General features: G+C 32.1%; 5 protein-coding genes across 10 annotated transcripts in view; 3 read left to right on the top strand and 2 right to left on the bottom strand.

Annotated features, from left to right (window-relative positions):
• The first annotated feature begins 4834 nt into the window (after positions 1-4834).
• On the top strand, positions 4835-7425 carry LOC133303987 (DNA-directed RNA polymerases II, IV and V subunit 6A-like). The gene is made up of 6 exons (XM_061503961.1): positions 4835-4946; positions 5279-5312; positions 5421-5599; positions 5684-5735; positions 6834-6901; positions 7018-7425. The coding sequence occupies exons 1-6, from the start codon at positions 4912-4914 to the stop codon at positions 7085-7087; spliced, it is 438 nt and encodes a 145-aa protein (XP_061359945.1). The 5' UTR covers positions 4835-4911; the 3' UTR covers positions 7088-7425.
• Positions 7426-23270: 15845 nt separating this feature from the next.
• Positions 23271-27084, top strand: LOC133303978 (F-box protein PP2-A13-like). The gene is made up of 3 exons (XM_061503953.1): positions 23271-23748; positions 23872-23990; positions 26471-27084. The coding sequence occupies exons 1-3, from the start codon at positions 23425-23427 to the stop codon at positions 26892-26894; spliced, it is 867 nt and encodes a 288-aa protein (XP_061359937.1). The 5' UTR covers positions 23271-23424; the 3' UTR covers positions 26895-27084.
• Positions 27085-28983: 1899 nt separating this feature from the next.
• On the bottom strand, positions 28984-38876 carry LOC133303875 (probable transcriptional regulator SLK2). 3 transcript variants are annotated; one of them, XM_061503856.1, is made up of 11 exons: positions 38775-38876; positions 37566-38128; positions 36916-37466; positions 36543-36674; positions 35875-35923; positions 33908-34122; positions 33760-33828; positions 33302-33402; positions 31340-31433; positions 31139-31208; positions 28984-30197 (listed from the first exon to the last, which is right to left on the bottom strand). In XM_061503856.1, exons 2-11 carry the CDS (start codon positions 37837-37839, stop codon positions 29239-29241), a joined length of 2514 nt encoding a protein of 837 aa, XP_061359840.1. In that variant the 5' UTR covers positions 37840-38128; positions 38775-38876; the 3' UTR covers positions 28984-29238. The 3 variants fall into 3 exon arrangements, with proteins under 3 accessions (XP_061359840.1, XP_061359830.1, XP_061359836.1); XM_061503846.1 differs by having other exon boundaries at positions 36916-38128; XM_061503852.1 differs by having other exon boundaries at positions 36916-38122; positions 38775-38869.
• A 7703-nt stretch (positions 38877-46579) lies between these two features.
• LOC133303942 (dihydrodipicolinate reductase-like protein CRR1, chloroplastic) lies at positions 46580-50385 on the bottom strand. Of its 3 annotated transcripts, none has more exons than XR_009750536.1 (10): positions 50181-50385; positions 49963-50085; positions 49796-49870; positions 49654-49719; positions 49350-49445; positions 49055-49171; positions 48599-48691; positions 48383-48476; positions 48211-48297; positions 46580-48113 (listed from the first exon to the last, which is right to left on the bottom strand). XR_009750536.1 is itself a non-coding variant. In XM_061503918.1 (10 exons), the coding sequence occupies exons 1-10, from the start codon at positions 50295-50297 to the stop codon at positions 48081-48083; spliced, it is 906 nt and encodes a 301-aa protein (XP_061359902.1). In that variant the 5' UTR covers positions 50298-50379; the 3' UTR covers positions 46580-48080. The 3 variants fall into 3 exon arrangements, 2 of the variants coding, with proteins under 2 accessions (XP_061359902.1, XP_061359909.1); XM_061503918.1 differs by having other exon boundaries at positions 48383-48481; positions 50181-50379; XM_061503925.1 differs by lacking the exon at positions 49350-49445 and having other exon boundaries at positions 48383-48481; positions 50181-50379.
• A 19341-nt stretch (positions 50386-69726) lies between these two features.
• LOC133303892 (BAG family molecular chaperone regulator 1-like) overlaps positions 69727-72089 on the top strand; it is a 2415-nt gene continuing 52 nt past the window's right edge. Inside the window, exons 1-5 of one of the 2 annotated variants that reach the window (XM_061503871.1) lie at positions 69727-70729; positions 70855-71111; positions 71207-71353; positions 71474-71537; positions 71670-72089. The exon at positions 71670-72089 is cut by the window's right edge and continues 52 nt beyond it. In XM_061503871.1, coding sequence (XP_061359855.1) covers positions 70498-70729; positions 70855-71111; positions 71207-71353; positions 71474-71537; positions 71670-71902 — 933 coding nt within the window. In that variant the 5' untranslated portion in view covers positions 69727-70497 and the 3' untranslated portion in view covers positions 71903-72089. Of the gene's footprint in view, positions 70730-70854; positions 71112-71206; positions 71354-71473 lie in introns of both variants that reach the window. The other variant, XM_061503864.1, reaches the window with a different exon arrangement.

The raw sequence follows: 72089 nt of genomic DNA, 5'->3' as shown, positions 1-72089 counted from the left end.
AAAAAAATCAAAATTGAAAAACCAAAAGAGAGTAACCCATATCTTCTTCTTCCGTCTAATATACTCACAAACCGTTCTTCTTCTTCTTAACCTTGATTTCATTGATAATGTTGGTTTTGTGGTAGATTGTTTGCTTTCACTATTATAAAGCCTTGATCTTTTAATTTTCCACCATTATGCATTTTTTTGCATTTTCCGCATTGATAACCCTGAAACATAAGCATAAAATGAGAAAAAATTATAAAAAAATATCCCTGAAATCTTTTTTCAACATTTTGAGGAGATTGATTATTTGACAAGAAAGTCTGTACTTGATCTACATATCGCTCCCACAAAGTACACTCAAGCTTGTGATATTCCAAATCCTTTCGTCGACTTTGCTTTACAATAGAGCTGCAAAAAAAAATAAAAAATTACATGTTCATCTAATAGAAGAAAAACTTGACAATAGCATGGATTCTTCCACCCTACAAAACGCATACATACAATAGTTAAAAAAAAGCATATCACAATATTGTGTTATGGAAAAAAATACTTGTAGAAGAAAAAAAGATAGAGAAGAATGTCATACCTTCCTCTGAGGAAGTAAAGAAATACATATTCTAGTGATTCTAAATCATCCCGTTAGCTTTACTCTACAACAGTGCTACAAAAAAATAAAAAATATTACATGTTCATCTAATAAAAGAACAACTTGATAAGATGAAGAAGATAAATAGACAAAGAAGAGAAAAAATATATGCACAAAAGCTAGTTACCAAATGAAAAGACGCAGTAACACATATCCTATTTATACACAAAATAATTTTGTTTTTTAATAATTAAGCCCAATAGTGGGATATTAATGGGGTTAACAATTAACTATGCATAAAGGAGTGTGATATTAATGATGACCTTTTTTCCCACCTTTAAGTTTAAATTTTGAATTTGAATACTTTTCCACCTACCAATACAAAAAGTAATGAGATAATAATACTTTTCCACCTACCCATGCAGAAAGTAGTGGATCATTAATACACGTGTCTTCCACTATATATTTTGAATTATTTTTCCCACCCATTTCAAATTTAAATTTTGAATTTTGAAGGTCATTAATATAGTTGTCTGCCACCAAGTATTTTATAATTTTAGAGACTCTCCCTCCTTTTTAGAATTTTTTATTTACGAAATAAATTTTTTTTCCAAAAGAAGTAACTTTTCAAACTATCCTCCAGTGTGAACATAAAGCTGAGAATGAAGGAGAAAGCGACACGTCAGCAAAATTTCCAAAGTTTGGTTCTCCTTTCTATATAGTAAGATTTTAAGACATGTGTTAGTAGGGGTGTTCATCAACCGATTCAAACCGCGAAAATCGAATCGAAAAACCGATAACCGAATAAACCGAAAACCGAAAAATCGGAAACCGAAAGAAAACCGCAAATTTTAATTGGATTGGATCGGTTTTCGGATGGGTTGATGAAAACCGATCCAATCCAAACCGATCCAATCTATTAATTATTCTCTACCTACTTGTCTTTTCTCCAATCATAGCCCACAAATTTCTAAACTCAAGACTCATTAACTCATCAACTAAACCCAAAAAAAAACTTAGTCACGCCTCATCAACTATAGTATTGTTTACTGATATTTTTGTATTTCAATTTTTTTTTTGAGTAAACACATTTTTTAGTCCCTGACAATATCTACGAAGTCCTTTTCAGTCCCTAGCAATAAAAAAGGACCAAATTGGTCCCTGAAAGTACAAGAAAAGGGCCACTCTACATATTTGGGAGTTGACATAAGGACTAACATGGCCCTTTTTTTGTAATTTCAGGGACCAATTTGATCCTTTTTTATTGTCAGGGACTAAAAAGGACTTCGTAGATATTGACAAGGACTAAAAAGGGTGTTTACTCTTTTTTTTTTACATAGCCAATATATACAAAAGATGTTATTTGCACAATAATCTTGAAACTAATTTTAGGATATTCAAAAAACCGAAAACCGATCCAATCCAAACCGAAAAAAATTGGATTGGATCGGATCGGATTTGAAAAAAAATCTAAACCGAATGGATGATTACATGATCAAACCGAAGGAATTGGATCGGATGAGTTTTACTTTCAAAACCGATCCAATCCAGACCGCGAACACCCCTATGTGTTAGTGTATTTATTTTCATTTTTTACTCTTTCTGTGCTGTGGACTCACTCACTTCTTAGCACCATTGTGATCTTAAAATTCGTTTGCTCAACAACCAAAGAAACATTAAATTTCTTATTCTTATCAAGACATTTGATGGCAATTTGAATATGAGTAGTTAATGCTATTCTTCATTAATAAAGGACACGGTTCCTATGCGTAACTGTAGATATTGCAAATAAGGTAGCAAATCATGAGAATTTTAAATAATGGATATATGAATCATAAAATACAAAAATAGTTATTGCTATGAAAATAGTTAATTATTATTGAATTGATTAGTTGGTGCCATCTAGCATTACCAGGAAGGGTTGAGATCGAGAAGTTAACTCCCATTAAATTTCAGATTTTCAACACCAAAATTGTGGGCCCATTATAATTATATATTGGTGTTACCAAATATTTTCTGTTTACTGTTTTTGCCGAAGAGGAGATGAGAATCTTATTAATTACTAATTAAAACAAGATAATAGTTATCATTATCATATAATACATCATACATGTTATGATCTGTAAAATACGATATGATTCATAAATATATCAAAAGGGCTTTTATATCGAACTGTACAATATTATATGTATAATACGATACATATTCTATGATACATAAATTAAAAAATAAAGATTTAAATTAAATTAAAATTTATAATATGATACCTGTTATATATCGTGCGATAGGAAAATTAAATTAAAATTTATAATTTTAATATAAAAAAATAAAAATTTATGATTTAAATTAAAAATATAAAAAATTATTATTAATAAGAAAAAATAAAGATTTGATTTGTCATTTAAACTCAAAAATAAAAATAAAAAATCTGTATTAAAAAAGAAAATAATCAATTAAATATTTTAATATATATTTTTAAATTATTTATTATTGTATTTTTATATTTTACAATCTGATACAATTCATGATACATAATACAAAAACTGACCAAACAATACACAATATTTACTGCGATTCAACAACCAGATTATTAAATTTAATTTGTGGACACCTGGTAGTGTGTTGTGTTGTCACGAGTAAATCCAGTCGCCTAGCTAGGTTTGATTTTAAAAATTTATATAATAAGCAGCAACATGAAACTCTATTTCTCATAAAAAAAATATTGTATTTTTAATAAGGAAAATAGAATTATTTTACATTTTAACATATTACAAAGTTCCACAGTGGAGGTTACCTTTTGCAATTCAAAACCAAGAAAAATTATTAAACTATAGCATATTATGTAAAGAATATAGAATATGATTAAAAAAAAAAAAACCTTTGTCCATAGGTACATAACTGATAAAATATTCTAATTATTCATAATGGATAGCTCGAGCTACAAGCATGTTTGGAAGATGTCAGTTAGCTCAACCAGTAAATTTTTTTGGAGTAGCTTGGCATGATTTTGGATTAAATTCTGAATTCATCTACTTCCCTTCATGATGTATTCGAGTAGAAAAAATATTTAATGCTTGAAAACTAAAAGGATTTCGTAGATCAAACTATTTAAAACAAAAATAAAATTTGTAAGCATGTAAGATATTTTTTAAATTCTTTTGTTTGTCAAAATTAGTTGAACTTGATGTTTCCTGTAATTCATATCATTGTATTATGATTAAATTAGTTGAAATTCACTTTTATTTAGTTTAGGGCTCTAGGCCCAAAATTTTAGTGTACTGGGTGAAGTGCCGAACCCATTGTCTTTGAAGCAGGAGTTGATTCTCTTATGTTCAAAAAAGATATAATATGATTATGGGTTATACGACTAATTATAATTATATAAAGATGGATTAATAGTGATAAAAAATGAGAGATAAAAAATATTAAAATAGATAATTATTAAATTATAATCGTTGTAAGGTTATGATGGTCCTACATCACCATGTCATATTTTTTTTTAAACATGAGAGCAATGTTATTAGAACCGGACCGGTCATTGACCCTGCCGAGGTACCGGGTCACTGGTTGAACCGCATGAACCAGATATATATATATAAATTTATATTTCATACTTAATTATATAATAAATATTTTGAATGGTGTCATCTAAACAATAACCTGTAGTTTAGTGGTATTTGCTATGTTGTATATCCTCAATGGAAGGAGTTCCAATCCCATTGGAGGCAATTTTGAATTAATTCTCTTAACTTACTAGTTATATAATAAATATATTAAATAGTGTATTTTATTCAACGCTTTTGCTCACGTGGTTTAAAGGGAAATGCATTCACCGGGATTTGTCACTGGGTCAAACCCGGGTCACATACTTAAGCGATCCAATGTCAGAACCGGACCGGTTGATGGGTCGGTTACCGGACCAACCGGTCCGATTTTAATACCGGTTCATCGGGATTTATCACCGGGTCAAACCCGGGTCACATACTTAAGCGATCCAATGTCAGAACCGGATCGGTTGATGGGTGGGTTACCGTGCCAACCAGTCCGATTTTAATAACACTGCATGAGAGAATGCATTTCCCTTTGAACCACCTGAGCAAAAGCAAAACACTTTGTGCTTATTTGGATCCTTTTAGTTTTAACTTCCTTTTAGTAACAAAAGGAGGTAGTAACTATAACTTCTCCTTATATATTATCTAAAATAACAAAATAATTCCTTTTTTATATTTATACAGTACGTATATTATCAACATTTCTGATACGTCAATATCTCTCGGGTCTGAGGGTAAGGGTTTAGGGTGCACAAGGCAGGTTTAAGCTTCCCCTCTCTGCGATTCACGATGGCCGACGACGACTATGATGACGTGGACATGGGGTTCTCTCTCTTTCTCTATCTCTTACACACAGAAAAATTAGGTTTTCCCCAAATACAATTTGCATATTTGAAACCCTCACTGGAAATTCAGACGAGAGTCATATAAGTTTTTTTTTTCCTGAAAATTTAAGCAAAATTAAAACTTTTCAAATGTTCCTCTGCTGGGTTTGATTACGTTTACTTTTTTGTCTTTTGGTTCTCGGTTGGCCACGTTCATGTACATTAACAAATATGCTTCATGCTTCTTCAATTGCATGTGTTAGAGCTTTGTGTCTTTTAGTCTGGATGTTAGCATTGAAAGATTTCTCATGGAAAAAAGGATGGTAATGCAGGTATGAAGAGGAGCCACCAGAGCCTGAGATTGAGGTAAAGACTTCTTTCTCTTATGTCCTTGTTTTTATGGTACAAATATATGTCATGGAACTTAGCATTGAATGAATAAATGGAATTATTGGTTGATTGATTGATGGGCAGGAAGGTGCAGAGGAGGACGTGGATAACAACAAAAATGAAGACAAAGACATAACTGGAGAACCTCTCGACACTGAGGAAAAGGAAGAGGGACAATCAGTAGAACGACCTCGAAAGACATCGAAATATATGACTAAGTATGAGCGTGCCAGGATTTTGGGTACCCGTGCTCTTCAAATCAGGTTTTCTTCTGAACTTTCTGAGCCTAAGCTTCTGCTTATTGATTATTTGTTATGCTATAAAATGTTGCCTTTCTGGCTGAGCAGTATGAATGCACCTGTGATGGTTGAGTTGGAGGGGGAAACTGACCCACTTGAGGTAATATAACCTTTTTTCTGTTTACAATTTGATACTTTCTTTCTTGTATTGTTACTGAATTTGAGCACATTGTGAATATTTCATTGCCAAACTTAGTATGCTAGTGTCAAATTTCCAAATATATATCAGTATGGTTATATGCCCTTCATATGAAATGCAGAAAATATTTCATTAAGAAGCTTCCTAACTTTTAGCACTTTGCTGATCTCCTTTGAATGGTGTATTTGGTCTATAATTGATTGGTACAATTTCATGAATATACAGCTAAATGCATGGGTAATAGGTGGAGTTCTGTTATCTTTAATTTGTATGTTAAGCTTGTAGATAAGTTTCCCCACGATAGCTTGTCTTCCCCTGGCTTGATCTGGACCCGTAAAGAAATGGTTGTGGGCTTTGGACATTAAAACCTAAACTGGTTTGTAATTCAGTTTGACAATGGCATGCTCTTTTTGCCATTCCAAAGATGTCTCATGAAACTTTTTTTGCCGTGGTTTTTTTTTTTTTTCCTGTGTAAGATAAGATTGTCATCATTATGGAGCTCAAGTGCTCAACTGATAAGTTCTATGAAGTACATCTGTTTTCCGATGTTGAATCTGATCAAATGTTTATTTAGGATTTAAATAAACTTCCTTAGATGAGTAGTGTACCTTACATTATTTACCGAGTTATTTGATATTGTTTTATGGTATTTGGTTTCAAGTTCTTTGGTTTCATAAAGAATACACTGTGCACTCTATACTAGGAATTAACAGCTGATTATGTTGTCACTGATTTTCTTAAGTTGATAAGAACCTTGCCCAATTCTCATGAGCATGTTCAGTTGCCTTCAGTTTGTCATGTTGATTTTTTTTGTTTTTCAAATGCAAATGATCCTTAAGTGTTTCATTTCCTTCCTGTTCTGTAGCTTTGAATTTCTCTTGTAGTTTTGACATTATTTTTTTGTATTAGCCATTCAGGATACATGTTTTGTTTGTTAGCTCTGCTATGATTCCTTCATTTTTAATTTGTATCAGTTGTGTGATAGCAATACCTTCCCATTTTATTTTAAATTACACCTAGATAAAATAATAGCAATATCTTGTTCTCACAACTGATCAGATTGCAATGAAGGAACTTCGAGAGCGGAAGATACCCTTTACCATCCGTCGGTCCTTGCCTGATGGAAGGTAAATATTGCCCATTATATAAGTTGGGCTTTCCTTTTTCTTGGTTGAGGGATGTCAAGGCTGAAACCATTCTTTGTGTCATACTTATTGTAATGATTTTTGGCAAAATTGTCCAGCTATGAAGATTGGGGAGTTGATGAACTGATTGTGGAAGACTCCTGGAAGAGGCAAGTGGGTGGTGATTAACGCTTTGAACTGACTTGAGTTGTGGGGAGGAGGAAAGGACACAAGACTTCTCATAACATTTATCTTTGATTTGTCTGACGTTGATACTGATCTATTGTCTAACCATAAATTAGGATTATTATAGCGTTGTATTAATTCTTGGGTCTGTGTATCTGTGTTGCTTGTGCTTTAGCCTTTAGCTTAGTATAAATTCTGTTTCTGTTTGTCTATATATCTGTAGGCTTTCGTTAGTAAGTGCGGCTGTTTGTCAAATCAGCTACAGGACACAGCTCTATGAACATTGGAGTGATACTACTTAATACTGGTTTTCTTATCAGCCTATTTTTGTGTTGTACTATTTTCTTGTCTCTCATGGAATCATTATATCTGTAATCCCATTCCTAAAAGAATGATGGCATAGCAAAGATCGAAATTAACTTGATAGGGTCTATTTGCCACTACCAGCTCATGCGCAAGGGCGTGTTGATAGCAATAAGCACTTGAATGTGTAATTTTCTGGTTCAACGAATGTGTAATTTTGTGATTGATATAACTGCCTTATGGGAAGAATAAAGATGTCAGCATATTCGGCTTAAAAAGTCGATTCCGATCTCTCTTTTAGCGGAATGAGAAGGGGTTTAGTAAAGAAAAAGAAAAGAATTAACTTATTTAACAAAACCAGTGAATGATTACAAGTTCACGCGCTAAGTTGTGGAGATACATTAACTAAAAGTTCTGGAGGAGTGGAGGTACATTTAATGTGCTATTTTAGTCAATATCCCTAGAGAGTGTTTTAAGTTGCTTAAAGTAGTATATCAAAAGACATCAAATTTAGTGTATTAAGTTGCTTAAAGTATTATATCAAAAGACATCAAATTTAGTGTTTTAAGTTGCTTAAAGTATTATATGAAAAGACATCAAATTTGTTATATCCGGGTTAGAAAAAACCTAGAGTTATGTAATATGGAGAGGACTGAGGAGGATAGCTGGATAAGACTCTTGCACGAGAAGTGTGTACCCTCGTCCACAAGAATAGTATAAACTATCATTACATTCGTGCGAATACAGACAAGCACGTGACAAATATCTCTTTTTCATATTTATATTCAAATAGAACGTTTTGTATAATTGTAACTGCAACAATTATGAAAACAAGAAAAACACATGGCAGTTAGCGTTTGATCCATTATTTAATTTCCGTTGCAGCTCATCACGAATGACAGATCATTCAGCGTCTATGACAGATTTTTAGCAAAGCATGTAGGCCCCAGAATTTCGGTATCATGCTTGTTTGGAAAGCAAGATCGCATACCGAATGTAGGTATTTCACTTGTACGCAGAATAAAATGCATGCATCATGCGTCTGAGAGACATGAACATGTCATAGACACTATTATTTTTAAGGTTAGAGCAATGCTATAGGTTTTTGAGTGTAATATTGCTGCTTCCCTGCCTTTTTTTCTTTCACATTAGTCAAGAATAAAATAGTTTATCATCTAAAATGAGGGGCATGTTAGTTTATAACTTTTTTGTTTAAAAATTCTTATAACTTCAATTATATATTTTGGAAAGTACACTCTTGAGTTTGTAAAAAGAAAACAAAAGTTGTGAATATAACAAGGTAATTGTGTTTATCCTTTTAAATGATACAATTTATATCATTTACTCTCACAAAGAGTGAGACCCACACCTTTATTTTTTTTATCAACTTTCTCTCCTCCTTTATTTATCTCTTCCTCTTTCTTAAGATGACACAATTTTATCTCCTTTAAAATAACACACATTTTTTCCATATAACAATACCCCTAAAATTATAATAATAAGAACAACATAATATTTCCAAATTACTTGAAAAGATGTCTTTAACCTTATAAAAGAACATTTCTTTCCTCGCATGAATTTGACACAAATATACATTTAATTCCGGAAAACAAGAGCCGTGCTTCTTGCTTCTGTCTTATTTTATCACTTTTATGCCCTATATGCATGAAAAAGAGTATTATTACCTTGCTAACAATTATGCAAGTATGCGCTCAAGTATACGCGACAACAAGTAATATAGGACTTTTGTAAGTTCCAGTTATCGTTCCCACAAGGATCTTTGGCGTTTTTGCCTTGACTAAAATTGTAATTACTAATCAGAACCAAAAATAAAATAAAATCAAATTAAGTGAATTGCTATTCTAAACCCAGTGCAAGGAAAATATTTTTGAAAAGATTTTCTTTTTCAAATAGAGATTCAGTTGATACAAGAAGTTAAACTACTGACTGGAAATTAATTAAATAGAAGCATTTATATTTTTTTTATAATTTTCTCTCAATTGTAGAACAGAAAATTAAAATTCTGATTTGAACAAAAATATGAAGTAGCAACAAAGATTGATTTAAAAACAATGTTTGAAAACAAATTGGGTATCAATTTTCCCTTCCCTCATTTGCTATTAGATTACTTTGATAGAAAATAGATGTTGCTTTTTCAACAGTTCCAGCTTAACGAAAATACTAATACAACCATTGTTTCCCAACAACAGTTTTTTTCCATAAATAACAGATGACACATCCCTGTGTATCCATTATTACAAGACCTTGAAGCACCATTTTCTTAAGTTATATGAGGGTAACTTCATCCCTAGAGCCATACCCATTGAGAGAGATCTCTCTCAACTTTCCATGTGCTTACAGAGAGGTCTAGAGGTCTAGTATGGGTTATTTTCCAATAATTCCACACCACTAGGAGTAGCCTATGTGTGGCTATCACATGATAAACTCAGCATAAAAATACACCGTAAACAAACTGAAAATTAATACTTTAAGCTTTAAATAGCAACTAATAATAAATGAGTTGTGGGTACTCTTTCAACCCAACTCTAAAAAGGTTTAGCTCATCACCATGGGTCTATGAGCATACAAACAGCAAAGGTCCATAACAAAACATGAAATTAAAACTTACGAACAAAGAAAATTAAAAGGTAGGAGCTATATCCAGAGAATAGCTCTGCTACAGTGCTCAGAAAAATTACACAAATTAAAATCCTAAAAATAGAACAGAACCAGTAAAAATAAATCCAAAAGAGACGAAGAGAAGAGAGAAGCCTACAACGCTTTTCCTTCCTCCTTTTATAGCTGATGCTCCATCATGCAAAGCGGTTCACACCTCAGCCCTCGCGTGTGCTCCACGCTCTTCCCAATCGTGCGTCTCCTTTGCTCGGGTAGCAAATGCACTCCAAAAGAATCTTCAGCCCACACTCCTAACAAATTCCAGCTCACCAAATCGGTTAAGGGATGTGTTTGGCTTTTACTGTATCAAGCAAAAGTTGGTTAGGGTTGGTGTTTTGGTTGGTTTGGTTCTCAAAAGGAACCGTGGGTGAATCTAAGGCTCTGTGGCTGAACAAAAACGCAGACCAGTATGGCTTGGTGGTTCGATTTGTTAAGGGGACTCAGGATGGAAATGGGTTGGAAAATATGAAGAGGGTTAGGGTTCGGACACAAGGTGAGTGCTTAGAATTCGCAAGTCTCAACTCTTTTTTTTGCGCTCCTGAGTCTTTCTCATTTCTTTCTTTCTTTGCTTTTCTTCAATTGGGCTTCTAATTGGCCTTCCAAAAAGATCGGCCCACTCCTTTTCTTTTTTTTTTATTCTTTTCTTTCTTTTTCCTTTGCTTTTCTTTCTTTCTATGGTTCTTTTGACTTGTATGATAAAAATTCCAGCCCACTTTTTTGTGTTCTTTTTTTTTCTTTGCTTGGACCATATCAACAATTGGGCCTGAAAAATACAAATACAAGCTCATTACCTCTACAATTAAAATCATTCATCTCAATGCAATTTGAGGTTAATATTATACACAAGATATTCTTTTCATTTACATTTTTATATTAAAACCACCTGTTTGTTTCAAGTCACATTTCATGGACTTATCAAGTATAACCAATTTTCTTAGAGGATTTTCTATTTGTGATTTGTTTGCAGGGATGTTTTCAGGAAATAATTTCAAAACTTTAAAATAATTTAAAAAAGCAAGCTCTTATTGTTTGGCATAATATATATACATATATATATATATATATACATATATATATATATATACATATATATATATACCAATAATATTTTAAATTGTTAAAATCCATCAAACATTTAAATTCTTGCAATGGGAAAGATAGTGGTTGGTTTAGGATATGGACGATATTAATGTATGTGAGCAGGTAGGTGAGTGGTTTGGAGGCACCGTCACTGTTTTTTTTTTTTTTTTTCTCTTCTAAATAATGATTTTGTCATTTTTTACCTTCACAAAACTCTATCTGCTAGGTAAGTAAACCATGATACGAAAGCTAGCTAGAGATCATTGGAATTCACAAGTTAATGATTACGCCCCTTGTTTATGCATCAATTCCATGGAAATAGCTAGAGATGGTCCAGACTAAGGAAGATGTGGTCATTGGAGAGGACAAATATTACATCCAAAGTTGTCGTTTATTGAAAATGTTTCTTGGACACTAATTGAGATTCTCATTGTTCTTTTTCTTTCTTTTCTTGATAGTGAAGGGGCACTATTGATGTTTCAGTTCAATGCTCGTTTTGATTAAACATGTTTGGAAATAGGAAGAAGATATTAGTTGTGTGAACAAGATCATAAATCCCAAAGGAAATTAAAATCAAAGTTAACAAATTAGTGTCCACCTTAAATTTTAGTTTGTATTGATAAAGAAATAGTTACGGTGACAACCATGTTGAAGGGTCAACATCCATGTTAATCCGAGGCCGGTCAGAAATTAGAATCACAAATATATAACGGTTATATAAGTATTAAACATACACAAAATTACTCTGTATCATTTTAAAAAAAAGTTTTTTTTTTTTTTTTTTTTTACGGTCAATGTAGATAACTTATCTACATTGAGACCAAAACAATGTCGTTTTGAGGCAGAAATCAAGGTATTTTTGTAATTATAATTTATTTCAGGGTTATAATAGTTTTTTTTATTATATTTTTTTAATTTTTCAACCCAAAACGACGTCGTTTTGTGAGAGAATATAGATAACTTATCTACATTTACTTTACAATCATTAAAGCCTTGAAAAAAACATATCTATGATCAGTTATCACGTTAATAGTTTTTCACATGTGTAGAGAGGGGAGGGGGGGGAATTATGTTTAGAATATCTTACAAGCACTTTTATATTTGTTGGATCAAAATCAAATCAATGGTTATAAAATAATATTAAATGAGAGTGGTTGATTTGATTTTGATCCAACAACCATAACCATAATAGAGATTGTAATTGTAACTTAGATTTTGAGTAAATTATAACTTATTTTCTTGGTTTTACTTAAAACATTTTTTTCTTCTTTAGTTTTATTTTGAAGTGATAGTTTGTTTTTTATTTATGACTTTAATGTTTTTATAGTGAATGTAGATACGTTATCTATATTCACTCCTAAGACTTCGTTTTGAGTTGAAAAATCAAAAACTTATAATGAGAAAAATTATTATAATTTTGAAATAAATTATAATTACAAAATACATTGATTTTCATCCGAAAATGACGTCATTTTGCGCTCAATGTAGATAAATGTAGATAGCTTATCTACATTGACTGCAGAAAAAATAAATTCTTTTTATTTAAGGGAATTAGTGTTTCTCATATTGTAGGAAATAATTTTATCTCTTATACACATATAAAAGTGCGTAACCCAATTCTTTCTCTTTTTTCTCTTCATATGGCCCACGCCTTCACATGGAGTGCACACACTTTCTTTCATGTATGTAGAATATAAAATTATCTCCTATACAGCATGAAAAATATTAATCCATAACTTAAGTTTTTGGATTTTCGTAACCAAATCATTCATAATTTGTTTATTTATTCATCCTCACTCCATGATGCTAGATTAATTTTTTTCCTCTATTTTTTATTAAATATTTACTATTCTTTATAAAAGTTCAAAAGTCATTAGAAAATTAATTTTATATATAACTCTAGCACGTTTCTATAAAAAAGATTAAATTTAAAAAATCCACAACGTAGTTTAAGTGATATATAACGACAGAAATGACAGGATGTAAAATGTCACCTTTTAGAGAAGTGATTTTGTGGAATCAAAGTGTATTTCTTTTAAAAGAAGAATCACACGAGGACTTAGTTATGTGGTATTTTCCTTTTATTATTAATATGGGGTTTATACTTTTTATGTAATATAAGAAAAGAATTTTTGCAGCACATGCATACTCAATGGATCCCACTGAAAAAAAAGTAAATAAAAAATTAAAAATATTGGCATATAAAATGGTGCAAGTGTAAAATGAGGAGACTCTTTTTATATTATATAAAATGGTTTTATAAGAGTTATGTTGTAGGAAAAGTGATTGTGTCATATTATAGAGATTTGTTTTCCGTGCCTTTTTTTTGCTTCAAAACATGCGGGTCCCACAAAATATGGTGTGTGTAAGAAACTTTTTTTTGATGTTGCATGATGAATACAAATCGCTATATAGAAAGTATAAATTCATATATATATATATATATATATATATATATATATATATATATATAGGAAAAATGATTTCTGCAGCTGCTGTACCTACAGCAAGCAAGGATACACGTCCGAATCCTAGAATACGGCAACGGATCTTGAGTTTTTTTTTTTTTTTTAAAAAGCCGTGGGGCCAACTTTTCTGTGTCAGCTGTAGATAACACTATCTACGGCTGCTGCAGAAATGTTAAGCCCACACACACATATATATATATATATATATGAGGGGTTCGTTTTTTCTGCAGTAAGCCTAACACGACGTCGTTTTGGGGCGAAAATCATGGTACTTTTGTAATTTTAATTTATTTCAGGATTATAATAGTTTTTATATTTATAACTTTTTAAGATTTCAATACCAAAACGATGTCGTTTTGGGAATAAATGCAGATAACCTATCTGCATTAACTGCAGAAACATTTTTTTCCATATATGAGTTTGGTGTTTGTCATTTAAAATGACATAACTTAGACATAACTAAGTTATGTCATTTTAGAAGAGAGAGATAGACACACAAAAATAGAAATCATGGGAGAGAGAAAATGAGTGATTTTTTTAATTTAAAATTTAAATAAAAAAATTATTTTATGTCTGTCTCTTTCTTAAAATAATATAACTTTACGTCGTTTAAAATGACAAACATTTCTTCCTATATATATATAATATAGTATAATGAAGCGTTTTGAACTACTTATATGAAACAAATGACGCATGAACGAGACTGACTTGTCTCTTACTTTTCACGTGATTTTTTATAATTTGACAACATCTAATTACAATATAAAATATTCTTAAATTTATAGAATAAATTCTATATCGAACACATGGAGCTGCTGCCTCATTAAATATTCCGTAATTTATTTTGTTTTTCTAACGTAACCATGTGATTCTCCATTTGCCAGCTACAATCACGGTCTACTTCATTCATTACATTTCATATTCAACTTGTAATATACATTAACTAACACGCGCAACGAACACGCATATATGACAACAAATCAAATCTTTGTAAATCCCATCGACTTTTAGAAAACACATGAAGTGGAGCATGATTCGGGTTTCAATGAAAAGTTTTAATATTTAATATATTTTTTTTGCAGTAACATACAAAAAAAATCTTATATATATATATATATATATATATATATATATATATATATATATATATATATATATAATAAGTGAGAGAAAAACAGCGGAAATAATAAAGTTTTACATTCATTAAAAATGACTTATAAAGTTAACGTCTTAAGTTTTTTTTTTAAGATATAACGTATCTGTATAACCATATAAAGTAAAGGAAAAATTACTCTTATACAATATAAGAGTTATTTTATTTTTAATAGACTCATCAAAAATTATAATATTCTTTTTTCTTTTCTTTTTTGTAAATAGCAAATTCCATCACATATATATCTATATAATATGAAAGATCTTTTCTCATATAACATGAGATTAGATCAACCAATAAAGTAACTAACAATCCACGCTCATAGTTTCTGTTTTTCTTGGATGGTTTGTAGAGAAGTCAAATGAGATCATTTCAGACAAGACCATTCTTAGCTCAGCACTCTAAATCAACCATTGGATTAGTGCATGCATGCGAAGCGATTTGCTTTCGGTCATATTATGAGAAGTCAACATAAAACTCTTCGCTTTTCCGATGAAAAAAGGTTCGACATCTTTAGTTATGAATCTTATGATAAACATTGGGTGATGGTAAAAACTAATTCAAGAATGTTCCCGAAGTATTTGAATAAAAGAGTATTATAATATAAATAAAGGAAATATACTTTTATGTTGTATGATAAAAATAAAATTGATGTGTCTTTTTATATCAAAGGACACATTAATTATATCAAAAGACGTGTTTTTTTTTTAAAAATAAAAATAAAATTGATAAACCTTACTTTATTTCTCTTACAATATAAGATGAATTCTTTCTTATTACATGAGAAAAATAAAACCTTACACTTAGGGGTATAAATGGGATAGTTCGTCGAGCCTATATTAGGTCAGACTTGACCTATTACAAATAGTCAAATAAAACATGTCTAGGCTTTTAAAAAAACTATTTAGAAAGCAAGTCATAGGTTTTTTTTATATGTCAGGCATATAAACCTACAAGTCGGCCTATATCATAATATTTATATTAAATAAAATTATTATTTTAATAGTTCTGAATAATAAAGTAATATTATTTTAGTTATTTTTTAATTATTGAATATTTAATAAGTTTAAACAAACTAACAGGCCTAGGTCAAAATTTTTATTTTTTTAATATAGGTTAGGTCATACTTGTAATCTGAGCCTACACAGTCTAAAAGACCAAGCCAATCCTAAATATTTTTATACAAGCCTAACCTATTTAAGTCAAAGCCTAACTTATTTATACCTCAACCTATAATTAAATCTTCATTGTTAACGGAGGGAATTGAGATAAAGTACTCTGACCCTTATCAACAATATTATATATATAGATGCAATTAACATTGTTAAGTACACTGACCGCTAATTTTCTTCTAATGATTTATATATAGGATCAAGATTAATTTATATTTATATAAATCAAAATCAATCTTTTTCACTAATGCATAGTTAAGAACATTTTATCATATTTTTAACAAATTTATTTAGTTTTAAGATGTATGAAAATCAATATCATGAAAATGACATTCAAATAGATATCAAATATATATGCACTAAACTTGTGAAGGTGTATCATTGTCGAAGTTTCAATTTAACCGTGCAACTCAAAAGTCTACGTGGTTGCTAAATATCCCCTTTGTTGGTATAATTTGGACATAGTTAAGTTAAGTCCCCCTTTTATTCCATTTTATTATATTTATTTTGCCGCTTGTATTAATTTTTTGGCCTAACTCCTCCTGGATCCCATCCCTCCTCCCCCCCCCCCCCCTTCTTCCTCTTTCCTTTTTGGCTAAAAAAATTTTTTATTTTGGTGAGGATTTTTCTTAAATTTTTGTTACTAACCTTATTTGTCAGAAAAATTTATTATGTACGTAACAATTACATTTATAATTATATTATATGCAATATTACACAAAAATTTCTAAAACTTACATTTATAATTACATTTATGTACGTATACGCAGTCTCATTTAAATTTGTTTCTTAAAAATATTATGACGTTAACATTTTTAGAAATTGTAGATATCATGACTGGTCGGAAAAAATTACAATTTTTCCTATATATAATAATAATTTTATTTATTTATACTATTATATTTAAAAATTTGATCGAAAATTATTTGATTTTATAATATAAATCTATAGCCTCTTTGTACGTATTTAACACTTCTTTCTCTGGTCGAAGTCGTGTCCTCCTCCATTATTTCCAAAAAAAAAAGTCGTGTCCTCCTCCTTAAGAAACAATTTATTTCTCCACACAGCGTTACAAGCTTTGAATTTAGTTGGATATTATGAATTTAGTTGGATGTTATGAATTACGTGGGTCTCACAAGTATAAGGGCAGGATCCTCCTCGAGCAAGAATTTCTTGCTCTGGATGATAGGAGATTTTTCTTAGGCTTTGACCGTGAAATATTTATTGTGACACTCATTAAATATTGTTTGGGAAAATTTATTGTCCTTTGAAATAATATAAGTTGTGCCCTTTTAATTGTTTATACCTATGTATTCATAGCAATACATAATTATAATATTAAAATTATATTTTTTTCACTTTCCATATCAACCGACAATTTCTAAAGAGAGAAAAAATATAATTTAATATTATAATTATGTACTCCGAAGAATACATGGTTATAACTTATAAGCAGTTAAAATAACACAACTTATATCTTTTAAAATGACAAATCATTTTCCTATATTGTTTTTAGTTAATTGTTTTGAAAAATTTTCTTTATAATTTATTTTACCTCATGCTTATGCAAGCTTTTGCCAATCTATCTATAACCACCATGACATTGCGTGCACTTCTATGGCTTCTCATATATAGGTGATGTTTTCATAGATTATCCTAGCCAACTCTTATATATATATATATTATTTTTTTGAGACGAGTAGGTTCTATTGAGTATCCTCATAAGTTTTAATTCTTTGAGCCGGCTATGAAACTAATCCTAAGTATAGGACGAGTCAAGAATTAAAGTCTTATACTCTTTCCCAAAATAGCATTTGTGAGAATCGGATCAAGGTCCTTACCCACCCATTAAGCTCCATTGCTCTTTTCTTGCTAGGTATCTTGGGTGGAAGCCCGAATATTTCCTAGATTGTGTACTTTATTGTTGCCAAATAATGTACTCGTTCTTTATTAAAATATGGAGAATGATCCGTTTATTATTATTTTTTACAAATTACATTAAGTATAACCGGTCATACATTCCTGATTGAAGTATGACCAGTCATACTTTATGTAGTTTGTAAATAAAAAATTTATAATTTAACCTTTTTCTTAAAATATTACATGAAATATGAAAAACAAAATATTTTATCACTACTAATTAATGATTCTAGTCAGATCTAATTAAGCGTCTGTAATTTTTGTATATATTTTTAAAAGCTACCTCAATTTAAAACCAACCAAACCGAAAGAATTTTTCTATCTTTTTGGTTCTTCACAATTTGATCTGAAAATTTGAAATTTGTGCTGATTGAAGTACAAACTTTTGAATGAAGAGAGGATAATTCTTTAAAACATTGATATTAACTCTCTAAAGAACAGACCCACCCCAAAAATAGTTGACAGATTAATTAAATGGAAAACATGAAAATATAGAATACGGCCGGGGTGATTAAAATGAATGATTGACAGGCCGATAGCCATGTGCGTTGCTTATATGAGTCTAGGGTGAACAAAGGATATTTGTCTGCCTAAGTATTAATAATCTAATTGTTTAATCAAAAAAGTATAAATGCACAAACTGATAAAGTCTTCGATAAAATGGTTGAACATATCAATGGCTACTGTTTTCGTTGATGTCAATTTGTCTCATTGTTACTGCCTCGGGAAACAACTCAAACAACTATCCCCCATGCTTAATCCCGCGCGTGTTATCTCAAAGCATACGTTTTTGTGTCTTATTTATATTTTGAGTAGGGGTAGTTATGTAATTAATCAATACATATTTATTTACGGGTAAGGCTCCTTTAAAGGAATTGTTTTTAGACTGAGTAAATAAATAAATTTAAAATATATTATAATTTTAATTTTTTTGAATCTTTTGGATGAACTTTTTAAAAAGTAAATAAATTATGATTTGCTTATTTTAAAAGAATTTTTTTTTCATAAGTTAAAGTTATTTTGTATTTGAATGAAATACATGTAAAGCACTATTAATTATATATATTATTTGGATATTAAAATTGAAAAGCACTTTTCATTTATAAAATTACTACAAACGAGATGTGAAAACAAATCATGATAGCAAATTTGATTGTGGTAGAGGTGATCATAATAGCAACGATGGAAGGGGCGGTGGCGGTAGTGACAATAGCAAAGTGACAATGACAATAATGATATAGATGGTGGCGAGAGGTGGTAACGATGACAATGTAGTGGTGGTGGCATGGTGGTAACGGAATGGTAGTGATGGTAGTGATAGAAGAGATGAAATTGGTTGAGGTTAGGGTTGGTGGTGGCAGCAGTAGCGCCAACGATGATACTAGAGATGGTGGCAGTCGCAGCGAGGGAGGTGAGATTGGTTGGGGTTGGAATAAATTTAGATTTAAAAAAAATAATTAACTTTTGACTTTTTTTTTATTATAAGCTAGAAATTTTGATTTTAATAAAAAGTAAATTTTTGACTTTTTTTATAACTTCTCTTTTTTTAAAAAAATAGGCGTCCAAACAGTAGTTTATAACTAGAAGGACTTAAAATAATTTTTGAAAGAAAAAAAAATCACATCCAAATGAACTCCATACACATTAAGTTGCTAACTTTAAAAACAATATAATTTCAGATAAGTTTTTTCTTTAATAACTTTGCTTCGATTCTATCCTGTTTGTTTTATTCGATAATATTTATATCTTACAGTCTAATTCTGTATTATTATTTTTAATTTGATGTAATAACATTAACCCAGAGAGGTGTAGGTATAACATGGTTTAGCTAGTCAATGTCTAACAACAAAGAGATAGAACAAAAGCTTCACTATTAGTACCAAAATGATAGTAGTTCAATTGGTACTGAGAAATTGAGCAGGTAGATGTGAGAATATGTGTTCGATTTTTTTCAGTATCATATTTGAAAGAAATTTAAAATCTTAATCCAGAAATCCGTTCCGAATCAAAATAACCGCGAAGCGATAAACCAAGTAGAATATCTTAAAAAAAAAACTTCATTATCATCAGTAAGAAACAATGATAGCACAATGTTTAATCATCCCTCAAAAAATTAATTTTAATACCCACATAACTAAGAGTCTCTCACTTAATTTTGACTTGCAAATAATTACATAATTAAGAGATGTGTCTTCAATATATTATGTTTTTTAATACAACTTTTCACACAAAAATCCTTTAATATTGAAGTGTGGATATTGCATATGTTAATTTTTTGTTGTTCTATCTTGTTCCGACTTAATTACACTATAAAATGAAAAGTGATAAAGATTGAACTTATGATTTTATAATTACCTTAGCTCTGATATCATAATAAATAATCGTATTATATTATACTACTCAAGATTTTCCCTCCTCTGTCTCTCTCCCAAACCAAACTCAATTGCCTTAGAATAACGAGCAGAGAGGATATACAGGATAGCCATTGAAAGTGGTTTAGCTATTGAACAAAAAGGAAATTCTTTAATTAAAATTTTTTCTTCGTTTTTGTAATGAATGGTTTTAATAATATTATTAAGTATTTAAAACAATATTGAATAATATACCAAAAAAAAAGCCATATTGAATACCTTTCAAGTTTTTAATGTATTCAATGTTTTTATTAACTTTGCTATAAATAATGAAGAAAATATTAAGAAATTTAATTATAAAAAAATAACATTATTCATGAAGAGATTGAGATTATTGTGAGACTATAAAACGGCACGGGATTAGTTTCATTCTTAATAAGGAGTAATCATATATACACATCAAAATCCGAAAATATTATTGTATAGATATTAGCATTTAAATCCAAAAATAAGCTTAAGTTTCTTTTATTTTTTATATTAACATATTTTTTCGTCGAATCAAAAGTGAATAAAAAATAATCTTCTTAGTAAAACAATAACATTATAACCCTAAAAGAAAATATTTTGTCTCACATGATAATCATTCAAATAAAGCAATCAAGCCATAATCTAACATTAATTTTTTTTTTTAAATTACATGCAAGTTGATCCGCCCTACCTATAACCTGTTTTAACCCGCCCCGTATATAGGCTGATTATTTGGATTGGAGAGTTAAAATATACAACCCAGCCTGCCCTATTTTGACAAGTTAATCCATCTGTTTCATCCTATTTTGCCATTTCTATATGCAATAAGAGAACCTGTACATAACAAATGATGGTAGCTCAGATGGCGTTAGAGAACTGAGCAGGTGTGGATGAAGGCATATGCCTTGATCTTTCTTTGTCTCGAACCCCTTACCCCTATAACAATAGTAGAGTCAGGGGTGGCCCCAAAGCGGAATTTACCAGTGGTGATTGGTCGAAGCCCCACAATGAGAAACATACTTGCCCCATTAGCATGCATATAGCGGAGCAACCAGCCCCGATTCTTCTTAGTATCGTCATTTTTGAAGAGATTTAAAGCTTTAATCTCATAACCTGTCTCAGATCGAATTAGTCGTGAAACGGTGAACTGATTGAAATATTTAACAAGAAAAAAAAAACCTGTATAAGAACCTAAAGGATCATAACTGCATATTAAGCGTCAATGCATTGCTGCATTAGAAGCATATATTGAATCAATGATATCAATACCGAATATAACATTTATTGAAAATATTCTATGCAGAATTAACCACTTTCTTGATTTAGAGATATGTTATTGTATAGATGTGATTATTTTAATTAGATACATATACAAAATAATTTGAATTAAGCTAAAGTTATTATTATTTGAAAAAAACTTCATTTTCATCCCTCGTGGTTTAATGAAAAATCACTTAACCACATATTATTTCAAACTTATCATTCATATTTATTGTGGTTAAATAAGTTTACCATTTAATCCCTTGTAATTTTAAACATTCATTTACGCTCATCGTAGTAACAAAAATATATCACTAAGACCCTTATGGTCTTATAAATATAAAATTCTTTATTTTTTTAACCTTTATTTATATAATTGTGATATTATCAAATGATTTTTTAATAAAATTAATTATTAATGATTAAATTTTAAAAATATTTATATTTATTTATTTTGAAATTATTTTAAACATCATCTTTAATTTTTTTAGTTATGAAAAAATATATATTCAAAATTAAGAATATTATTCAAGATAAATTAAAGATGTATTAGTTAAATAAATTATTATTTTTTAAATATTATAACAGTATCAAATAAATAAATAATAATACTTGACTTAAATTTATTTTTATGATAAAAATATAAGACCACAACATTTAAATATGTATCATCTAATGAATTTAATTTAAATAAAATAAAATAAAATATTTATTTTTATTGTGAATCAAACGTTTATATGATACATTTAAATAAATATTATATATATATAGGTAAAATTATTTCTACAGCAGCTTTACGTACTATAATGATAGGTGTAAGATTATGATTTCTCACATTTAATACTTTTATCTTTTGTATGATTATTATTTCTCACATTTAATATATATAAACCCCCCACACACACATATATATGTGTGTATATATATATATATATGTGTGTGTGCGCGCGCGTGCGTGCTTATGTAAAAGATCAAAAAAGGGTTTAAGTAATACATTTTTTATAATCACAATGGATATATATAATATTTTGAAATCACAAGGGATTGAATGATACATTTTTATAATCACAATGGATCTAAGAGACAAATATAAAAGCATAGCGATAAAGTGATATACCATATAACCACATGTGGTGAAAATGAAATTATTCCTTATTATCTTGATATATTAAAGCCAATAGTTATAATTTGTTAATCCAATCAATCTAAGTTATTATTATTTTGATATGTTAATCAATATCAACCATTATGATTTACTAATTAAATATTTAGGGATGCTAATCAATGTTAATAGTTCAAATCAATCTTCTAATAACACTCACACACATAATTTGCCCAATAATATTTAATACATACTTATAAATACAAATAAAATCATGTTAAAATATTAAAGAAATTTCTTTTTAGTTGACATTTACACAGATATTTTATAACTTGAATTTGTTTAATGTTGAGTATTGCATAAAAAATGAATAAAATAAACTTTTTAGTAAGAAAAGCTTATCTCTTATATAGATATACACACGTGAAAATTAAATAGGCGCGTAATCTCCACACATGATGAAAATACTTGAGGATACAATTTAATACTTGAGGATATTATTCCAGGCGCATAATCTGCATAATCTCGGTTGGAATTGGAACTTTGGAAACCAATGGACAATTAAGAATTTCACTTTATACCTTTTCCCTCTCACACACACACTCCTTACCTTTCTATTTTTAAAAGCTAAAGTCAAATCAAATCGTGCTGCTTCTGCAAATGCTCTCTTCTTAATCCATAGCACACCTAGAAAAATGGAAGCACCTTCTTCATCATCATTTATTCTTTATCTTCTCCTTCTTTACTTTTGAACCAAACCCTTTTCACCAGAGTCTCTGATTCCATTTCTTCAACTTAATATATATACTTTCTGTGTTGTTTTCGTTTATGGGGGCTGCTATTTCTTCAACAGCTAAAAAAGATGAAGGGTCTATTTGTCAATCATCAAGGCCTAGTCTTGGTGATATCCCAGAGAGTTGCATCTCCTCTCTGCTCATTTATTTTGATCCACCTGATATCTGCAAATTGGCAAGAGTGAACCGTGCTTTTCACAGAGCTTCCTCTGCTGATTTTGTATGGGAATCAAAGTTGCCACAAAGCTACAAGTTTCTTGCTAATAAAGTTCTCGGTGAAGAAAATATTTCTGCTATGACTAAGAAAGAGATTTATTCAAAACTGTGTCTACCCAATCGATTTGATGGTGGTACCAAAGTATGTTGCTCCATCTTATTCTTATGGTGTGGATCTCTGTTCTTCATTAGTATAGCTAATTAGCCACTTCAATTATTAACATTTTCTTCTTGGGTTTGTTCCTTTTTCCGGTGATTATTATAGGAAGTTTGGATGGACAAATGCAGTGGACAAATTTGTTTGTTCATGTCATCAAAGTCCTTGAAGATAACAGGAATAGATGATAGAAGATACTGGAATTATATTCCAACTGAGGAATCCAGGTTAGATATTTTAATGTTTCCTTAACTTATACATTTGAGAATTTCATGTTGTTCTTGTTTAATTTTATGTTGAATTCCTGAATTGAAGGTTAAGGTTTTGAAATGTTTCTGGTCAAAGCATTTGTCTTGACTCCCGAACCGTGTCTGTTGTCTGCGTTTTCCTAGACTTGCTTGTGTTTACAGAAACTTTCTAGTCCGTTGAAAAGTATTTATTTTCATATTTTTCCTCTTTTATGTAGAAATTTGATTAAAATATATTGTTTCTTATTTTCATACTTTTTTTTTTCATAAGAAGTAACATTGTTGAAAATGTATTATTATACTACTTTAAGAAAATTTACTGATTAAAGCAGTTTTTTTAAAACAAAAAACTACTTATCGTTAACTTATACGAAACAAAAGTAAGAATTTTTAACATATCTGACTAGGAAATAATGTTTGTCTTTTTACATGACATAATTTATATTATTTTACTCTTACATAGAGGTGAGACTCACATCTTTAATTTTTTTTTTTGTCCACTCTCTCTCTTTCATAATTTATCTTTTTTTCTTACTTAAAATGACACAACTTTACATTTTTTTCATGTGGATATGATGCAAAAGAATATGAAAATAAAACGTGAATATGGTAAGAATATATATAATAAAAATATCGACTTGTTTTAAAAAATATTTATGGAAAAAATCTACTTTTTTATAAGATTCGTTTTTTGCGGTCAATGTAAATAAATTATATACTTATCTACATTGAGTCTAAAATGATGTCGTTTTGGGACGAAAATTAAAGTATTTTTGTATTTATAATTTATTTCAGAATTATAATAGTCTTTTCATTATAATTATTTAATCTTTCAACTAAAAATAACATCATTTTGAAAGTGAATATAAATGACTTATCTACAATATTTTCACTGTACAAACATTACAGCCCTTTTTTGTATTCTATAAATGAAATAGTAATTTGCCATATATATTTCACGAAATTTAAATATAAAAAAAGTTCGGTGTGCTAAAATATCATTTACATTATTTTCATTGATATAAATAAGGAGAATATTAGTCTTATGTTACTAGGAGTAGTTCTCTCATGTTGTAGAGAGAGTTTAAGTGAGACCCGCTATTAAAAAACAAAAAAGAAAAAGAAAAAAGAAGGTATGCGATTTTCGAAGTGAGAAAAAATGAGATAACTATCTTATGTGAAATGCGAATAGTATTTTCCTAAAAATAATGATCTCTAAATTATTATTTAGTGTAAAACTTATTTGAGACATTTACCCAAAATAAAATTTTTATTAAACGAAGCCGGAATGCTTGTCGTGTTGGACAACTCCTGAATACTCCTTAGGCACTCTTTGTGCTTATTTATTTATTTATATTGAAAAACATCCATTATTAGTTGTAGAACTAGATATTTTCCATAAATTACGGTGGAAGCGTTCATCTGATAATTAAGTCCTTTAAGATAGGAATTTCTTAACGAGTGGGCAATGGTTTTAAAAGCCTGCGGGCAATTCCATTTGATTTACCATATTCTGGCAAATAATGCTTTCGTGGTCAATGGTTAATATCTTATCTGTAATTGTAGAAAAGAAACAAGAGTGCAATCAATCTACACTTAGAATATATTATTGAAATAGCTGAAAAGGACTTCTGTTTATGGGAGAGTAATGTTAAGTAATTGCATAGATTTTTTGTGATATGTCATGTCAATACAGAGAAGCAAGATCATATTCTTTGCATGTATTGCTTGCAACAAAAGCGTCTTTGGCCATTTATTTATTATTTATTCCTTCCATGCTTTTATCAGTATGCGCATTTTACTTGCCAGGAGAACTTTCTATCAAAGTTATAAAATGCGATTCTTAGTTATATTATTATAGCTTTTCTTGGAATCTATGCAATTTGTATGTAGAAAGGTATAACTTTCGGGGGGCATGTCCTCTCTTTGTGTGCTTAACTTGACACGGAAAAATCTAATATACTATCGTAGTGTATACACGCATGACCCAACCAATAATAATATAATACATATGCTCGTATATTTCTTGAAAAGAGAAAAAAAAAAAAATTAACTTTAATATTATGTTTATATATTTCTAGTCTATAATTTCATTTTGAATGAGTCATACTCAATCTAACAAGAGAAATGTTTTCTTATTCCCTGATAAATATGGATTCCAACTCCTAATTTCATGGCTTTTACAGATTAATATGAATTTCATTATGTGGTCGATAAGCGATTTAGGAAAAATGAGCACAAAACATTAAAAACAACTACATAATATTATTTGCTTATGTAATTCTAGAAACTTATTAACTCTCTCATGAAAGATAAACACTGGAACTGGGTTTGTGGTAAGATGTTCAAGTAATTGACAAAATAATAGATACAAATATCTGTTAGTAAATTATCCGTACTGTTGAAATTAATTTGAAATTATGAAATGGTAAAATTGTTAATTATTTTTGTACATGCAGGTTCAAGAGTATTGCATATCTTCAACAAATGTGGTGGGTTGAAGTGGTGGGGGAGCTTGAGTTTGAATTCCCAGTGGGGAGTTACAGCTTAATTTTCAGACTCCAATTGGGTAAGGCCTTCAAAAAATTGGGCCGGCGCGTGTGCAACGTTGATCAAGTGCATGGCTGGGACATCAAGCCCGTCCAATTCCAACTCTCCACATCGGACGGTCAGCGTTCACACTCAGAGTGTTACTTGCATGGGCCTGGGGAGTGGGTCTATTACCACGTTGGAGATTTCGTGGTAGAAAAGCCCAATGAAACAACAAACATCAAGTTTTCTTTGGCCCAAATTGATTGCACTCACACCAAAGGTGGCCTCTGCGTAGACGGTGCCATAATTTGCCCAACTAAGTTTAGAGAGACACTAAAATTTTTTAGCTAGCTATTATGCTTTACACAGTTTAATTAAGCACTTGTGTAAGAAAGAGAAAAAAAGGGGTATTGTTTCGAGAATATTCCAGTAGCCCTTGTTTTTAGGTGGGATTGACTGTTCTTCTCTTTCTTAATGTGTAGGAATTACGAATGTGAAATAGAAGTTGCTAACTCGTACAGTTGCTATTCAGAGTAATTTGTTGTGATATATTTTATTTGGGATTAATAGTAGATACTTTTATCTCCTATCTAAGATTTATGTGGGGTTATATGAAGAGAAAAGAAAGAAAGAAAAAAACATCATCCTCACATACTTTTATGTGTGTATAAAAATAAAATTATTTATATGGTTGGTTTCTCATACCCCGTCTCTATATATACTAGGGCTCTAGCGAAATATTTTATGCACACCAGTTGCATCACCAATTCAGTGTGATGGACCGATCAAAATGAGGCATTCTCTACCCTAGTCTAGAGAATTTTTTATTTTATTTTTTTAATTTAAGTGTCAATTTTTGAATGAAAGTCATAAGTACGTTGTATCAAAAATGCTCTCCTAGTCTACCTCACCTTACCTTTTGAGGTGAGCTAGAACAATGATAAAATTGCTCTTTTTGTGGGGGAAAATCTCTTTATAAAAATGTAAGGATAACGTGGTGTGTAAAAATTTCCTCACCCTTGTCTTCCCGAGTTGGAGTTTTATGGGAGCTATTTTTTGTAGAAGATAATAGTGTACCAAAATGCTGTACTTCTACGCTGAATGCTGCATAATTCGTATTGTTTTTCTCATAATTAGAAGGAAAAAGTGTGTATCATTTTTAAAAGAGGTAAAGTTGTGTCATTTTAAGAGAGAGAAAGAGATAAATAAAGAAGGAGAAATAGTTGACAAAAAAAATAAAGGTGTAGGTCCCACCTCTTTGTGAGAGTGAAAGGATATAAATTGTGTTATTTAAAAGGATAAACATTTTTCCCTAATAAGAAATAGAACTTTGGCTACTTTCTTTTTCAGTTTTTCTTATAATGTTAGTTGGGTTCGTTTTTTTTTGCCATCGGATCTAGATAAATTATTTACATTGAGCTTAAAATGATGTCGTTTTGGAGCGGAAATCAAGGTATTTTTATAATTATAATTTATTTCAAGGTTATAATAGGCTTTCCCATTTTAATTTTTTAATCTTTCAATCAAAATAATGTCATTTTGAGAATAAATGTAGATAACTTACTAAAGAAATATTAAAATATTAAAGCAGCCCCTTAGCATTAATTTTCTAAACCTGATAACGTGTCTGTCACTCCTTCCTATTATCAAAGGGAAAAGGATTGGTTTTCAAACTTAACGATAAATTTGATGTCAAAATACATCACCCATCAGGAAAGTGTACCATGAGCTATACATTCCTTGAACAGTTTGGAAGTCTTCGACATCATCATCAATAGGAGACTCAAGCCCTCCCTCCCGTTGTTGACATGCACCTCAAGCATAATGCAGAGAGGTTGTGGGTTTGTTGTGGTCGATGATTAATAAAATTAAGGTAAATCAACATTAGAAAGCCTTCAAGTGTGTAGTGTATTTTCTGCACATAAAGTAGTTGGGGGTTTGTAGCAAAGCATCTTCCTTTTTATCACGTAAAAGTCAGGCCTTCTTGCCAAATTATCGTCGAGGACTGAGAATACGATTTATTGTACTTACTTCCGAGATAAAAACATCTAAATCACTCGCCAGTAGTTATTTTGGCTGACGTTTTGTGCTACAAAAATTGATAAGCAAACTGAGTTTTCTATGTACCACATCAACCAAGCAATAACACATGGTAAAAGAATAAGATCTGTATTCAGATTAATTTTAAACTGTAAGAATCTACGAATTCTAACACTCCTCTACTTGGATCCAACTAATATCATATGAACGACAACTAAAATTTCAATCATTGGGATTGAACCAAAAATTACAAAAGATCATTTACTCGGTCGTTCCGACCTTGTCCTCAATTTCCCAAATATTCCTCCACGCCCATTAGACTAGTGCTGATAAGGTTTGAACTTACTCTCTTGCACAAGAATGATAGGAAAAGAAAAAACAAGATGAGTATTAAAATGTCGTATAAATAGGAAGCTTACAACTGTTTTTTAAGTTGTCCAATAGATTACACTTGCCGTCGTGAGACAAAACCCTCAAATAAGATCTATAAAAACTTAATCAGGCACCCGTAAATCATGTCACAACAAATTCCATCAAGAAAATGAGCAGGGAGAACAAAGAAAAGAAGCATCAGCTATTTAAAATATCCTGTACAAAGATAATACCCTCGACACTTAATCCAAGAGAAGCCAATTACTGGACAAAGTTGTGTTAGTCAAGCCTTCCACCCAAAACCCATGTTATCATCTAGATCACTGTTAAAAAAGCCATTATCCGCAAAATCATGGGCAATATCCTGAATGACATCTTCTGGCAAATGGAGATTTTGTTGCATATCAGATGTTCTCTGGTTAAATCCATTGTTTCCACCAGCTGCAGAAGAATCACTGTTTGAAGCAGCTTTGAAGCTGTTGCTCCGGCTAGGAACAGGTCCGTTACTTCCCGAAACATTAGCAGTACCTCCATTTACTGGTGGAATCTGGCCTCCAAAGGTCATCCCATTCTTTGCCATACTCCCATTTGCATTGGGTCCACCAAGGGACTGGGGCTGCACCCCTCCACTGTTATTAGACATCTCGTGCAGCAGTTGCTGGATCATCTGCTGTTGTAGCGCCTGATTTCCTTGGGAGCCCTGTGAATGACTTTGTTGCAGTAAGCTATTTGCACTTAGAGAACGTTGTTGAAGTTGTTGCAGCTGCTGTTGCTGCTGCTGTTGCTGCTGCTGTTGCATCTGGTGTTGCGGATGCTGTTGCAGATGGGGACTGGAAAATCCACTAACTGGTAAGTTCTGCATTGACCCTGGAATTAAAGCAGCAGCTCCAGCAGCACCTTGCAAGGTTGAAGATGGACTCTGGTTTGCATTATTGAAAGACGACGATCCTTCTCGCTGGACAGAGCCAGAATTTGAATTCATCGAGTTTTGCCTCATGAGAAGATTCTGGTAGTTGGTCAGTGCCAAAGCAGCTTGTGCCGATCCACTTATAGCACCACGATTACCCATATTATGATTATTGTTGATTTTACTGTTCAAGCCAGGATGCATTGCCATTAGCTTATTAAGTGTGTTTCGATCTGTTGGCAGACCTTGAACATTTGCTACTTGTTCCATCTCCTGCATCTTTTGCATCTGAAGCTTGGCAACAGTAGCATGTCGAGGATAATTTTTCAAGCTTTCTGCAGGTAAGTGCAAGGATACAGGGTAAGAGAGGCAGCTGATAATTTATAGAAACTGAAACAGCTTTGCACAATTGAAAATAAGGAGTCGAACCTACAAGAGAAGCACATGTATAGAATGCACACATCAAAATTCCTTTATATACTGCACTAAAAGCCCGTTTGGATGGATTTTTTCTCTCCAAAAGTTGTTTCTTTTAAGGTGGGGAAAAAACACTTCTCAAAAAAAGTCTGTTTGGATGTCTGCTTTTAAAAAAAGCAGAAGTCATAAAAAAGGCCAAATCTACTTTTTTTGAAAGCTAAAAATTTTAGCTTTTAAAAAAAACAAAAGTCAAGCCAAATATTTTTTTCAAAAACCAAATAATTTTTTAAAAATCTAAATAGCTTTACCTTTTGTAAAAAGTACTTCTAAAATAAACAAGGCATAAAAAGAACTTTTTTGGGAAGGCAACCATAACTGGAATCTTAAGCTCTCTTTCTTTCTCCTACTTTTTGTATCCGCTTTTTAACATAAGATATATATGTGACCAAGTTCATCGCTGGAGATATTATGAGATGACTAAAAGAACAAAAAAAGAAGATATTTCATTTAGTTACTTCATATAATTAGAGATATGCTTGTAAATCTTCTTTCCCCAGTGCCCCTCAATTCAATTTCCAAATTCCAAGTGAAACATAACATGAAAATTGGGAGGCAACGATAACACCGAAATACATATAGATTGACTTTACTTCACATCACATAATACTAGAAGCTAGAGCTAAAAAACCTCTCACAGGTATTGCTCCTGAGTCCAGAGATTAACATAACTCTACCCTACTTCACATAGAAGAAACAATTTTGGACAGTCATATATCTCTATGTTCAATACAAGAAAAAAGGTAAATACTATTACAGCCCAATACAATGTCATACAATTAGAAAAAATATAAGGAATTACCAATTGGGCCAACTTTGTGCTCCTGGCAGAAATCTATCAGGTCTTTCATGCTATTGACAACCTCAGCTATCTGTCAACCATTGTAGCAGGGAATGTTAAGAAGGCTTGATTAAATATAAAAAAATAAAGAAAAAAAACAAATTAAGAGTTTTCACAATATTATCCAACAGGACACTCTGAATATAGATTTTAACAGTGTACCTGCAAACATCTCACATATCTTTTGGAGAAACCCAAGTCATTTAACGACTGTAACTCCAAACTCTTCGCAAGATGTCGCCCAGCTGTTAATACCCTGATGCAAAAGAGCATTATATTTTCAACCCTTAATGTGGTTACAATACATTTTAGTTCTGTTAGCTTGCACAATTGTATCTTACTCCCTCCAAATAAATAAACAATCATGTAAGAATATAGTCTTGTATAATTTTTACCTAAAATGTACTATTTGAATAATTTACCTAGGAACTGTAACATATGCTGCTTTATTCATATGCTACTTTTTAACAATATGCAGAATAAAAAGTGTGCCCAACTTAAAGGGGCACAGTTTAGAGAAATAAAGATCCAAGAATGAAAAAGTTACAATGCTGTGAGATGCTCTTAGTCTTGAAAATTCCTCATTGTCAATGGCACATTCACCAACGTACACCGTTTTTGAACATATTCCATCAAATTGCATTTGATTAGTGTTGTGAGAGGAGCTAGTGCCTTGGGCGCCTCTCTTTTCAAATTAAAAAAAAAAAAACAGCTGAGTGCCACTTGGACTAGCCACATGAGAGGCGTTACAGCCTCCAATGCCTTTGATCCACATTGCGCAACTGTGTGACTCATTCCCCCTCCCCCTCCTCCTATATAATTTTTCAATCTTTCATGTTCTTGGTCAGATCAAGAAATAACCCACAAACAGATAGAGAAAGTGTGTAAGACGATGGAACAACATGTAAGAAGTATGAGAGGAAAATAGGCACACAAAAAGAGAGAGAACAAGGGATGAATTACATTTTTTTTTTGGGGGGTGGGGGGAATGAGGATGTTAGGGGTAAGAAGGTTCTAGATTTCCTGCTTTCTCTGTGAAACTCTGACCAAGACAGAGAAACCCAAAAAGAAGCCCACATAACTTGGTGAAAAATATTGTTCTTTTGAAAGACAATGAGGAAACGGGATTTTTTGGGGTCTAGGGAGCTTACAGAAGGGTAATTTAGGGAATAAGTTTTATGATACAGAAAAAGAAAGAGGTTGTAAGGTGGTGATAGCTGGAGCACATGAAGCCATGAAGCTAACTCCTTTCTTTGGTGCTTCCCATTCTTTCTGTTTCTTTTTTGGTTTTTCTTCTATGTAAATTTTGGCCACGTTGGTCCAATGATGAGAGAGAAAGAGGGGTTGGCTTTGGTTTGGTACATTGTACTGTGTGGACTTGGTTTTGATGTGAGGATGCGGGGAGTTTATATGTTTCTTCTTTCATTGGATTTTGGCATTGGCCTCCGAGTAGAGAGAGGAGTAAATGGGTCAGTACAAGAGGAAAAGGAATTTAAGATGGGGCGGGAAATAAATGAAATGGGATGATGCACTTAAAAGGCGTTGTACCCTTCAACACCATTGAAAAGGCACTGGAGGCCCAGCACCTCACCGTGGTTGGTTCATGTGGCACACTGTTGGAATTTTTTTATATGAAAATAGATGCATCCAAGGCACTGGTACCTCTCACAACACCAAATAGGTAAAATGTTTCCACCTTCACTTGAATTGACAAGATATTTAAAAAAAAGATGTACATTGGTCAATGTGCCCATTGTCAAAGCAAAGAGTCCAACCCAGGAACATCTAATGCTATAAAGTCCTTCTTTTAGTATTTTGCAATAATGTTTTGCTTTCTTTTTTCCCATGATTTCATTTCTCCAACTACCTAGCCAATAAAGGGCCCGCAACATTCTTGGACTACCTTGAGACATAAATAAAGCATACAATTAAAATGGGGAAACAGCACAGTCTATTTTCTTCAATCCTTCCCTGTGGTTCACTTTCTACAACTATCTAGGCAAAAAAAGGTCTGCATCATGCTAGACCATATCCTTATCACATGAAGCATGCATCAAATGGAGAGAATTGATATCTGATTTACTAAATAAGTCAATTACAAGGCGCTGCAATGCACAAACTCACATATTGCTATTTGTTTGCAAATCCTGCTGAGAAATCCCATCAGATCCACTTTCAGCAATTGTACTTTGGCATTTTTGTGCTACTTGAACCAATTGGTTGACCTGCAAAAGTATGAATTGTAAGAAATAGGTTACACAATAACACTTACACATCTTCAAACCAATTATGTTAATATAAGCATGATTGGTTTTAACAACAGCATGCATGCAAGGATACAAGGATATAATTATATATTTAGTACAAGAAAAAAGCCAATTAATTATGATCAGAATACAGAACTTTTTTACAGAAATATCCTCAAACTGCAAAGCAGATCACTCCCAACCATCAACTAAATCTGACTAGGAGAAGTGGTGTGCTTTGCAAAAATATTCTGCTAACCTTTGACGTCCTCCCTCATAAATAAATAGTGACAACCAAAGTGAAGCAAATACTTTCTAATGCATATAGAGTCGTACCTGTGGTGCAACCAACCTTCGAGGAAGAAGTTCTTCATGGCGCCTTGCACAAAACTCCCAAGATAATATCTGTGAACATTAACAAGAATATCAGAAGGTGCTTATGCACAACAGATTCAAATACAAAATATAGCATCAGTGTTTTTACCTTCAGATCTTGCGTGAATACTATACGAAGTTGACCCTCACGAACAACACGAAGCTGCTCATATACACTCGCCTGAACTGCTTTTGCATATTCTAACATCAATACACCAGAAGGAAATCTATATTCACGTGGCAAGTCCAAGAACAGAAGTTCGTCGATCACACCACTACCAAATTTGATTTCATTAAGCCTAGGGAGTACTTCAAAAGTCGCCTCTGTTCACAAAATCCAGAATGTACATATTATTAGAATGATATAATCAGAGATTTCAAAAAGACATCATGCTGAGAATCTAGCTTACAGATACATTCAGAAAGCAAATTGGGTATCTATAAAAGCTTCTCTTCAACCATTTCCCAGTTATAATCACTCACGGTTAATATAATTGCTTATGCTTGTTGCATTTAGTTCAGTTCGTTTTCTTTGACTTTCAAACCAAGAATATCTTTTACAATTAGAATCACCAGATATTATGAGTAGCATACACATTGAAGTCCTATTTTGCTTTGAAAAGCAACTTTAATTGCCTGAAGGGCCAAAAACTAAGTTACGTGAGGGAGGTCCTATTTTTCTTCAATCACCTACACTTTTATGAACCTATTCAGTTATTGGCCAACCTTCGGCCTTTTTCTATTAAAAATATAAGGACCGTCCTATAGAGCTTTGTTTGTCAGACATCTAACTGAAACAACATTGCAATAAAACCTCAGAAAAAGCAAATCATGTAAGTTAAATGCAAAGTCTAAATACTCAGCTGACAATTTGATAACCCAAACCAACAAATAATCCCTTTGACGACCAATTTACACATACTAAAATAAAAGAAAAAAACATAGAAAGACAAAAGCTGAGCTAATCCTGCAGGCAGTCCTCCATTTTTGAAATTGATCCGCGGAGCAATTCTATAACACCAAAATATCAGTTTATGCCCAACAATATTCCTCCATACTTAAAAAGGATCCTGATAATGAAGTAGCAAAATGAGAAGCCAAGAAACTAAAAGCTAAAGAAAGCAAATATAAATTCACGAAAAGTTCCTTTAGCTCAATTATGCAAATAATTCACATATATACACGACATGTTTAATTTCTCTTTGTGGGGATCTATTGCGGCAGGGGGGCAAACATTAAAATGTAACAAATGCAACATTTTAACCAATTATGGGGTGCCCTTATGCATTAACAGATATATTGATATAAACAATATGCAAACAAATGCCCAAAACTTTTAAAATCAATATTCAATGGGGGGAAAAAAATAGATGGTAAGAGATTCATGCCTTATGTTCAAAAAAAAGTCCCAAGAACCATCTAGTATCTCTTTTCAGCATATCCTACCTTTCAATCTTTACATCCATCATTCCTGACCCCCTTATGATCTTCTTATAATGCCAATGAAAACTATGGTCCATTAACCACACACTAAAATCATGTCAAAGAACCATTCAAACTAAAACAGAAGCTATTAGGTTAGGCCAAAGAACATTTCATATACCTCTCATGATACCGCTCCATATATTCTCGACTAGGTTTTGGCATTTGACAGCTCTAATAAGCACAGTCCCATATTCCTTACCAATAGCATTTGTGTAGTGCTATGAACAATATTCCCTAAATTCCTTTAAGTAGAATACGAGATGCTAACATACAGTTCTAAGTAGCAACAACAACACCCACTAGGTGGGATCAACTAAATCTTTGCAGTAACCACTACTACAAATTTTATTTTTATTTTTTATTTTTTTTTATTTTTATTTTTTTTAACTTTTTTTCAACCGTTTTGTATCTTTCATGTGGGTTCATCTACCACCGACCCCAATTAATTTGAGATAAAGGTGTTGTTGATGTTGATGTTGTTGATCCTACCAGAATTAACTCTACATGATTAAGATCTGAATATTACAGTAAAAAAAAAAACTGGTACCATAGTATTACAGGATAACAAAAATGCTATTCTTGTTGTCTTACCAAATCCTCTTCCAGATTTAGAACCGCATATATCGCACTGCCATGCATCCTGAATAAAGAAATATCTGTCAGACAAAACAGGGCAAGGTGCTGTAGACATAAAAAAGTTTTATTAGCAAATGCAATTATTTCAGATTCATTTCTGAATCAGTTGCGTTAGGAGACATTCTGATGGGCTGTCGCTAATAAGATGATAAGCAAAAGCAACAAATTAACATTTCAAATACAGGTCCGCTCATCAATGTATATTAAGGCACCATCTTAGGGCATGTTTGGTGCATAGATTGAATAAGACCTGATAGTATAAGACTATCAGCATTTGGTATGGTATTGTATAAAATAATTTCCTCAAATATTTAAAAAAAACTATTTTAATATATTAATATTGAAATGATATATTAGTTCTTGAAAATTGTACTTGTAAACAATATTAATACATCACCCCTTTATCAGGCCTGATTAAGTTATACATCATTTTGATGTATTAAGGGGTTCTGCTGTATAAGCTTATACTATACGATAGTCACACCAAACGATTGAAAATGTCATAACGTATAGTATAAGCTTATACTATCAAGCCTTACACATCACACCAAACAGGCCCTTAATATACATCATCTTATTCATGATAGAATACTATAAGGTTAAATAACAGTGCAAAAACTGACCATAGCTGCTTGGGGGAAAACACCAAGTGCATGATGTCCAACATTCTCATACATTGACAAGCACCACCGTTTCTTTGCACGAGGAGAGTAATATTCAGCCACAAATTTTCTCCAATAGGCAATACTATTATCCTGGGACAAATAGATAAATCAAATACCAGTTATAAATAATCTACATCTTTTAAGGTAACGAGTGCCTGAAAGGGAAAGACAAATACTTAGAAGAACAGTAGAATAGAAATAGATGAATACAGTGAATCTCAAATAGATTTCACACGAATAAAGCATAAATTATAGCTCTAGTAAGAACTACAAGAATCAGAAAGAAAAGTCAACACACGCAGCAAACAAATAGAAGATGTAAATAACTCACATTTGGTCGTTGCCTTTGATGATAGAGGTATTGCATCAATCGACGGGCACAAACACCACTGTCATATGGGCGCTTTGCACCAGATGACGGCTGCATTACTTGTTGCTGTAATTGCTGCCTCAATTGCATTTGTTGTTGTTGCTGCTGTTGTTGTTGTTGCAAATGCGCTCGCTGTAACTGTGGCATTGATTGAAGGAATTGTTGCTGCCTTAGTCTCTGCTGATGCTGAAGCAAAGCCTGTAATTGTGGATTACGACCCTGGAACTGCATGGGGTCTTGTCTCTGAAGAAGCTGTTGCATTATATCTTCCTGCTTGATATCCAGCCTAGGTTTCTTCTGCGGCGGGGATAATAAATTATTTTGATCTTGAATGAAAGATCCTGGTACTCGTGCACCCATTGGGAGCGGAGCTGGGCCAGTTTGAGATGGAAGCAAAGACGTAGCACTAGAAGCACCTTGTGGCTGCCGCTGATTCTGCTGCAATTGTTGAACATTCTGATCTTGATGAGAGCTCTGTTGTGCTACAGAAGAACCGTCCATAACTGATGACCCTGAAATACTAATATTATTTGATGTGAATGACATGGGTGAGGCAGGTAAACGTAAGTACGAATCTGTATTAAAGCTTGCACTTCTCTGCAAATGGGGACCTCCAGATTGTGCAGAATTAGCATCTGTGACTAAAGAACTGGCTCCAACACTTGGTGCAGAGTTTGCCACACTGTTTAAAACTGCATTATTCATATCCCCAGAAACCGGACCCAGATGTGAACGCCCAGTTCCAGGAGCCATGTTAGATGAGTTACCAAAAGATGAGCTCAAGTGAGAATTAACTACATTCTGTGACTGCCCATCTCCTTGAAAGAATATTCCAGAACTTGATGATGATTGGGTTAAGCCTCCAGCCACCCGAGAAGGTGCCATGGGCGGCACAACCGCTTGGTGACTGGAGTCTAGGTAACTCTCCAGAGCCAGCCTAACTTGTATTTAGACTAACGAGAAAGTTCCATCAACATAAAAAATGTAACCTCTACACGCATGAAACAATGGCGAGGTCAATGTAACAGATTGCTTGGGAATAAATCTTCTCCTGATTATACTTGTTCCTCTTAAAGTCCGAAATTCACTCTATAAATACAAACTTCGGACAAATCTACAAACTCCTTCACAATCAAATGTGCCCACTGTCTCTACGTTCTTCTGAACACTGGATCTACGATAAACATAGCAAAAAGGAAACACATCAGCATCGTGAAAGCACCAGCTAAAACTAAAACAACCAAAATTAGAAAATAGAAAAAAAAATCCTGATCAGGAAGCATACACTATCGAAACAGTCTCCACAAATTGAACCAACTAAAATACACAAATCAAGGTAGGAAAATCTTAAAACCTACCAATTACCATCACAAAACCCTAATTCTTTCCAAATAAGACGCACAGCCATTCGGCTCATGCATTACCAAAAAAGCCCCCAAAAAAACCCGAATCGAATTGCAAAAGTGCAAAACCATGTGAACAAACTAACAAACAGAAAAGCCCCAATTTTCAGCACACAAATTCAGAAGCCACAAAAAAGGCTGCGGTGTAACCCAAAACCCGAAACAGACTACAAAAGAATACTTGTCGAAACTCCAATTGTCAGTTCAGACCGTGAAAAAAAGGTCTTAAAACAAATTCAACGCTGCAAAAGTTGTAAAGCAAGAAGATCAATAGCAAAAAAATAAACAAATATAAAAAAGACCAAAATTTTTGAATTTTTTTAAAATGTTACAGGAATTCAGGGCTTCAGAGATCGATGTCTAGCAATCAAAATTGAAGGCCCGAGTGAATAATGAGAAGTAGAGGAAGCTACTCACAATCGAAACGGCGAGTTGGAAAAAGCGAAACTCGCTTTTCTAAGCTTAATTAGGAAACAAGAATCACAGAGAAACAAAGAGAGAGAAACCCTGTGTGAGCTCTAGAGAGAGAAAGTGTGTTTTAGAGGCAACTCGTTTTATTTTTATATCTCGCGGGAATGGTACTGTGGGAATGACCGACTGTGCCTGTCTCCAGCTCTACTTTACCGGCTATTACCGGTAAAAGTTATGACACGTGTCGAAAACGTAATGGCAGAGCCTAGTCGGTTAAAATTATTGCTGACGTTGCAGTACTTCATTGGCTTACTAGCAGGTTGCCTATGATAGATGTAGGAGGGTCGTATACCTGAGTAATTCTCCTTGGGCAATTATCGGGTACGCTCGCGATGGTGTGGGATCGGATGCGAATGAAATTAGAGCTCGTTTTCTGAGGGCAAATGTGGTATTTTGTAGGATTTCGGGCACACGTGATTGACACGTGTCTGATCTGATTGGCAAGTTGAAAAGGGTGTATTTGTTTTAGTGTGGGGATGGTTTAGAATTTTTTTTTACTACAAGAGGTTAACGGATAGAGACAGAGAGTCAGATTACCACGTGTGAATAACACGAACAATAGAAATAAAGCCTCGTGTATCGGAGTGGGCAATAGATAATTAGGGTTCTTTTTTAAAAGAGTAAACTTTTCAGCTGAGTAGAAAAAAATATGGTCTTCTTTTTTATCCCTTTTAAAAAAATCACTTATATTAATTTTTTTTAGAGATTAAGTTAGATCTTCGTTAAATTTTTTGGAAGGATCACATTTTCAAAGAATCGAAATTGTAGAGAATCAAAAATTGACTTTTTTTTCTTAAAGAATAAAAAATAGGGACTGTAGTTTTTGTTAGGAACCCAAATGTGATTTTACTCTTTTTAAAATATTATGAATATTTAATTATATTGTTATTTTAATTTCTTGATTTATCATTACGATTTTACGTTTTTATGATTTTTTTCATCAAAACAATTTTACCAATATTATAAATACTTTTTCATTTTTACAATTTTTTTACATTACGATTTTATGTTTTACGATTTTTAAATCCCCTTCCGATTTTACTTAAAATCTCGATTTTAACAACATTGATACACCCCCTTAAAGACTTTTTTAAAAGACTTTTTTTTCAATCAAGATTTCAAAAGAGTGGATTTTTAAATATTTTAATAGAATTTATAAAGTTTGAAAAGACAATATGGGTTTATAAAAATTTAAAAGATCATATGAATTTTTCACAAACACTCGAAATTACAAGAGTCAAGAAATAAAATAACAAAAAAATGCAATGATATTAATAAAAAAATAAAACATAATATAATTTTCTCAATCAGTAAAACATAATATAATTGTTAACAAACATTCAAAATTATTAAGCAACAACTCTCCTCATATCTAAAGCTATACTAGTCTCCGTGCATTAGCATTTTCTCGTTCCTGCTCTTGGTTTAACCAATGGGTTGAAAATTATCTTCTTCGTTTAGTATCAGAGCTATGCATATATGATTATAAGACCCAATTTTTTATTTATTAAAATAATTCTAAATTTGCATATAGAACCTAAAGTTCACAATAAATTTTCGTTTGGAATTTTTTGCAATTGATTTCAAAAACCTTGGGATTTCTGTTTTACGCGATAAGAGTTTTCTAGCCATATATCATATGCATGTTTTCATTAAGTATTTTAAGAAAATTTTGAATCTAAATTTTTGGATTTTATTACAGAAAGTTTAAAATTTTTCTCAAATTATTGCCAATCGAAATATTGAAACCTCAAGGCTTTTGAAAAATAATTTTTAGTTATCTATTGACACAAGATTTGTTTTAAACTGTTTCCTATAGCAAAGAAATTTCGTTTATGAATGTATTGTAATGAAATATAGCGTTTATATTATGAAAATTTTAATCTTTCTTTAAATTGATATTGTTTCATTGATGTAAAACGAACATTGGTTCGAGGGTTTTAGTTCCACTATTGTTTTCCTACTGTTTTATGTTATTTTTAACACAAAAATTATATCTTTTTGTGCCAAGAAAAATACAACTCATAGCTTGAAAAATCATTTTTAAACTTCCAAAAGCTTGTAAAAATCTGTTGTTTTTTATATGGATTATATTAGTATCTTGTAGATTTGTTGTTTTTGGATTATTTTGTGATAAAAATCGCTAAAAAATATACTATTTTTGAGCTTTGACGAAGCTCTCATAGCAGAACTCAATTTCGAGAGGTTTAACCCGTTAAAGGAAGAAGAAGGCACTACAATAGAGAAATCTCAAGAAATCCTAGGGGTTAAGGCAATGGCGGACGCACCTTAATGCAAGTGTCTGCACTTGCAGACACAAAGTTGGGAAAATTTGTTTTTTCACATTAGATGAGTGCTTCAAGTTAAGTTAAGAAAAAAAGAAATAGGAAGATTAAAGGAAAAAGGTAAAAATATGTCCAACCCAACCAACCCCTATAATTAAAAGCTAAAAGCTTAAAGCTTAAACCCTAGCCCATTGCTTTGTCTCTCTCTTTTTATTTTTATTTTTTATAAACCTTATTAGCTCCAAATCTTAATAAACATCAACATTCCTGAAATCATTAAGTGGAGGAGAATCTCACGAGATTTTTCACGTTTTTTTGTGAAACAAAAGTGGCCAACTTTGGATCAAATAGACATCGACAAAGGTTGGTTTTTGATCGATTAACTGCTATAATTATACTATATTTGACAAATATCTTTTTGTGATGTTTTTTTTTTTTTTTGAAATTATCATTATCTATTATTTCCTTAAAACTTTGGTTGATTCACCAAAGCTTTACTTTTGAAGTGGAAGCAAAATTGAATCATGATTATGATCTTTAAAATAAAAAATAAAAAAATTATGCAGACATAAAAAAATATCCTGAGTCCGCCACTGGGTTAAGGTGAGATTGTGAGAGAACTATCCTATTTATATTTTTCACTAAAAAATATCATAAAATTCACACCAATAGAAAATCCATTAAAATCGTTAAATTTTTTAATACTACAAAATTGTTTTTTCTTTATTTAAAATCCTAATTGAATATTAACGGATTTGGAAAAAATCTAAAATAATCTTTTAAAATCGTAATCGAACATCACGTGACTTTTTTCAATCATTTGAAATCCTTATCGAATATCAATGGATTTTTTTGCACAAAATTAATCCATTAAAATTTCAATCCAATACACTCCCTAAATTAATTTGGCAGGATTAAAATCATTTAAAATTATTTTTGTAAACACTTGTTTTTATTAGAAAATCAATGAATTAAAGGACTTGAAGATTACAAGACCAAAAAAATCAATAAATATAATTCCTCTGCCTGTTAAGGAGAGAATATCAAAGGGAAAAGAGAGGCGTTACATGAATAAAACTGATAGATGAAGCTTTGAGACAACACATACACACATTCTAATTTTTTTTCTAAAATCACCTATTTACTCATTTTCTAAAATTTTGAATCATTTACATTATTACTTAAAGTTTCTTTATCACTTATCTTCTAATTTAAAATTTACTTATCACTTATCCCTTAATTTGGACGGTAAGTGATAAAAAAACTTTAAATTAAGTGATAAAAACAGATCATCATTTGACATATACGAAGTTCTTATTTCTCATTATTGATTCATAATGTTTTTTCATCTGTTAAATTACTTTTTTTTAAAAAAAGATTACTATGAGTAACTGGATTACATTTTTCATAAGATCATTCATAAACTTTGCTTTAAAAATAATTTTTTATATGATTTGAATTTATTTATTTTTTATGAAAAAAGTTTAGATGCAGTTAAGCGCCGATATCCAATTACTCTTAAAAATAAGATTATTTTAAGAAACACCACACGCTGAAATTTTGTTCCCTAGGCTCCTCTCATTTGCTTTGAAATAAAGTGCGTCTATGTCTCAGATTTTGAGGTTTAAGCTAAGAGGGGGAAAAAATATACAAGATTGAAATCAATTTTGCTGGAATCAAAGAAATAGTTAGAATTAGAAAGAATCAACACATGTATCCAAAAAAAAAAAAAAGAATCAACACATCTTGCCATAACCGTGCGTCTTCAAGCGCAGACAAGATTTTGGTCATGCCAAAATGTTAGATAAAGTCTTTTACCCAATGCCCGCGCTAGGTAGAAGGAAGAATGCATCTTCTAACCCAAAAAATAATTTGAATATTATATATATATATATATATATATATATATATATATATATATATATATATATATATATATATGTCTCTTGAATTTTAAAAAGTAATTTGAATAGTATAAAATGCATTTTATTATTTTTCTATCAAAACTCCAAACTTCTCTCTTTATTAATCTCATTGTAAAACAATATTGATAAAAAGAATGAAATATGGTTAAGAACTCAAGTTAAACGACAAATTTGATAAAGGGATAATTAATGGAAAGGATCAATATAATTAACCCTCGGAAATAATCAATCAACCATTTGTTATTACTATTATGGAAATTATTATTATTATTATTAGGGGCAGAATTATTTCACACCAGTTATATATTATCAAATCTTAACTATTAATTTTTATAAATCTAACTGTTATAATTTATTGGGTCACATTTTTTAATTAATTTATTAATTTTCAATAAACTATAATCGTTAGATTGACGAATATCAACGGTTAAAATTTGGTATCAAATTTTTTAGTTAGATATCGGTGTCAAAGATTTTTTTTCCTGTAGTATTATTCATGTATTTTTCACTTTTTATTGTTAATTGTCATTTCCTTTAAAAAAATTCCTAAATAAACTAGCCAAGTGGAGACTAGAATACGGAGAAGTGGGTTAGACTAGGCGAGCACCAACTACATTATGTCACAGTTATGTATTCAGTTTTGGGTGTATTACTATTGCCTATTTTTAATGGTGATATATTTAGCCCAACTCAGTCAATTGTCTGGGAACTGAAATTCAGTGATTACTAATGTAGCATGTTGATATTATAGGTATGATAAATTGGTAATTTATATGAGAAAATATTTTGCATATAATAAAAGATAAAGTTATCTCTAGCAATATCAAAATGATTTCGTTTTGAGGTTTATGAAAACAAAATTAGGATATTTTGAAAAAATTTATTTTTCTCTTATATTTTGAATTTTACTAAAATATATTCAATTTTTTTCTCAAATCCTAAAATATCATTTTGGAATTGTGAGAAATTTTTTTATCTCCTACGATATAAGAAACATTAATCTCAATTTATATTTTTTAATTAATGGTCATAATTATGTAATTTACTTTTAAAGCATATTATTTACTTTTGAAAGTCCAAATCAAGATAATATGCTGGAAAAAAAATCTAAGTTTCTCCATTTTGAAGGACAACTTATTATATATATATATATATATCCTATGAGTTATGAATAAGAAGTAGATTAAGGAAAAAAAGAAAAGAGAGAAATTGAAGGAGTGTATGGGTTTTAAGAAGTCTCACATTGGACAACTAGTAAGAGGTGAAAGAGTTTATAAGTTCCGACCTCACTCTCCTAAATTGAAGGAGTGTATGGATTTTAAGAAGTCTCACATTAGACAACTAGTAAGAGGTGAAAGAGTTTATAAGTTCCGACCTCACTCTCCTAAATTGCCTCTTGGGGCAATACACTTTTGTGAAGGAAAGAAAAGTAAGGTTGTCTTTATGTTCTGTGTGTGAAATAAAAATAATTTTTTATTAAATTATTTTATCAAAACCCTATCCGTAACGATTTCTGTTCTGTTATTTGAGATACTGTATGTGTTTAATAATCCTCTTATTAGTGATTTCTAATATCTCCCCTTGTCTTCCATACAACACAACTCACTAGAAAAACCATTATCGTTGAGAGAATTCATTTCCTTTTATTTTTTTTTTGGATATTTTTTTTTTCACACCCAAAATTAAAAAAAATGGTTTAGCTAACTTTCATTAAGTGTGAAATTTTCTCTACATTATTATTTAGTTAATAGTTTGTAATATATTGAATTAGGTAAATTTAAGAGATGCTCGAATTGTATTACCTCCTTCTATTTTAAAAAAATTTAAATCTTGCTTATATGGGATGAAAGTGTGTTACACTCCAATTCATTTTTTTTATACATACACTCCAATCCATTTTTTTTATACATACAGATTTTTTTATAACATTTTAATATTTCAGAGTGTTACTCATAGTTAACTTTAAATATCCTTATTAATAAATTTAAGACTTAAATAAATAAAATAAAAATTTATGTAAGGGCTCAAAATAAATAAAGGAAATATTCCAATTTATTTCATTTGAGTGTGTCACTTGTCATATAAAAATATTTATTGATAAATTAACTAGTGTTCTTGAATTCTTATTCTGAATATGTAATTGTGTTAAATATTTTAGTAAAAAAAGTTTTGCCGTTCTTATAATTCTATTAATTCGATTAAATTAATCAATCAATCGTCGTTAGAAAAATCTCAATATTTGTTTTTGATAATGGAAGCTGAAGTAACCTGGTTATTTTAATAAGAATTTGGGTTACAATCCCCTCTTGCTTATTATCAAAAAACATATATCACCCACTTAGGGGTTTGCACGACAACTTTTTCGGAATTAATTCTTTTTTAATTTCGGTTCTCGGGAACAAAAAACTCGTTTGATAAAATCGATTTATTTTTTTGTTCTCTGGATGAACCAATTTAATTTTTGTGCTAGGAAACAGAAAAAATAATCAAAAAATTTCTTTTTTTTTGTTCCCTGACATAAAATGAGAAACATTTGTCTCTCTTAATTACTCTCCACCACTACTATCATTACCACCACCATCATCCCAACACGACCACCACTACCATTGTCGTCGTACTACCAGAGTCGTTGTCACCACCACCACGATTCCACCACACCATCACCACCACCTCCACCCATCGCCACATCACCACCACCATATCACCACCACCACCATGCCACCATTACCACGCCACCACCATTGCCAATATTGCTGCAACCACTGCCATAACCATCACCACCACTATGCCACCGCCACCACCATCGCCAATATTGCTGCAGCCACTGCCACCACCATCACCATCACCACCACCATGTCACCGCCACCAACCACCACCACCATCGTCGCAGCCATTACCGCCACCACTGCCAACTACTACCACCGTTGTCGCAACCACAACTGTCTCCACCACCACGTCATTACAACCACTACCACCATCGTCGCCACCACCACCACAACTACTATCGTCACCACCACCACCATGCCATTATCGCTGCCACCACCACCCAACTTCATCCAGAGATCCTTCCCATTTTCTCAGAAGTTACGTTCACCAGAACATTATCTGCCAGACATAACCAAATCAGGCTTCACGCCTTTCGATCGTCTCTGGTCCACACCTTGGACTCGCCTTTCTTCGACGTTTCCATCACCGACAGTTTTCGTTGGTACCGAAGACTTCTCATCTTCGATCACGTACTAAACATCTCTGTCAACGAGCAAAACCTCCATCTTCAATTTCCATAACTCGAACCCTTTTCCTCTGAACTTTTCAACCTCAATCTGTTATTGGCTAGTCAACATCCTTTCCAGATCAATTTCGCAATTTTCTTTATGCCAAGAAAAAATCTTAAATCGCAAACCCCCAATCTGTCATAGGAACCTCGGTCATTGAACCAAAGCTCTTGATAGCAATTGTTTGAAATTAACACACACAAATCGAAAAACGAAAAGAGAAAGGGAAGAGAGATTTGACATAGTGATTTAACCTCGGTCACCCAATGTAAATTACGTTCAGCTTGTCTGTACTATATTCACCTTACTGCCACTTGTTACAAGTCACTCAATTTACAATGTGAATAAATTGAATTAAAAAACCCTAACAACAACTATTCATGGGCCCAAGCCCAAACTACTAAAAAAAGAAAAAATTACAATAAATCAAAAGCCGACAACAGTACCTAGCCTCTACTGGCATGTGGGAACTTCCCCCGCCTGCTCACCTGGGAGTGGGACCTCAGTTGGCTTTATGTTGATCCCACCAACAAAAAAGGTTGTCATCTGACTTCTAAGGATGAGCCATACCCAACAATTTACACCGCCGTACAATACAGCTTCGATCAACAAATGTTCTTAGCAATTACAATTTTCTTTTAATTAAACATTAACAATTAAAAAAATATTTTAATTAAATATTGACAAATAAAAAAAGATAGAGATATAACCAATTAAAAGTGTTTTTTTATTGTTTTTAGAATTGTTAACATTTAATTTATGAATGGACAGATGGTTTGATAACTTACACTCTATGCCTTGCATAAAAAGGCCAACAAGTATTACATAAAAAAAAAAAGGCCAACAACTAACAACCATGCACATGAGTGTCATGTGGGGTGTTTTACATTCTAGTCATATGATTCGAAATAAAGTATGGGTACTGGTACGAGTGTGGTCGAGCTAAGCTATTGGGTGCATATTTGGGTTCAAATTGTTTTATATAATATATAAATAAGTCAAATTGAGTATGGTTTTAAGCAACTTTAACTTATTTTAATAGTTAGCTCAATTGCATATGTTAGCATAACTTTAAGCTGGGTTGACACCAGGAATTAAGGTTCCAGTCTCAAGCTTTGCTTTTTTCACATGTAGGAGTTCCAGAACCTATACAACCATTTATTAAAAGTTCCTTTGTTGGTGGACAACCTTATAGGAAAATTTCCTGATGCCTAAGAGCTGGTCGAGTAGCCTCATAAGGAAAACGGTTTACTTTAAATAACCTGAAGTGATCTTTTAAGTCGGGCCTCTCTTTAACCTTCGAATTCCAAAGCATGCCAATAACACCCTATCATATAGTATACGAGAGTACCTCTTATTACCACTTTTGTTCCCGGGACAAAAAATAAATAAAAAAATTGAGTCATACTAAATCATCTCCTTTTAAAATTCGGGAGAGCCTTGACCCTTGTAGAACTCAATAGGAGTGGATAAAAAATAAGTTTAAAATCCTCTGTAGATTAGCTCTAGTTGATCCTCTTCATGATGGCAAAAATGAAATTTTAAGATAAACTCTACAAAAATCTTTGAAAAGCATCGAATCACAGTTCAGATATTAAATGACATGATTGAATGATTTGGGAGGTTCTGTTTCTCTTCTCTTACTTCTTTTAAACCTTAAATGTTTGTTGACAGGTTAGTCAGTGTGACACTAGCCTGTCAATAGTGTGGACAGCCCTTTGAGTTTAACCAAGGTCAAGTTTGTGACAAGGAGATTGAAGAGTATTTTCACATAAATTTCTCCAAGCCATATACCAAATTCTGCAAGGATGATAAAATGGCAATGAAAATATTGAATCAGATGAAGCAGAATGATATAAAGAAACTAAAAGCTGAGACTTCATATGGTTGGCTCTACCTTGAGGCGCACTACTTTTCTAATGGCTAATAGCAAGCCTGGCATGAGACACTGCACATCTGTGATATCATGCCTGATAGAATAAATCTGCAGAGATTGACCTTATGATGAGAAAATACACCTCCAAGTTAAGGTAGAAATGTAGAATCAAATTGGTTCATACAGGACATACCTCTCCTGGACCAGAGAAATGAACTGTTGTACTTGAGGGAAGCCCTGGAAGGACCAAGCTGTGCACACGAATTCCATCTCCCAGGACTTGACCCCTTGCCTTGTGTGACAAATAAATGTAAGAAGTGTGGTATCTCACTAGGCATAAAGACTAAACATATTTGTATTTGCTATTGCATGAATTAGTACTACAAACTGAAGGTATTTTTATCCTTACCAAGACATCTGTTGAAGGATCTCCTGTGTTATAGATTTTACCAAGGTTGGAGAGATTATTGGCAATTTGGTTTGCATCTGCTGACGGAAGATCCTGTTCACCAAGGCCAATTCAGTATATTGATTTCACATCTTCTTACAGATTTCTGTGTCCATTTGGATGAATTGTTAGACTTTTGCTTGCAATAATTCATTTGTGATTAAAAGTGGATGAAGATTTCACATTGTTATCTTATGTCTTTCCCCCTTTTATATCTTAATGGTAAATACATTGAACATGTCAATTAGGTTGCTAAAATTTTTCTGACAAATTCTGATTTATTTTATTTGTAATCATTTTCTCTCCAACACATTTTATAATAAGAATGACCGCTCTTCATTTCTTGTATGCTACATTTCCTCCACAAGAAGATACAAAAACATTTATACAACTATAAACATAAAAATGAATTCTTACATTTGCATTAGCCTTGGATTCCACAATTTCCACGTTGCTGTAATGGAAAGAAGCTGAAATCGCAGCTTGTTGCAGCAATATTGATCCTATGGAAAGGGTTGGTGCAACCAAGACACCCTGACATTAAAGTTAATCAAATGCCAAGTTTAGTTTAAAGTTGCAACCCTTGCTAAGTTGCTATTCAATATAAAGCATAGAGTGTGAAATAACTAAATAGACCACAAAATAGAAAAGAGAACATAAATAAGTTCAAGTAGACTTTGTATTGTTCTTCTATGTCTCACCCCGTGCTCACCATGCTGGCCTTCTCGCATAAAGAAGATAATGCAGCAACCGTATCTAATTTGATTCGGGGCACGTAAACTACGCTTTTCATACCAAATGCTGTTGCCTAGTGAAGTATGAATCAATATTTTAACTTTAGCAGTAGCACTTCACAGTAAGTGAAACTAGTATCAAAATATAAAGTCTAATGCCACAAACAACTATAATTTCAGAGGTTCTTGAGATTCACTCTAGTCTTCAATCTTGTCCAAAGTCAAGTTGTAACGAAACATTGCTTTAAATCAACAAATTAAGTTGTTAGTAAGAAGTCAAACCTGTTTTACGTTGTCATATACCGAGGAAGGGTCAGTGAAATCAACTACCACTCCTGTTGCCTTGGACTACAAATTGCTATTCAAAACGTCAAATTCAAGACACAATAGATTAAATACCTAGTTTGTTATTGCTTCACATTACCTGAGATATAGAGCCCAAAACCATAGTAAGGTCATTTATTATAGGTATTTCCAGGGGCTCTTCCATGCCACAGACCTAGTAGAAAACAATCTGAAAGAATTTAAAACAAACTGAAGAAGCTGGTTTGAGCACTATAATGCAGCTAAAATGACACCAAAAGCAAAAACCTTTCCAATATCTTCCCCAACATGATTAGTATCCACAGCTCCAGCTACCTCCATTCCTCTGGCCTTTGTGACAGCTATTATTGCTGCCCTTCCTATTTCCTTGGCTGCTCCATTTACCACAACCTGTTGTTCCACAAAGGGGTGTTGAAAGCACTTGGTAATTTTTGTGCATTGGATCTAAGAGTTAAATTTTGAAAATTGCATTTCTAAGTTGGTACCTTAATATTGCTTTGCGTAGGCTGAGCTGAGCAAGAAGTGAAATGCTTGTTTCTGCTTTTGACATTCTGAGAATTAAAGTAGTTGGTGGAATGAAACTGGCAGCTTAAGGCTGCCATGATTGTTCAAGCTTCTCACCCCAAAAGAAGATAAGCCTATATTTTCTGTGACCATAAAGCATAAGGTGACTAATATTTTGATAGATAAGGTGCTTGGGTTTTTTATTGCCCTTAATTGGAGGGGATACTGAGATAGTGAATCCCGACAACACGTTTGGCAGATCTTGATGCCATGTGGCCCATGTGTGACCAAATCTTCTGTCTCATTTCATGGTTAAAACTTAAAAATTCAGTCTTCAAATAAAATATTATTAAGCAAGCAAAAAAATTATAGAACTTACCTGAAAATGCATTATTAAGAGAGGTCATTACATGAAACTCCTCTTGAAATTTAAATATCTAAGATTTTTAATAAATTTTTATCATCATTAGAAGTCTACGTGTCATTTATTTAAATTATTATAAAATTATATATTTAGCTACATCATGAAGAAAGGCAATTATCCATTTCCCCAATGTAAGAATTTCTTGATCCCTAAATAAACTAAAAAGTTAGTTTAACTTTTAGATTTCAATTCTTTATAAAGCTGAGGTTCATTTTAAAAAGTAAGTATAGAATTGTACAAATTAATTATTATATGAGAAAAAGAAGTATAATGTTGTAGGAAAGTGTTTAGGTTATGTTATAGAGATAGAAACTGTGAGACCCACACTTGTTTTCAAAAACCAAAAAAATAAAAAAGTGCGAGTTCCATAATTTCTATCTCTATAACATAACCTAAACATTTTCCTACAATATTATACTTTTATTTCCCTTATTGGGAAATATTAGTCTCATATTACATGAGAGTAGTTCTCTCATGTTATAGAGAGAATCTAAGTGGGTCCACCATTAAAAAGAAAAAAAGAAAAAGAAAAAGAGGGAGAGCGATTTTCGAACTGAGAGAAAATGAAATAACTATCTCATGTAAAATAAGAGTAGTATTTCCCTTACTTTATTATGTATTGCGCAACTAGGGCAATGAGCAAAGTCAATGGATCCTTCTTTAACTTTTTCTCAATGCCAACGTGGGAGAAAAGGAATTTTTTCTAATTGATATTTTTTAAAAAAAATTGAAATGAGTTATGTGTTTTTTTTTAAGGATCCAAAAATTTATTTACTCATATATATCCTATATATATATATATAAATACATGTAACTTAGTTTTGTGTTGGAGGAGACTAGTATTTTATGTCATCAACACAAAGCATGTGAGATTCACTCTTTTAAAAAAATAAAAATAAATGGAGCGACATATTTGTGCGTATGACATGAGATACTAGTATCCTATAACATGATACTAGTATTCCCCCTAAAATAAATACCCATTTTTAAGCCATCTTTTAAAACTCCGCCCCACCCCAGGTCGATCTTGCCAAGTCATTGACTCCCCTCTCTTTAGGGTTGGGATCCGCAGTTAGATTTTGTATGCACGTTGATTCCTCTGACTCCTGAAACCCGGTCGGGTCTCAATGACTCCCGGATCAGAGGGGTCAAAGAGGGTCACTGCATTTAAACAAAAAAATTACACACGGAACGACGTCGTTTGGTATTTAAAACAAAAAAAAACTTGTTGCTGTCTAGATCTAGAACTATATATGAAATCTGAATCGTTCTTTTTTCTTCTTCTCTTCTGATATTCTCTTCCAGACCCAGACCCAATCTCCCTGATCCAGTGATCTCCTTTGCTGTGGTGATGGTTCCTCCTATTGCTATCATATTAAATTAAATCTGGGAATGGTTTAGTTACGAGTATTTTAATTTTTGGATTGAATTAAAAACTTTTATAACTTAGATCATGGCACCAAAAGACAAGACAACCAAGAAGAGATCCAGGACAAGAAAATCTATAGGTGAAGGATCTAGTGCTGGAAGTTTCGATGCTCACTTTTGGCATTCTGCTGCTCACGAAGACAGATACAAGACCAAGATAGCAACCAAGCCCATTACACGAGAGAGGAAGTTTGTGTTAGAACAAGGAGAGCACACAGATTTTCACCTTAACCTTGTCAGGAGAGGATGGAGACACTTTGGTACAATGCCTATAGAGAGCTCAGAGAGCATTTGCAGGGAAATTTATGCAAATGCGTATAAATAGACATAGCTTTGCAACGCTCATTTCAACGTTGTAACGCTCTCCTTCATCCTTGAGTTTTGCTTCTTGGGCGCTCTCCATGACCTTTATGATCTTCTATTCCTTTCTCAAAGTCCTTTCTTCATTCTTGCTTAATTCAAGTCAATTTACCTTAAAAATCAAATAAGAATGAACTATGTTAGATTAAAGTCAACTTTACATACTTTTCCATTATAAACCTAAATATACATGTCTTAGACCAAGCAAATCATGTAATATTAACCCTAAAAACATGATAAACTATAAGTTTATCACCTATTCTTTTTGGTCTTCTCTCTCCCTCTCCTCCGTTGTGCTGGTTCTTCTCTCTCCACCGTTGATTGGTCACGCCACCGCCTTTCCTCTGCCGTTCTCTCTTGGGTAAGGGATCTCCTTTCATATGTTGTTGCATAATTTTAATGCGTGAGCGTGACTTCAATTTTTAGTTGTTGCTGTTTGTGACTACAAATGATACAAATAAGTTCATTCCAGTATTTCAAGAAGCAACAAATCTTTTGAAGGGGAAGGTATATTTCTTCAGAGGCTATTATTTTATCTCCCTATGATGACATTCTTTCCCTAGAGTCTAGACAAATTTGTATTTTTTTTCGGTAAGCAATTTGTAATGTATGTGTTTTATTTCAAGAAAAAAATGCAAATAAAATAGAATGCTTTGCTGTTTATAATAATTATGGTGTAGTGCGTTGCTCCAGCGGATCACGAAAGTAGATTAGGAGAAAGTAAGGGTTGAGAAATTTTTATTTAGAAGGCATGGAGTCGACATAATGAACCTCATATGGCCATTATACCCCAAAATGAAAGCAATGTTCCTCAAGGTTTGGACAACAATGGTGGAGAACGACAAGAAGAGCCTGAAGTTGACGATATAACTTTTCATTAACATCATTGGAATATGTATTTTATATGTTGATACTTTGATTATCTTGTGTAATATTGACTTTCGGATGTAATTAGTTGAATTATGTTAAGTATAATTTGAAACTTCGATGATTGGTGGTTTGATTTTTTTGAATTTTTGATATAGGATATATATTTATTTGTTTTAATCAGAAAAATATTTCAGCAGTTAATGCAGATAAGTTATCTGCATTTACCAAAACGACGTCGTTTTGGGATTGAAAGATTAGAAAATTATAATTATAAAGACTATAATAACCCTGAAATAAATTAAAATTACAAAAATACCATGATTTCTGTCCCAAAATGATGTCGTATTGGGCTTACTGCAGATAACTTATTTGCAGTAACTGCAAAAAAAATGAACCATTTTTTAATATATAAACTGCAAATAAAGTGAACCATTTTTTAATATATAAAACCGCATCAGCAAAATAATCCCATGACCCCTGACTTCGGCCGAGTCAATAGTGGGCCGAGTTTTCATATATATATACACTCTCTTCTTGGGACACACAGGTTTTACTTTTGAAAAAACTAATTCCATTTTCTTTTATTTTCACAATACTTCAATAATTATCTATAGATTCCTTAGTTCTTAGTAATTTATTTTTTATCTATCTTTCAATTTTTTCTCTTTTTTTAGTGAGTTTTTTTTCTCTCCAATTTTAAGTATGATATGCTTAGGAGAATAGGGAATAGATATCTTTTCCTAAATGGATGAAGTATGTCTTCGCAAAAAAAAGTCCAATGGAGGAATGCTATTGAGAATTAAAGCCCTAACGGAGGATCTGAGTATACTGAAGCTTAGAGAGTAGCCAAGTAATGGGGGATGTGTGTATTTGGGTTTGGTTCTGGTAGAGTAGTAGTGTATAATTCGATGGAGAAGATGAAGATCATGAAATGTCCACTCTCTCACGGTGCAGACGAGTTTTATAGGAGATAAAAGATCTTCTTAGTGCTAAAAGTCAGGTGTTTGGTACGAAGATTTTGATAGAATGCTTGAAAAAATGGAGTAGCGAAAATATGGTTACCATGTTTGGTATGAGATAAGTTAAAAAATACTGGTATAATATATTTTCCATGCATAATTTTTTCAACTGGACATTGACAAAAAAAAATGCAATTCAAAAGGTGATATTTTTTTTATCCTAGAACCGAGAATCTTGCCTAAGAACATTTAAGGTGGTGTTTGGTTGAAGAGATCTGAAAATTTTCCCATACAAATGAACTTGGCAATTCAGAAAGTCATTATTTGGTAGAGAGATTCATTGAAGTTCCCCATCTATGCTATTTGCATAGCATTTCTCCATTTGGTCATAGAAAGCCAGCCATTGTCACTGTTTAGAATCTGAAGTTGGTGGTGGTTTTCTGTGGATAGTTGGGTAAATTGGAAAATGACAAAATAAAACAGACCAAAATACCCTCTGATTCTTGAAGACAGATGCTAGATATTATCTTCAGCGCTCTTGTCTTTGTTTGAGTGCAGAAGCTTATCTTACATGGACCACACGCACTACAAATTTTGTCCCTTATCATAAATCCCATTTCGCAGATGTTTACAAATGGGATTTACAGGAGCATTGAACATAGAGCGACTGTCAACTCAGAGAACGAGAGGATTTCCATTTCTGCATTTAACTGGCCTGAAATGAACATAGTTGCTGGTCCAGTATCAAGCCTTGGTACTCCTGAAAGACCTGCAATGGATTCCATTCACGTGAGCAGCAACAATAATCATACATGAATGTCATCAGGATCCAAAACAATCATTTTTTAAACCTGAAATTTATTTACTGACTTTGCCTGAGAATGAAAGATTATTCATGTGCACAGAATGATTATACCATCAAATATGTATTCTTCAAATAGTTGTCTGAAGTGTGCCCCCAACTTGTAGTTTTTGTATTTAATATTTGTTGCTGAATGCAGAGTGTGTTTTTGTTTATAATATTTAAATGCAGTTCGTAATACTAACTATCTCTATTCATGGAGAAGTTATTCCATGGGCCAGGCCCATAAAACATATAAATGCTCCCTCTCATATGTAAAGGGCAAAACAAAAAAATAAAAGAAAAAGTAGGGATAAAATGATCAAAAAAAAAAATTGGTTGTGAGTGGGACCAGGAAAAGATTACGTGGGCCGGGATCATAATTTTTTTTCCCTATTCATGAGTTGTTTGCATCATAAATAATATATGTATGGTATGAAAATCTATATTTTCGTAAGTATAAAAATTATATAATGATACTTCACGCCATCAAATTCAATGATACTTCACGCCATCAAAATGACTCAGGAACAAATAAAAAGTTATTGAGATACCACCAAGGTTACAATATAAAATATGTTGAACATTATGGCATGTCTAGAGGAAGCATATTTGAAGTGAAGTTGTTTTAGGAGCTCCAAATGACACAATGCAATGTAAACATATAATTTATTTCTGATATAACATACACAAACTTGAGTGATTTTTCACATCTTTACAAGTGACAAGCTTTCAGCAGGGATATTTTCACATCTTCACACAGGGATATTTTCGTAATTGTCACTTATTTCTCCATCTATACTTTTCCTCAAACCAAACATAAACTTTATAAATCTTACCTAATTTGCCCGATAAATTTTTTTCCAACCAAACAACTTTTTTTTACATTTTCCTACCAAACTCACTTTCCAACCATTTTCCTATCAATTACATTTCCCTAGTATTCAAAAAATTTCTCCTCAACCAAACGCCCCCTAAAAGTCTTTGGACACAGACAATCCTATCATAAAAAGTAGGTTTCAAACAAATTTTCAAACACAATGGGTACTTTTGTAATTTTATTTCACATTCCCACATATACTTTACAATCAACCAAATATAGCATTAATATAATAACTCAACTTTCTTGCCGAAAATTTTGGCCTACCAAATATCTTTTTGTAACTTGCCCAAAATAAAAAAAATCTCGCCTATTCTTTATAACTTTTTTTTTCTATAAAAAAATATATCTCATACCAAACGTCTGGTTAAAACTTAAAAGTGTCATGCCAATCCGTTGTGCCCATGTGGGCCCTTCGTGAAGCTGAGACAACGCGCCCTCACCAGTCCGTGACGCGCATTTGAGTTAGTATGAAAAATCATGTATAGAAGAGACTTGTTTTGCTTTTTTTACAAGATAGGGACAAAGCCCCAAAAACAGTGAAAAAACAGCAGCAAACAGAAACAGAGAAAAACAGGAAAACAACAAAAGAGAAACTAAATAGAGATAAAGGGGGGAGGATCTTTAGGAACAAGGTAGTCCGCTGAGAGGAGGAGCTACAAATCTTGCTGGGGAGAGGGAAAAGATGAGACCATAGCTACTGTTGATGGCTTTTTTGGCTAACCAGTTTGCACGTTTATTGCAGGCTCTTGGAACATGAGTGAAAGAAATAGACCAATCTTTCTCATGTAATACTAGCTCATAGAGGCAGCTTTAGAGTGCAAGAGTTGTGTCTCTAAATTAGGCCTAGTAGGCTGGTTCACACTAGAGTAAAATTTTGTGTCATCTAAATTAATTAGTACCTATGTTAAAAAAATAATTAGTAACTAATTTGTACAGGCTTTTTGACCCTTTTGCCCCTCATTAATTAATTAATAACCAATTTGCCCCTGATCAAGAACTATCCACCAACCTGCCCCCCTTTTAGTCGACTACCTTGCTGTTTTAGTCGAGCAAATGGTCAATCTTCAGAAAGTGGACTACCGCAAATTTAGTCGACTAAAAAATCATCTTAATCGACTACATTTTTGGGATATTTAGTCGACTAAGTAACGATATTTAGTCGACTAAATATCGACGGATTTGTTTTTTAAAACCCCCCCATTCGGCAGAGGGGGAGTAGGATGACCTAATCGACTAAGGAGGCAGCCCAAACCCCAAATCCGCAGGAGCAGCTGAAGAACGCCCCAAACCCTTCCCTTAGGCGTGTGGATTGCCCCCAAATTTGGTCCAAATCGTGAAATCTGAAGGATAGGTAAGGTTTCTTAACTTGCATTGTGTTTTAGGTTTAGGAATTTTTTGTATTTGTTTGTTGTCCGAATTTGTGAACTCTAATCAAAGCGTTTGTTGTAGGTTTTGTAACCCTAATCTACTAAGGTTTATTTTTTTGCATTGTGTGAATTTTTTTGTTTGAAAAGTTTGTATGTGGCAAAAGTTTGCTTTTGGTTTACAGCGCTTATGTTGCAAGTTTTCATTACCATCATGACATGTTTCATATAGTTAAATGCTGACATGTTTCATTGTAGGTACCCTAAACAAATGACGAGCCGCAGAAGACCAAGCGATGAGGGCAATGAGTCACTTGAGAGACGCACCAAGCATAGGCAAGAGCGGCCTTCTTCGTCAAGGCGACAAGACGAAGAGCCTGATACTGTTGACCTCCCGTATGGGTATCTGTTTGAGGACGACCCTGCCGTCCACGCTTCATTCGTACGTGACCATTTGAACCGGCCGTTATGTGCTCCAAAATCTTTGGATACAGCCTTTTTTGATAAGGAGGGATTTGAAATTGTGGGGGTGTTGGAGGCGGCACATCTGAGGGTGTTGGCCGAGACCCTATGTCCGTATTCAGAGCTTATGGTGCGGGCCTTCTACCATAACCTCAGCTACGTACAGGGCGAGCTGAGGTCGAGGGTCTGTGGAATAGAGATCATCATGACGGCACCTGCATGGTTGGAGATACTCGGCTATGATTTTGACTCTTCTCAGACTGTGGTGTATGACGCTGATAGTGGTGTAGTACTTCCAGGATATGTACGAGAGGATGTCGTGCAGGAGCAGAGAAGATTCCGTGGGGAACACTTGCACTATACGGTGGGGTTTCTTTCTGTGGAGTCCCGTATACTACACTATGTCCTCACCCACGTTCTGTTTCCGCGATCTTTTAATCATTCCAGGGTGTTGGAACATGACATTCCCATTATGTGGGCTATCCGACATGCCCAGATGGTGAACTTGAGGCACTATATCTGTTGGTTAATGTTTAAGGCCAAACATAAGGGTCATCTTCCATACGCCTGTCTGGTACAGAGGATATTGGTTCACTTTGGTGTTCCCATGGAGATTGAGCTGTTGAAGAAGACCACGGGCTATAATTGCAAGTTCGGAAAGCGTCTATTGGAGCAGTGCAAGATTACTAAGAACACGAGATCGGGTGTGTGGGAGTTTAGTGGTATGCCCCAGGTTAAGGTTCCTTATGTTGCCCCAGATGAATCAACTACTCTTTCTTCATGACCAAAATACGGTTCACTTCTTGTATGCATGGGTGCAGATGAAGATTGACCACAATCTAATTCAACATATATCTCAATAAAATTTTGAAATTTTCGGTCAACAATTGCATCTATGACACATTCGACATCTTCATCATCACATATATCGTTACCAATGTAGTAAATAGCATCCTTACCAACTGTTGTCTCTACCCTGGCAATCATCCGTTGAACGCATTGGCTGCCTTGCAGACCCAATTTTTGCTGAATTCTCTCCTTTAACTCATTGTATGTAGTGCCCCGTTTGATTTTCAACATTTTCGTTTTTCCTTCAAATTGAACACCATTGGGGCCTTCATAATGCTTTCCATCATAGTAGATCATTGTCACATACATGTTTGGACTTGTGCTCATCTTCCTCACGAAATTGGGACTTGGGTTCTGAAATTGGGGGTTTGGGTTCGGATTTTGGGGTTTGGAATTGAGCAATGACAATGATTTCACAATATTAGGTCTGTAGAGATGGTGGGATGAAATACAATCGGATTGAGAGGATTACACATGAACAAAGGGAGCTATTTAGGTTTACACAACAACAACAATCGAAATGAGACCGGAAACATGGAAAATATAGGGTTTCAGTCGACATTTAGTCGACTAAATATCGTTACTTAGTCGACTAAATATCCCAAAAATGTAGTCGATTAAGATGATTTTTTAGTCGACTAAATTTGCGGTAGTCCACTTTCTGAAGATTGACCATTTGCTCGACTAAAACAGCAAGGTAGTCGACTAAAAGGGGGCAGGTTGGTGGATAGTTCTTGATCAGGGGCAAATTAGTTATTAATTAATTAATGAGGGACAAAAGGGTCAAAAAGCCAATTTGTACATGTATATTGAATTAGAGTACATTCTTTTAAAGTCACTTGCTATTTTAGCTTACTTTTTAACAAAATAATAAATCATTCTCTCGAAAACAAATTTTCTTTTTAATTTTTTTAAAAAAAATTATGCATACCTTCCTCATAAATTTAAATAATCTTTTATTTTAATAAACATTTTTAACATTCTATATAAATTAATAATTAATTATATCAATACAAAAATTATTAAATAAATATATGCATATCTCTTTTGTAATTTTAAATATTTTTCTTAAATTTTACAAAAATTTTAAAATACATGTACGATACACCAAATAATTGCTGGCATTGTTATTAAAAGAAAGATTGATAAATAGAATTCACTTCTAATTTGGAGTAGTCTCGTAAGAGACTAGGTATAGAATTAGAAGAGATTAACTTTTTTCTCCTAAAAATAAGAATGGTAAATTGTGTCAACCGATCGTATTCATATTGGGTCGAGATATGATAAGGGAGAAAAAAATGGAAAGTTAATTAAATATTTGAGAGTTAGAAATATGATAAGGGAGAAAAATTTAATGAAATAGTTTTACAATTTTACATTTTTTTTAAAAACTAATATAATTAGAGGGTAATTATACTTACTACCATTTGAAGCATACTACTCTTACTATCTGATTGATTATTATTGGATCAATTTAAAATCAACTACAGTAAAAGTAGTAAGGTTGAAATTGTAGTAAATATAAATTTTTTCATAATATTTTACAAATAAAGTTAATTTTAATTTTTTTTTAAAAAAATATTTATATCTTTTCCACATTTAAAAAATGATTCTCCCTCTAAAAAAATATTTTCTCTCTCTAAAAATGATTTCTCTCTCTCTAAAATGGTCTATTTCAAATTATAACTAAAAAATTATAAATCACATAACTGTTCTTAGCTATGTGGTTGTCCTTTTGTTTTTTTTTTCTTTAAGTTGATCCGTTATTTTGTTCTTTATATATGGATTTATTGTTTCTCATGTTATAAGAGATATTATCTTCTATACACACATAAAATATATTGCATCCAATTTTCTCTTTCTCTCTCTTCTCCTTATATGGATCCACATGGGTCACATAAAAATTTATCCCCTACAACATATATATATATATATATATATATATATATATATATATATATATAGGGAAAAGTATTTATCCTTTTAAATGACACAACTTATATTATTTCACTCTCACAAAGAGATAGGACCCACACTTTATTTTTTTTTTGTCAACTCTCTCTCCTCCTTTATCTATCTCTTTCTCTCTCTTAAAATGACATAACTTTACATCCTTTAAAATGACACACACTTTACCCATATATATATATATGGGTTTTATAATTTTCATTTAACATCATAATTGAAATTTTTCTACACCCTTCGATTTTCGTGTGACGTGGGTCCTACACATAATTTTTTTGTAACATATGGGTCCCACATACTTTTTGTCTCTACAACATAAGATTACAATTCTCATGTAATTTGAGAATTATAAAATTCTCTCTCTCTCTCTCTCTATATATATATATATATATAAATAGAGAGAGGTAGGGTTTGAGGGAGGATATACATACAACTTAAAAGTTTTACAATCTCTTATCACCAAATCTTAACCATTGATTTTTGTCAATTTAACGATTATAATTTATTTGGTCATATTTATTAATTAATTATTAATTCTTTATAAATTATAACCGTTAGATTAACAGAAATTAATGGTTAAGATTTGATGTTAAGATATTGTAAAACTTTTAGGTTGTAAGTATATCTCTTCTCATAGAATTTAGAGAGAGAAACTATGAGGTATTTCGAGTTCTTCTTTTATCTTTTCATCTTCTCTTTCAATTTGTATTTTCAATGATTACTTTTGGAAATTTATAATTGACTTGTAGCTTAGAATCATTGGCAGTACTGAGTCGTTCAGAAGTTCTTACAAAATATTTTATAAGAATTACACCTTATTGAATGCAGTTGAATCTGCATGTGTGTCGAAAATAGCTTCAATTTCAAGGTCAAAATTATCTACAATAAGTTTGATTGGATGCAGAATTTTTGAATTCTTAATTATTGATTGATTAATTCTAAAAAAATTTCATCTTTGAGATTATCTTCATCTTGTTTGGGAGTATTTTCCATACTCATTCCAGTTGACTCTTCATTTTGTAAATGAAAGAAGGATGTTGTTATGAGTTTACTGTTACTCTTTGATTTGTTTAACCACTTGAGAAGATTGATTTCATGTTGGAGCTTGCGAAAATCGTTACTTAGATAGGATTTAAGTAATAAAATAATTTATAGTCTTAGACAACCAATTAAATTGCCACACACGATTCCTCCATCACCAAATATTTTAGATGGCATAACGGTCAAAGCATACTCGAGATCGGCATACATGCTTGTGACGCTGCAGTAGAAATTGATAATAGTTGAGATACACAGCAATTTAATAAACTTCCAAGTTTTACGTACTGTTGTGAATCAGAAAACAAAAAGATATTTAGAAATTACCTTCCAAGATGCATACACAGAGCACAACAGTTTGCAGAGTTCTTGTAATTCCCTCAATTATATGTCGATATGGTTTTGCATTTGACCGCTCCGCCCACATGCCTGCACATGCATAAGAGTAGTTTTATCTTCTACACACTCATCGAAAATCGTGACACTTTTTTTTTTTTTTTTTCATTTTTCTTTAAATGGCGGACTCCACCATATGTATCTCTACAACATGAGAGAAGATCTCTCATGTAACGTAAGATTAAATGAACCCATAATATAATATGAAAAATGCTGCACAAACATTCTGCCTAACTTATTTTCTCTATCAGTGTTGTCATTTTACAAACAGTTGTCTTTACTTCTTCTTTCCCTCTCACTTTTCCTTAATTACTATTTTTTAATCTTTCATTTGGAATAACATATTTACTTTAACTTATTTATATTTCTGTATTGTGAATTTATTTGTATAGGTGTTAAGAGATATTAATATAAAATTATTATTGTAAACGTCATTTATCAATGTAAGTTATTGCGTTGAATTAATAAAATTAAGTATAATTTTATAGAACTAAATGGAAATTTAAATAATTCAATATATTGTAAAAATATACATAATTTGACTCTATATATGATCATCATATATACTTTTGTAGTGGGCCAATTTAATTCCAAATAAATAGAAACAAAAATCTTCGACGAATTGCTATTTTAACAACCACTAAATGAATTTCTTTTATTCCTTCATATTCTTAATACAAATTCTAACTTAAAACATCTAATACATTTATATGTACACCTCCTATGTCAATGTAATACTTGAATTTTGTGCAGTACTATAATCTACAACTATACGATTGAGGTATTTCCGAATCCTTTATAATATAAAGTTGTAGAGTTTTTATATTACTATGAACTGCAATCAATTGTATTTTTTTTTATCTTATTTAATAAAAATGAGTTAAATCATGATCTAAATGAGGGCGTAGCATAAAACCTGTTTAATTAAGTAATTTTTTTATTTGGTCTTGGATATTTGTAATATTGAATAATACATGTAACAATGTAGCCCTAGAAGAGGAGATTGTGTTTAATAAGTTTGTTATGTCGTCTTGCATTCATGGCATGTTACAAAAGAATCGCTTTACAATTTGTCCCGCCAAATAATTGTAACAGGGCTGGTGTGAACGGAAAAAGATGATCCTAATCTTCCAAAGTAATATATCATTCTCAGAATACTTATAATTATATCTTGGCCATTAATTTTCTCATTTTATATGAATTTTTTTTTTATGTTACATACATAATATATGAGTGAGGTTCATAACTGAGTGAGAAGATAAAAAAATAAAAATGAGACCCACCTTTTAATTGTGTGTATAATATGAGAAAATTTTCTCATGTAAAATGAGAAAAGATTAATCTTATTACTTTAACAAATATAAATCTTTGATATTTTTTTTTTTGAAAATATTCCAATCGGTTCATTGCTTCTAACTAATCCGATTCGGGGTGGGTCCAAGATTTTGGAAATATTTCAATCGGTTCATTGCTTCGCAACTAATTCGATTCGGGGCGGGTTCAGATTAAAGCTTTAAACTCCTCCCAAAGGTGGTACTGGATAAATTCGAACACATGCTCTCACCTCCACTTACTTTGCTTTCATGCGCCAACTGAGCTACCACTATTTGATAAATCTTGCTTTCATGCGCCAACTGAGCTACCACTATTTGATAAATCTTTGATATTCTAATGTAATCTTAATTTTATTTTTCCTGGAAAATAGCTTCAAATTTTCTCTTATAACACAGCCGATTCTGAGAAATTAAAATATATTTTTGTCCAAAATAATTTTATTATATTAATGAAAAAAGTATTACTATTCATTAGCGGACAATTAGCCTAATACACACCCTTAACTTACTATCGGATTATTGAAATTGACGAAGTCAACCTTCAAAGAAAGGCAGCAAACCAGCTTAAGACAACAGAAAGTACGGGACTATAACTCCAAATTAAGCCAATTTTTTTTTTTAAAAACAAAATAAAAAACCGAAAGACTATAAAAAAATGTAAAAATAAATTAAAAGAAAGGAAGGCTTTGCATAGAACTTTCTAATGGTGATACTATAATGATTCTCTGGCACCGTTTCACTCATCTGAACTCATAAGCTTCTTAAATTTAATGAGGGATGATTGGGTGAAAAAATCTTGAAAATTTAACAACTTGAAGATGCCAACTCAACAATATTACAGATTCTGATAATGAATGCACCGGAACAAAAAAATACTGATACTGATCCATTGTTTTGTGGGAATATCCAAGATTAATATATAAGTTCACGTGGCTATTAATATATATATAAGAAAAAATATTTTTTAAGATGTTTGATTTTCTTTAGCCACCCTAAAATTACGTCGTTTTGTTTATTTATTTTCTTATATTAATTGATTCATCTTTGAATGATTATGATTTTTTTTTTTCTCTTTATTCTTTTATCACTGTTGATCCATCTTTGTACGGTTATGATTTAGTAGTTGAAGATAACATTATTTCAAGCAGCTTGAGAAACGACAAGTTATATATATATATATAAGTTCACCTAAAGTTACCTTGACAAATTATTATTGATTTGTAGCACGGAAGTTATTAATTTACTAGATAGGAGGAGTTGGCTTAACAGTTAAGAGTCAGACAATCGTGATAGGATAGGAGTAAGTGGAGCGATAGACTGGGGTGGGGAGTAGGTATATATGGCTGAGAATTGTGGCTCTAAAGTTAAGTTGTGGCGAAATATTTTTCATGTAAATTAACGGTTAATATGTGATGTAAATAGTTTTTATATCGATATCAAAGAAAAATATATATGAAAAATATTATATTTATAAATTTTTTGTTTATAAATTTTTACAAACTACACTAAATATGATCGATCATACTTTAATCAAGAGTGTATGATTAATTATATTTAGTGTAATTTGTAAAAAAAAATTTATAAACAGATCATTTTCTTATATATATATATATATATATATATATGGGGCAGGATATTCTTACACCGGTGTAAGAGTTAGAAGTCTTACACTCAATCTTAATCATTGATCCACTTGTATCCAATGGCTCATGTTACTAAAAAATTAGAGCCCTTAGATATAAGTGAGATCAACGGACAAGATTAAGAGTGTAACTTACACTGGTGTAAAATGATCCTGACCCTATATATATATATATATATATTTGTGTGTGTGACCAACTCGAGAATAATAAGAAAAAAAAGATTGGGTACCTGTAATGAAAAATTTAAATGGACAAATGGATCAAATACTGTTTAATTAAAATTCCAATTGGTCGGTACTTTGTCTCTAATCAAACATGCCTCAATCCCTCAAGAAGCAATTTTATATTTATAAACTGATTCAGATGGCTGCTTAATAAAAGAGAATTTAATTCCCGAGTTAATTATTTAATCGAGCAAAATGCAACAACTACTGTAGGTTGCACCGCCTCCTTCGTAACGCGTCAGCACTGGATCCCACCTACAGACGCAGCTTCTCACGTGGGACGACTAACGAGTGTCACGTGCGGAGAAACTCGGGCGTGCCAAAGTGTCGGTGGAGAGTAATGGAGAGTCAGACTTTGAAGTTTGAAGAGAGTATAAGGTAAAAAAAGGTTGTCTGTGCTTTTTGCTTAGATTTTAGTACCGTACTTGATGCATTCGATGCACGCCACGTGTTAGTTCTTTTCATCTGATGTCGTCAGAAATTTTCATTTTTTCTCGTTTTGCCCAATTTTATTCACCATAAAATTCAGTTCTGGTCTCTTGTGTGTATTAATTTAATAATTTTAAATTACATTCTTTTCGTCTATTAATATATATATATATATATATATATATATATATATATATATCTACCCTTTTTATTTTAAAATAAATATTACTTAAGGTTTTCATAAAATTTGAAAAAATAAATAATAGTATTAATTCAAATATATTATTATCATATATAATTGAATTATTTATTTTTAAATATTCAATTTTACCACTTCATTCATATTATTTTTCATTATTTTAGTGGGAATGTCAAAACATATGCATAAAAATAAAAAGACAAGTAACTTCATAATTTCTAATCTAAAAAATAAAAGTTTTAATAATTTATTAAAAATAATGATTTTTATTAACATTAAAAAAATTAAATTTTAATTTTATATCTATATATTTTTATTAAGTAAAATAAAAGAGAATATTATAATTAATATAAAAAGATCATTTACTTAAATGATATTTTGATATTTAATATTTTTTAAATTTCTATGCAAAATTTTAAATAAAAATTATTTTAAAACAAAAAAAAAACCACACCTTTCATAAAAATTTACGGAAAGGTTGATATAATAAGTCATAAAGAGTTTACGGTCCTTAATGATATAATCGTTTTATTGAAAATAAAAATGAGATAATTTGAATTCATATATTAAACCAAACCTTGGTCACTGTAGTTCTAAATAGGAAACTCGTACTGTGTATGTGAGATCAGTCTCCCATCAACGCATTTATATATTATATTCGTTTAAAAAGAAACTAAATTTTGCTATCGAATGCTATAATTTGAGTCCAAGTTTAGTTTCTATTAGACATTGTAACCCTTTGTCCTACATAAATGTACATTTGCAAATTTATAATGAAAATATTATTGGATGTTATGATTGAAGAAATTGTTTTTTTTTTAAAAAAGAAAAGAAAAGAAAGAAGAGCGAGATGGAGAGAGGGGGAGAGGCATAGAGTACTTGTCTATTTGTCCTTAGGGCCCTGCCCTTATAACTTTGGTTTTGAAACCACCAATTGGTGGGTCCTATACATAATATATTAATGGGTTTTATAAGAGTTATGTTGTAGGAAAAGTGATTGTGTTATGTTATAGAGATTCGTTTTGCGTGCCAAAGTTTTTTTTTTTTTTTTTTTTGCTGCGGGCCCCACAAAATGTTGTGTGTGTAGGAAACTTTTTGTGGTCATATTAAATGATAGATGATAAATCCTACATTAATACTTGCCGAAACGTAGAGTCCCTAGTTTCCAAGAAATAAGAAATGTAGATTCTAGTGGTCATACCCAAGGAGGTTCCTTTCCAGTTTCCATTATACAGCCAAAATTTCATGCTCACAATCACCTAAAGCATTGAATTTTTTATTTATTTATTTTTTTTTTTTCGAGAATTCACCTAAAGCATTGATGATGTTCATGTATTGCACTTAACGACAAACCTAGTTCAAAGATAAATTGTATCATAAACAGGACGGAAAAGGGGAAAAGGATCTCTTCCAATTAGCAGTGTAGTTAATAGAATTCAAAAAACAAACAAAATGGTAAAAAAGTTATAAACCACAAAAAATGTCCCATTTCTACTTGACCTCTTTCTTTTAATTTAGTTCATATAATATGAATAAAAAGAAAAGAAAGTTGTCATGGACCTACTCACATTCTAGAAGGTCCAAATAGGAGTAACGGCTAAGAGGAAATTAAGGAAATATTCATTAATTATACTAATTCTATTACGACAGCAATTGATTAACAATTAGACCCCTAATACTCTTAAGAAGTCAAGAAGTCCACTCATGTTAGGTAATCCATCTATAAATAATGGGTTAAACCAATAATGTACACACGCTCAAAATTCTCTCTCTTAACTTGTTCCTGTGCACCCCCCAAAACCCTCTCTCTTAGCTTATTACTGTGCACACACCACACGCCTTGACTATGTCGTTTGTATTATTGTGCACAGTGATCTATTGATCTTTAAGGTACCTTCCCCATAGGTATCTGAGAGGACAAACAAATCTTATATTAACATACCAATCTCTAATTAAACATCTCGATCTATCAGATCATAACAAAAATCAAAACTTATATTTCATTAGTATAATTAATTATATTCACACTTACAAGGTTGTGTAATCTTTTCTAAGTTAGATTTTGTAATAGTTTGATTAAATTATGTTTGAAGATGTCACCTTTGTTTTTATAGTTTAAGGTGAAGAGAGAAAGGAGATTAAGGTCCCTACAGGCGAAAAAAAGTATACAAGAATTTATAACTTACAAATAACATATCAATAAATCATCACAATTAAAATTAAATTCACAATTTTTTTTTGAATGTTAAATTCACAAATTTTGAATCAATATTATTCAGTTTTGCTGATTGAGCGAAGTTATAAAAGGTATTGCTACTTATACATATTATTACCAACCCAATTGTGTAAGTGAAATGAAAACTATTAATGGCGAAAACAATAATTTCCCAACAAAGTTGTTCCTATCTCTCACCCAATGATCCTAACCAAAAGGAAAATTACAAATATATAAAAGATATAATTGCCGGATCCCCCCCCCACAATTATGCCATTTAAGATAAATTTGATGCCATTTAAGATATAATTGAAACTTACTAAAGATAAAAATACGTGACTAGCTAGTATTTAACTGTAAAGGTGTTAATACAGTTAGCTTGTCTCATTCAAATTAGCCTGCAACAAGTTAATCAAATTTGGAACAAGATATCATGCTAAAATTGTTGTAGGTTAGTAAATCATTGACTCAATATTATTCTATGTAAGCCGCAGATTGTGTGGACTAAATTGCTAACTAAAATTTTATATTTTATACTTTATCACCTTATTTATATATTTCATTTTTTTTTTTAAATTTCTGCTCTGATTTATTGACTATTCGACTAATCGAAACTCTTGGTATAAGACAACTGTGTAATTAAGCTGGAACAATATATTCCGATTTTAAATCAATATTTATACGAAGAAAATGTAGAATTAAGCACACGTGTGACTGTGTGAGCAACAAGGTGAGCCTCAAGAGAAATGTGGCGGGATAGAACTTCAGGGTTCAACTGCTGCCTCATAAGAAATAACTGTCATTAACTCGCTACGTGCACCTGTAATTAGCGAACACAATCATTAACATATCCCGCAATTCCTAAAATACCACTACACACACACGTGTCATACCGAAAACCGCAGACTCAGTATCTTTAGCCTAAAGCATGATGCACCAAAACACATGCTCATTCTCAGACACCCAAATTTCCACTTCAAGTTTTTTTAACCATTTGATAAAAGAATGATTTGCCTTTGGCGGCTTTCCTTGTTCTCTTCCCTTTCCGTTTCTAGTTCTATATTTTTTTTTCATTTTATTTAAAAAAAATCTGGTAATAAGAAACATAAATAAAGTAAGGGATTATATTTTCTTATGTAACATAAGATAAGATATCTCATGTTACACTCACAAACTTAGGAGGGTCCCATTGCATAGAAAAAAAAGAAAAAGAATTTGAAGTGGGTCCCACGTCTTTTTGAGTGTGTAGGAGAGACTTATTGTCTCCTATCACATGAGACTAATATTTCCCATAAAGTAATAATTCATGTTGTTTAATTATATGATGTTATTTTATGGACAATTATTAAAAATGATGAATTTTTTAACTAATAATTAAAAGATAAGATATTCTTAATATCAAATGTTCTTATTATCGATCTACTACCATTTTTAGTCTTTAAATTCCATTTTCTAACATAAAATCTCTCTGAAAAATTTTAAAAAAAGAGAAAAAAAAAGTTTGATATATTACTGATATATATATAATTATATTAAATTGATAATAGCAATATTTGATAATATCCTACCTCGATAATTAATATAACATAATATATATCAAAATCAAAGTCACAGGCCGCCAGCATAATTAGCTGGCCACTCGTTTTTATATTCATTTTGATTTTCTCTTTTTTCAACTTTCTCTTTCTTCTTCACCGATTCTTCCAGAGCTGCAAGAGACAGACAGACAGAGAGAGAGAGAGAAAATCAATTCCTCATAATTGGAACGAATTGTTTTCTCTCTTGATTTTGACTTCACATTGATTTACCCGTTCACCTCCTCACAATCACGGCTTCAGATTCTCTTTTGTTCATTTGTTTTTTTGTCTCAGATTACGCGAGAAAATTCTCATCACTCTCTCACATTATCTGCAAAGATCACTGCTTTGAGATTTTGCAGGTTCATCTTCTGTTTTTTTTTTTTTTTCTCCGTTCATCTTAGTCTTTTGCTTCGCAAAGTGAAAACTTTTCCGGCTCCGGTCACTGGCCGGCGATCTTTTTCCCGGTTGCCGTGAAGACTAAGTTTGAAAGGGTTGGAGTTTTTCTTCAGCCAAACGCCATTGATTCTTCTATAAAAGGAAAAAAGAAAGTTGAAGTTTTCAGTTTCTCTCTCTTGGAAACTTAAAAAGCTATTTTTTTTTTTTGGGTTTTTTCTCTGTTTTTGTCTCTCTTTTTCTACGCGTGGCTGTGGGGATTATACTCATGGAATGCCGGGGTCAAAGGTTTCTATAACAAGGCCATTGGGTCGTTGAGATTTCTGTCACAGGATCAAAGTTATCAGAGATCTAAGCCTCTCTTTCTCTCTCTCTCTCTCTGGTTTTGGATTCACACAAGACAGCTTTTTTGTTGCAGAATTGTGAAAGAGAAACATTGAAGATGATGAAGATGAGGAACATGAAAAATGGGGTTTCCGCTATGAATGGAAGCTCAGGTGGTGCGGGAAATGAGCCACGGGCAATGGATTGGGAGATGAGACCAGGAGGAATGCTGGTTCAGCGTCGAACCGCTGACTCGGATCGGAACTCGGTACCGGCACCGACAATTAGAGTTCGGGTTAAATATGGGTTAACCTACCACGAAGTCAACATTAGTTCTCAAGCTACATTTGGTAACCCTACTTTTAATAAAATAAAATAAAATAAATTCTTCTCTTTCTCTCTATGTTATTTTTTTTTTTTTTTCATCTGTTGATTTTTTTTTTTCTTACTGTTGTTTTGTGGTTGGGGGTTGTAGGGGAACTGAAGAAAATGCTGTCTGGGCCAACTGGGTTAGACCACCAAGACCAAAAGCTATTTTATAAAGACAAGGAGAGGGATTCAAAGGCGTTTCTTGACATGGTCGGTGTTAAAGACAAATCCAAGATAGTGCTGATGGAGGACCCTCTTAGTCAAGAGAAGAGGTACTTGGAAATGAGGAAGAATGTAAAGATGGAGAGAGCTGCAAAATCTATCTCAGAAATCAGCTTGGAAGTAGATAGGCTTGCAGGGCAGGTACCCTTTTTTTTCCCCGTACACTTAGATTTTGAATGTATTTACTATTAAATGCTTGAGTAGTTGGGTGCTGATTAGTGATTGGAATTGGTTAGGTGTCTGTTCTTGAATCAATAATTAGTAAAGGTGGAAAAGTTGCGGATACAGATGTGCTTAGTTTGATTGAGCTATTGATGAATCAAATGCTTAAGTTGGATGGTGTTATGGCTGATGGAGATGTTAAACTCCAGAGGAAAATTCAGGTAAATTTTTTACCCATGTGCTGGTGTTAACTTGTTTTGAAATAGCGCCTTAGATTTTGTCTCAAATTCATTTCATTGGTCATACATTCTGGGTTCTGATGATAGTGAATCATTTTGAAGGTTAAGAGAGTTCAAAAGTATGTTGAAACTCTGGATGTGTTGAAAATTAAGAATTCTATGCCAAGTACTAATGGTGGTCATGCCCCAAAGAAAACTCGAGAAAAGCATTCAAATGTGCAAAGACTCGCACCAATTCAAGAGCAACCAAAAAGCATGTCAAATGGGCATCATAGATTATCTCCAATTCAGGAGCAAGACCAACAACAAACAAGGAACTCAACCGGGAATTCTCTAGTATTTCAGAATCAGCCGCAACACCATCAACAGCCCTCAAGGCATTCTGCTTCAGAAGTAGTGGTTACCACAAAATGGGAGACATTTGATTCTCTACCTCCATTAATTCCAGTCACTTCCACATCGACAACCACATCCAGCTCAGGGACCAATAATTCAGTTCATCCCAAGTTCAACTGGGAATTCTTCGACTAAATAACATACCACGTGTTTGTAAGTTGTGTGGATGTGATTTGGGTTTGTCTTCAACTTGGAGTGTTATATCTTATACATTCTTTTCTGTATTTAGATTTGTCTAGCAACCCCTTTTATTAGTCTGTCACTTACTTCACCCGAAATAAACGGGGTTGTTATGATATTAATTATCATAAAACAGGTCATT

This window comes from Gastrolobium bilobum, unplaced genomic scaffold (genome assembly GCF_033153095.1).
Source record: "Gastrolobium bilobum isolate Gb01-03AN ecotype WA unplaced genomic scaffold, APGP_CSIRO_Gbil_v1 utg27518, whole genome shotgun sequence".
Lineage (NCBI taxonomy): Eukaryota > Viridiplantae > Streptophyta > Magnoliopsida > Fabales > Fabaceae > Gastrolobium > Gastrolobium bilobum.
The sequence above is the reverse complement of the archived record's forward strand: the minus strand, read 5'-3'. Positions and strand labels throughout refer to the sequence as shown.

What these genes read in the sequence shown, in the direction of transcription:
- LOC133303987 (XM_061503961.1), top strand. Translation starts at nt 4,912, where the DNA reads ATGGCCGACGACGACTATGATGACGTGGACATGGG. An exon ending in CACCAGAGCCTGAGATTGAG is followed by an intron (nt 5,313 to 5,420) that starts GTAAAGACTTCT and finishes ATTGATGGGCAG; the next exon opens with GAAGGTGCAGAGGAGGACGT. An exon ending in ACCCGTGCTCTTCAAATCAG is followed by an intron (nt 5,600 to 5,683) that starts GTTTTCTTCTGA and finishes CTGGCTGAGCAG; the next exon opens with TATGAATGCACCTGTGATGG.
- LOC133303978 (XM_061503953.1), top strand. Translation starts at nt 23,425, where the DNA reads ATGGGGGCTGCTATTTCTTCAACAGCTAAAAAAGATGAAGGGTCTATT. An exon ending in GATTTGATGGTGGTACCAAA is followed by an intron (nt 23,749 to 23,871) that starts GTATGTTGCTCC and finishes TGATTATTATAG; the next exon opens with GAAGTTTGGATGGACAAATG. An exon ending in ATTCCAACTGAGGAATCCAG is followed by an intron (nt 23,991 to 26,470) that starts GTTAGATATTTT and finishes TTGTACATGCAG; the next exon opens with GTTCAAGAGTATTGCATATC.
- LOC133303875 (XM_061503846.1), bottom strand. Translation starts at nt 37,839, where the DNA reads ATGGCACCTTCTCGGGTGGCTGGAGGCTTAACCCAATCATCATCAAGT. An exon ending in TTTTCCCCCAAGCAGCTATG is followed by an intron (nt 35,924 to 36,542) that starts GTCAGTTTTTGC and finishes TTCTTTATTCAG; the next exon opens with GATGCATGGCAGTGCGATAT. An exon ending in GATATGTGAGATGTTTGCAG is followed by an intron (nt 31,209 to 31,339) that starts GTACACTGTTAA and finishes AATGGTTGACAG; the next exon opens with ATAGCTGAGGTTGTCAATAG.
- LOC133303942 (XM_061503918.1), bottom strand. Translation starts at nt 50,297, where the DNA reads ATGGCAGCCTTAAGCTGCCAGTTTCATTCCACCAACTACTTTAATTCT. An exon ending in TTTTGGGCTCTATATCTCAG is followed by an intron (nt 49,720 to 49,795) that starts GTAATGTGAAGC and finishes AGCAATTTGTAG; the next exon opens with TCCAAGGCAACAGGAGTGGT. An exon ending in ATCCTTCAACAGATGTCTTG is followed by an intron (nt 48,482 to 48,598) that starts GTAAGGATAAAA and finishes TTGTCACACAAG; the next exon opens with GCAAGGGGTCAAGTCCTGGG.